Source organism: Ursus arctos, unplaced genomic scaffold (assembly GCF_023065955.2).
Source record: "Ursus arctos isolate Adak ecotype North America unplaced genomic scaffold, UrsArc2.0 scaffold_26, whole genome shotgun sequence".
In the NCBI taxonomy this organism is placed as follows: domain Eukaryota; kingdom Metazoa; phylum Chordata; class Mammalia; order Carnivora; family Ursidae; genus Ursus; species Ursus arctos.
This window is the reverse complement of record NW_026622941.1, coordinates 42,597,974-42,655,812: the sequence shown is the minus strand read 5'-3', so window position 1 is coordinate 42,655,812 and position 57,839 is coordinate 42,597,974. Positions and strand designations below refer to the sequence as shown.

Genomic DNA, 57,839 nt, shown 5'->3' with positions numbered 1-57,839 from the left:
CTTGGAAGCTTTGAAAAAAAATTAACCATCTCTGTCTTTGGGAAGGCAGGAGATGTAAAGAAAGTCACTTGAGCCAGAAGCCTGGAAGTTTCGTTTTGGCATGAGCTTTGTCTGCTGTCCATGACGTGCGTGCAGAGGGAAGGCAGGACAGGGGAGGATGGGGCCACTTGGCCTTCTGTCGCTCTGCTTTCTCTGTTGCACCTGCTGGAAGGGCCACGAGGTCCAGCGAAGCCCCGTGCTTGTGTTTCTCTTGTCTCTTGCTCTTGTCTTGTGGACCCTGGCTCAAGAGTTGACCCACTGAGTTGAGCCACCGTGAAGGCAGAGAGTGGGCAGGGGGAAGGAGGCAGAGGCTTTCACATGGGCTCTGGGGACCACTGACGCTTCTCCTGGTCCTTCTGTTTCCGCAGGATGTCTGGAGAATGTCCCAGTGCCGTCAGCATCTGTGAGTATTCTGCTGCCTTGCCCTGTCCCAGCCCCAGCCCCGGTCCTCTGCTTAGGCCACTCAATCTGTCCTTGGCCAGAAGCACATTGCCCTCCACCTGAGCTCCTGGAGACAAGTTCGGGGGGGGTGTTCCCAAAGAATGAGCTTCCTGTCCCCCCTTCTCCATCAGTTTCCCACGGTTCCACTGTCTGCTTGTGTTCCTGTCCCTCACTGGTTTCTGCAAGTCCCCCTCCCTCTTCCAGCGTGGCTGCCCTGCCTCACCCGGACCCTTTGCCTTGCAGCGGTGACCGGCAACTCCACCACGGTGTGCGGAGGCGGTGCGGCCGGCTTCGGGGGCGGCATGTCCTTGGGCGGGGGCGGGGGTGCTAGCAAGGGAGGATTCAGCACCAGTGTGGGCTACGGCGCCATCAAGGGAGGGCCCGTCTCCGGGGGCACCTCCATCCTGCGGAAGACCACCACGGTCAAGACGTCAAGCCGGAGGTATTAGCTGCCCAGCCTTGCAAGCTGGGGCCCGTGCAGTTTCCTTGCTCTGCTCACCCCACCTCTGCGGCCCTCCCCACCCACCTCCATAGGAGCGGGAACAGCCCCAGGACCGCAGGTCCAGTGTATTTGCACGCCAGACTGCATGTGATCTGCATTTTGGGAAGGCTCAAATCTACCCACGTTTTCTCCTTGCTTATAGAGTGTGATAGGAGGGGAGGTTAAGGCCACACCTCTTGAACAATGTATTTGAGTGATTTGGGGGTGACCTTTTGACCAGTGAGAGGAGGTTGGATTTCCCTCAATTCCTCTGTTTTTCTGCTCTGCACTCAGGGCAAGCTGGGGGAGGAAGGAGGGAAGTTGGGAGTGGTCCCGAAGGTCTTTCAACCTCCCTGGTGTTGCACCAGACCCAACCCCTCTCTGCCTCTATCCACGCCTGGCTCTCCTGTCTGTGCCTGTGATGTATCTCAATAAATGGCAACTGCAGCTAACTGTCTGTGGCTCCAGTCTGTCCTGCCTGGGGACTGACATTGTCAACCACGTGCTCACTATGCCCCATATGACTCCTCATGCTGGAAACACACCAGCTGACACCATCACCACTGTAGGCCTTGGCTCTTGCTCTCTCCCTTGTGGAGTTTACAGGGGAAGGCTTGAGGGAGTATATAAATTGTTCAAAGCAGGACCGGCCACTGAGTAGCTGTCTAGTACCAGCCCATCCCCTGATGCTACTGAGTCCTCTGTTAAATTCTGCGGGGCAGGTAACATGATGGTTCAGCGGAGAGATCTTGGGGTTCAGAACTGGGCAGACGTGGGTTTAAATCTCAGTTCTGCCACTTACTGGGTGACCTCAGGCAAGTCACTTAACCTCTCTGAGCTCCAGTTTCCTCCTTCGTAAAAGCAAGGTGTGATGAGAACATGTATAAAGGCTCTGCCTAATGAGGCTCTTAACAGGAACCAGCGCCCTTTGCTTCCCTTCCTTCTGGCTCCTGGTTTTTCACCTAACTCATCACCGAGCAGTCCCACGGCTTCTCTCTCAGCCCTCGTATCTGGTCATCAATAAGAATCCACATTTTCCCAATAATAGCAAAATACATATTTTTCTCAAGCACACATGGAACGTTTTCTAGGATAGATCCTATATCAGGCCACAAAACAAGTCTTAGCAAATCCAGGAAGATGGAAATCATACCAAGTGTCTTCTCTGGCCTCAAAAGTATGAAACTAGAAGTCAATAATAATAGAAGGAAACTGGGAAACTCATGAACACGTGGAAATTAAACAGCAATTTCCTCAACAACCAATGGATCAAAAAAGAAATTAAAAGAGAAACACGAAAGCATCTTGAGACAAACAGAAATGGAAAAATAACAAACTAAACCTTATGGGATGCCATACAAGCAGTTGTCCGGGGGAACCCATAGCTATAAACACATACATCAAGAAAACAGAAAGACCTCAAATAAACCACCTAACTTGAAACTTCAAGGAACTGTAAAAGAACAACAAACTAAGCTCAAATTTAGCAGAAGGAAGGACTTGATAAAGATTAGAGCAGAAATAAATGAACTAAGGGACAGGAAAAGAGTAGAAAAGATTAACCAAACTAAGAGTTACTTTTTTGAAGAGATAAACAAAAGAGAAAACCCCTTAGCTAGACTCACCAAGGAAAAGAGAGAGAAGACCCAAGTTAACAAGATTATAAATGAAAAAGAAGGTGTAATCACTGATAACATAGAAATACAAAGGATCATAAGAGACTACTCCTCTGAAGTCTACGGGACAACAATCTGGGCATCCTACAAGATATGGCTACACTCCTAGAAACATACAACCTACTAAGACTGAATCAGAAAGAAATAGAAAATCTGAGCAGACCAATTACTAGTCAGGAGATTGAATCGGTCATCAAAAATTTCTTAACAAAGAGAAGTCCAGGACCAGACAGCTTCCTTTGTGAATTTCACTGAACATTTAAAGAAGAATGAATGCCAGGCCTTCTCAAGCTCTTCTAAAAGATAGAAGTGGAGGGGTCACTCCCAAACTCATTTTACCAGGCCAGCATATTCTGATAAAGAGCCAGATAAGGACACTACAAGAAAAGGAAACTACAGGCCAATATCCCTCATGAAAATAGACGGGAAAAATTCTCAAGCAACAACTTCTTGTGCTAGACACGTCTCCAAAGGGAAGAGAAACAAAAGCAAAAATGAACTATTGGAATTTCATCAAGATAAAAAGCTTTTGCACAGCAAAGGAAACAGTCGACAAAACTAAAAGGCAAGCTACAGAATGGGATAAGGTATTTGCAAATGTCTTATCAGATAAAGGGCTAGTATTCAAAATCTATAAAGAACTTATCAAACGCAACACCCAGAAAACAAAGAATCCAGTCAAGAAATGGGCAGAAGACATGAACAGACATTTCTCCAAACAAGACATACAAATGGCCAACAGACACGTGAAAAAGTGCTCAACATCACTCGGTCTCAGGGAAATACAAATCAAAACCACAATGAGATACCACCTCACACCAGTCAGAATGGCTAAAATGATCAAGTCAGGAAATGACAGATGTTGGCGAGGATGCGGAGAAGGGGGAACCCTATGACACTGTTGGTGGGAATGCAGACTGGTGCAGCCACTCTGGAGAACAGTATGGAGGTGCCTCAAAAAGTTAAAAATAGAACTACCCTACTACCCAGCAATTGCAGTACTAGGTATTTATCCAAAGGATACAAACATAGTGATTCGAAGGATCACATGCACTCCAATGTTTATAGCAGCAATGTCCACAATAGTCAAAATATGGAAAAAGCCCAGATGTCCATCAACAGATGAAGGGATGAAGAAGGTGTGGTGTATACACACAATGGAATATTACTCAGCCATCAAAAAGAATGAAATCTTGCCGTTTGCAATGACGTGGATGGAACTAGAGGGTATTATGCTAAATGAAATAAGTCAGAGATAAACAAATACCGTATGATTTCACTTATATGTGGAATTCAAGAAACAAAACAGATGAACATAGGGGAAGGGAAGGAAAAATAAAATAAGATGAAAATTGAGAGGAAGGCAAACCATAAGAGATGGTGACCTCTGGGAAACAAACTGAGGGTTGCTGGAGGGGAGGTGGGTGGGAGGAAGGGATAATTGAGTGATGGGCATTAAGGAGGGCGCTTGATGTAACGACCAATGGGTGTAATATACAGCTGATGAATCACTAAATTCTACCTCTGAAACGAATAAAAAATAAATAAATAAAAAACAAAAACAAAAACAAAAGAAAATCCTAGCAAGCTGAATTCTGCAGCATATTAAAAAGACCATACACCATGATCAAGTGGGATTCATCCCTGGCATACAAGGTTGGTTCAACATACGCAAATCGATAAACGTGATATATCACATTAATATAATGAAAGATAAAAATCATATGATCATCTCAATAAATGCAGAAAAAGCTTCTGAAAAAACTCAACACACATTCATGATAAAAACTATCAACAAGCAAGGCCACGTATAAGTAGCCCACAGCTAACATCATACTCAGTGGTGAAAGGTTAAAAACTTCTCCTCTAAGATCAGGATCAAGACAAGGGTGCCCACTCTTATGGCTCCTATTTAACAAAGTACTGGAAGTCCTCACCTGAGAAATCAGGCAAGAAAAAAAAATTGAAGCCATCAGAATGGGAAAAGGAAGAGGTTAGATTGTCTCTCTTTGCAGATGATAGGACTTTATATATAGAAAATCTTAAACACTACCAAATAACCATTAGATCTAATCAATGAATTCAGTAAAATTGAAGGATACAAAATCAACATACAAAAATCAGTAGTGTTCCTATACACTAACAATGAATTATCTGAAAGAGAAATAATGAAAATGATCTCATTTATAATATCATCAAAACCAACAAAATATTTAGGAATAAATTTAACCAAGGAAGAGAAAGATCTGTACGCTGGAAACTGTAAGACATTGATGAAAGCACTTGAAGAAGATGCAAACAATGGACAGATATCTGTGTGCATGGATTGGAAGAATTAACACTGTGCAACTGGCCATGCTACCCAAAGCCATCTGTAGGTCCAATGCAATCCCTTTCTAGATTCCTGCAGCCTTTTTTTTTTTTTTTAAACAGAACTAGGAAAAACAATAGTAAAGTTTCTATGGAACCACAAAAGAAGAGTCAAAGCAATCCTGAGAAAGAAGAATAAAACTGGAGGAATCACACGTCCTGATTTCAAACTATATTATAAAGCTACACTAATCAAAACGGTATGGTATCAGCATAAAAACAGACACAGAGACCAATAGAACAGAATCAAGAGTCCAGAAATCATCTGTTCATGTAGTCAACTAATATTTGACCCCGGAGCCAAGAGAAAAGACAGTCTCTTCGACAAATGGTGCTGGGAAAATTGGATATTCACATGTAAAAGAATAAAGCCATCTTATACTGCTCACAAAAATGAACTCTTTAATGGAGTAAAGACTTGAATGTCTGAAACCATAACACTCCTAGAAGAAAACATAGGGAGAAAGCTTCTCGACGGGGTCTTGGCAACGATCTTCTTGTGGATATGACCCCCCAAAGCATAAACAACAAAATAAAAAATAAGTGGGACTATATCGCACTAAAAGCTTCCACACAGCAAAGGAAATAATCCACAAAATGGAAAGGCCATCCAGGGATTGGGAAAAAAATATTTGCAAATCATGTACCTGATAAGGGGTCCAAATCCCAGATACATAAATGACTTACCCAACTCAAAAGCAAGAAATGCAAATAATCTCATGAAAAAACGGGCAGAGGACTGAATAGACATTTTCCCAAAGAAGATACTCAGGTACATGACCCAGAGTTCAATGTCACGCATCAGCGGGAAATGCCAGTCAGCAGCACAAGGACACCCCGCCGCATGCCTGTTCGGACGGCCCTCATCAAAAAGACCAGAGAGAGCGAATGCCAGGGGGGTGCGGAGATTAAGGGAACCCCGTGCACGGCTGGGCAGGATGTAAATTGGTGGAGCTACTGAGGAAAACGGTGTGCGGGGGCCTCAACGAGTTGAAAATAGAACTACCGTATGATCTAGAATTCCACCTCTGGGAATATATCTGAAGGAAACAGCACGACGATGCTGGAGAGATCTCTGTCCCCCCATGTTCATGCCGGCATCGTTTACAATGGCCACCACATGGAAACAGCCTGAGTGTCCATCCGTGGATGCGTGGATAAAGGACATGTGGTCTATAACACAACAGGATACTATTCAGCCATAAAAAAGAAAGCGATCCTGACATTTGAGACAACAAGGATGGACCTTGGGGACCAAGTGAGTGCTGAGTGAGATAAGTCAGGCAGAAAGACAAATACTTTATGCTCTGGCTTATTTGTGGAATCTGAAAAAATAAAACAAAACAAAAAACACCTCCTAAAGAGATCCGATGTGTGGTTACCAGAAGCGAGGGTTGGGGGGAAGGGGGAATTGAATGAAGGTGGTCAGAAGGTGCAAACTTCAGCTGTAAGAGAAATGTATTCTGGGTACGTAGCGTACAACGTAATGACCGTACTGAACAATGCTCTACAGAAAGTTGCTAAGAGGGTAAATCCTGAAAGTTCTCATCAGAAGGAAGAAGCTTTTTTTTTTTTTTTGTAACTATGTAGGTGATAGACGTTAATTAATCTTATTTTGCAGCAGACGCATATGCCAAGTCACCCTGCTGGACACCTTAAACTTCTACAGTGCGGGGTGTCAATTATATCTTCACAAAGACTGGAAAAAAATCCACATTTTAATGGGACTTTGTGGTTCACAAATATATTTCTTTGCCTGTGACCTCCAAGCAGTCCCAGAATTCAGCAGGCGGGGGCACGTGATAGCCCATTTTACAGGTGAGGCAATTACTGCTCACAGAAGTTGACTCTTACACCAGCAGCCATACAGCTGGTTAGTGGTCCTTCCCCTATCATGAGTTACCCCTTTTCCTCTTCATCTCCACGGCTCCCTGCTCTCAGCCTGGACTCTACTCTTCATTCCACACCCAACTGGTCTCTGCCCTCCACACCCCCAAACCCTGTTACCAAATCAGTGTGCCTGAGTCGAGACACCCCTTCCTGGGCAGCCTTACATCTCCGGTTGGAATGAACTCTTCTCGACATCCCCTGCATTCTGAGCCTGGTCACCCAGTCCTCCTTGGAAGAGCCCAGACATGCCCGGTGAAAACTTCCTCCAGGGTTACGGGAAGGCCAGCATTTTTGAGCCAAACCCTAAACCACAGCTTAGGAACACAAAGTCTTAGCACTTAGCAAAATCCACCCCACCTTACCAACCCGAGTGGTCTCTAGCTTGCGAGACAGTCACACTTTCAGAGGGATGCTTCTCTTCTAGGGGGTAGAGTGTAGACCACCCCCCACGTCCAACACCTTCTAGGAATAATAGCTAATGTTCGCGGAGTGCTGGCTATGGGCTGGCACGGCTGTCAACCCTCTGATTCACTCTTCACAACAGCCTCTGATAAAAGTCCATCTTACAGACGAGAACATTGAGGCACAGAGTGGCTAAGTAACTTGTCTAAGGTCACACAGCCAGTAAGCAGCAGAGCTGGGTGTGGACCCTAAGCAATCTGATTCCAGAGCCCAAGTTCTTACCAACTGGGTTATGCTGCTTTTATAGCAAAAGAAACAGAGAAGCTGGGGGGTACTGGAGCCGGAAGGGATCTTGGATGCGATCTAGTCCAAACTTTTCATTTTATAGGTGAGAAAATGGGCTGAGAGCCAGGGGGAGCTTGCTCATGGTAGAGCAAAACAAGCAAACAGCTTCATTGAAATTATATTTGGAGCTGAGAAACGAAGTGGAGATATTTGGATTATCATGCAATAAAACTCGAAGATTATATCACTTCTCAGGAAGGTTCACTAAACAGCATGTTACTTAGAAACCTCATCGAAGGCTGGGAAAGGGCTAGACAGAGGGGTTCCCACACCGAGTTCCTGGAGCCCGAGGATCCCAGGGGCTGCTCAGGGATGTAGGCAAGCTCACAGCCACCCCCCCTCCCCCCCCCCCCCCCCCCGCCCCGCTCTGCAGCAATTGGAGCTGTCTCCTTTCGTCTGTTTTGCAAAGGGGCTATGCATGTCTTTGATGACAAGAACAGTTTTGCTGTCAAAATGTGTACGTTAACCCCGGCTTGCTCATGCCCAGGGTGGGAAAGGGCAGGCCTTGTGCAGAGCCCTCCCCCCACCGCCACCCTCCCGGAATGTAGGAGGCCCACCTCTCCCTGTTCTCCCTGGCCCCTTCCCGAAATGCTGACTGGTCCATTTCTGCGGAGTCTCTGATCCCCAAGTTGGCTCTGGCTCCCCGAAGAGTGACTCAGGCCCCGTGCAGCGGCCGAGGCCCGGTGACAGTGACTGAACGGGGCAAGGGCACCCACGGGCCAGGGAGGGCGGGGGCTCTTTCTCACAGCACACACCAGCTTCAGGGCTGAGTGAAAGACCTCGGGATCCCTGTAATCCCCAGGCTGAAAGCGAGGGCTTGCCTCCCTCGCCCAGAAAGCCCAGAGCAAACACTCCTCCCGCCCCTGCTCCACACCCCTGTCAGCGGCTCGTCCTCTTTGATAAGATCAGGAACAGCGGCCAGAGGAGGAAGGGTCATGGAGGACAGCAGCGGAGCTGTGGGGGTGGGATGGGGACCAGCGTTTAGCCATTGCCGTCTGCTAGAGACACCTCGTCCAGCATCCGGACTCCAGCCCAGGCGGACAGCTGGCTTTCTCCCTTTCCCAGGGAGAGACACTCATCGCTGCCTCTCTCACTCGAGGGCAAAACCGCTCTTGCAGACTGAACCTATGTCTACCCTCAGTTTCTCCGGCTACATACAATTTGGGGGTTTTGTGAACTTCTGACAATTCTGACTTAATAAAGCCACAGAATATGACTCTCGTCTAGAACTTTCTTCCTGTTTGGTGTGGCTTTATTGTAGGGTTTGTAATTAAGTTAATTTGGATTTGGTTCATGGAAGGACACAGAATCGGCCCCTGGGGACGTTGTCCTACCTTATTGAATGCTTGCAAGGACAGGGTCACCTACACGGAGCAACGAATCGTGACAAAAGCAAGGACAGAAGGAGCAGAGACCGCTCCGCAGAGCAGGCAGCCTGCTGGTCAAGACCCTGTTGCTGCTCTCTCTGGTGGATCCTAAGCTACTGGGCTGTAGAAGTTGCTGGGTTGTTGTTTTTTTTCCCCTGCAGGTGTCGTGGGGGCAGTCACTGATGGAAAGCACTGTGGTGTAGAGGTTAAGGTCACAAGCTTTGCAGTTAGACAGAGAGCTCTGGCTTCCCACCGCCATCATGTCCTAGCTGTGTGAGCTCAGGCAAGTTACACAGCCTCTCTGAGCCTCAATGTCTGCAACTCTAAACTCTAAACTGAGCATAGCAGCACCTCTTTCGCAGGGTTGTTGTGAGGAACGGAACTGTTCTAAGAAAAGCCTCCAGTGTCCAGCACGTAATAGTCGCTCTCAGTGAGAGTCCCTTCTCTCAGAAAAGCACCACGGCCTTTCCCTTGTCTTATTGTTTTAAATCTCAGGTTGGTACGTGCCTTGATTAAGCGTTAGCTTCATGAGAAGTACCTCAATTGAAAAGTACCCGCCGGCACAAAATGAGATTGATTATATATTATATATTATCCGCTCCCAATCCCTTCCACCCCCACTTTCTTTCTTCTTCTTTTTTGAATTTTATTTTATTTATTTATTTGACAGAGAGACAGCACAAGCAGGGGGAGCGGGAGAGGGAGAAGCAGACTCCCTGCTCAGCAGGGGCTCAATCCCAGGACCCTGGGATCATGACCTGAGCCGAAGGCAGATGCTTAACCAACTGAGCCCCCCAGGCGGCCCCCCCCCATACGCCACCTCATTTCCTCCTAGCATTGGAGTGTCACAGACTGCAAGATGCAATGGACACTTCGGGAGCCACTTTGGGGGTTCACCTCTGCAGAGGCAAACCCTCCTTCTAGCCCATGAAAGTCGTCATCCACCCTCCAGGGGCAAGAGAACGGAGCGGCAAGTGGGAGGTGCAGAGGGTCTGAGCTCCGGGCCCTCACTCAGGCTGCGATCCTGGTGGCCTTCCCATCTCCTCTTGGGGCGGGACGGCTGCGAATCAGACCTCAGCTTCCCAAGGGGGAGTGGGGCCCCATCTCGTCTGCTCCCGTAGCTGCAGCCCCAGAGACCTGGTGTAAAACTCCACCTTCCTCCCCAGCCGTGCCCACGCCTGGGGTCAGGGTGCAAGTCGGCAGACCCCGGGACACCAGTGCCCTCAGAGCCCCCTTGACCTGAACGGCCAGTTCAGTCAGGTTTGTTCAGGTGCCTGATTCTGGACTGGCTGCTGTAGAAATTAGACAACTGACTTCGTAGCCGGGAGGATGAAACAGTGAGAGTCTGGGGGTGCAGGGCCTTTGGGACCGGACTGATTGAGTTCAAGTCCTGGCTCGACTGCGTGCGGCTCTTTGACCCCTCGGAGAGCTTTTAGGAAGGTGTAACGGTGCCCTGGGTGTAAGGCACTCGGCACAGGGCTGGCACAAAGCCGGCGCTCAATAAACACTCGCTGAAAGAGAGAGTGAAGGTCCCGCTGCCCCCCTTGTAGGGGGCGGTCCTGGCTCTGGGTGCCCACTTAGTGCAGGTGGAGGGACTACCCATTGGGCTTTCTTCCGTGGACCTTCAGTGGAGCCTGGGGGTCTCCTGGCCTCGCTGCCACGGCTTCTCCACCCACCCTCCATCTGTTTAGAGGTCTCCTGGGCTGGGCTGGGTGGAGCTGAGCAAAGGCTGAGGTCGGGGGTGCCGAGGATGGGGTGTAGACCAGAGGTAGAGGTGACAGGAGGGCAGGGAGAGAGGGTGAGGGTGGGGGTGGGGAAAGGAGAGAGCTCCCAGCCGGTCCAGCCTTCCCAGCAGCCCCGTCCCCGAGAACTGGATCCACCGACCTCCCTCTTTGCACCCCCTAGGCCCTGCCCTTTCTCTTTGCAGGGAGGGAGCCGGTCCTTTCTGCCGTGGCCGGCTTTCAGTCGGTCAGGGTCAGCTCGGCCTGTGGGGATGACCCCGGCCCTGATCGCTGCTGTTCCTTGGATTTGGAATGGCAATCTCATCAGGGCTTTAGGACAGGGGGAGGGCTGCAGATCTGTCTAATTTCTCATCCTAAGTGGCAATGGTAAAGTCTGGGCAGGAGAAGAACGGATGTCCACTGACCTACTATGTGCCAGGCACTGGGGGGGGGGGGAGGGTGGGTTGAATGAGTTCAGCTAGTTAGTGGCAACAGGTGCGATTTGAACACAGATCCTTGTCACTCAGTGGGGAAGAACTGAAGTCAATTCAGGATTTTGCAGTTAAAAACATTGTTCTGAGAAGGGGCTCCTGGGTTTTGCTCATCTGCCAAAGGGTCCTCAGCACCGAAGAGTGATGAACTCCTGCCCTGAATGCAGGGACCCTTATGGGAAAATAACATGTTCTGTCCTGCTGGGGCCGAGCAAACAACTGGGCCACAAACGGACCAGGGGGGCACACCCAATAGGGAGCCAGCCTGGAGACGCTGATCTGGAAGCCTGCAAACACGGCCCCAGACAGAGGCCGGAGAAGGAACGGGCGTCTTGCGGGCCCGAGGCAGTTACCTCGCCTCAGTCCCCAGCTCCGCAGCGGGCACGTAGTAGGCCCTCAACAACTGTGTCGAGTTAGGTGAATCTTGATCTGGGTTGGAGGGCTAAGGCTGGAATATGGATTTCTTCTTCTGTAGGTGCGTGCGGGGCCGAGCGCAGGTGGAGGAATAATACGGTCACAGATACAGGTGCGGCTTGTGACGGTTCACAACGATCATCATCTCGCTGCATCTTGAGAGGAGGTGAAGGTAAATATTTGTTTTATTTCCAATTTCTGGGGAAAGCCACTGAGCCCCAGACGGTGACCTGCTCCAGGTTTGCAGAACAGGTAAGAGCAGCCGTGCCCCTGAATCCAGGCCCTCAGTTTGCAAACTCTGTGGAGTGAGAGAATGGGTGACGGGCCCTCTCATGCGGAGCCGGGGGGCCGCGGGGAGACTGTCTAGAGTGCAGTGAGTGGCGGGCCCGAAGGGCTGGGCCTGGGCAGGGGCCTGTGATTCAGGAGGCCCTGGGGCACCGGTTCGAGTTCTCCTGGAGGGGAGTGTGTCGGGAGCCTGTAAACTGTGCCCTCCGAATGACATCTGGAGGTGTGTTTAGTGACATACTCAGCAGGTACGAGAAGGATGGGCCTGTGCCAAAGGCCCAGCCCAAGGATGTTTCAGATTTTTCCCTTTATGCCCCTGCAACCAAGCCCTGCGGCTCCGGCACATATAAGAGACCCGGCTAGGGCTGCAGCATTCACAGGCCTGGCCCCTCGCATTTCTCTGACAACTCCACGCTCGCTCTCCTCTCTCCAGCCATGATCGCCAAACAGCAGTGCGTCCGAGGCGGGTCCCGGGGCTTCAGCTGTGGCTCGGCCGTTGTCGGCGGGGGCAAGAGAGCTGCATTCAGCTCAGCCTCCGTGTCTGGGGGCGCGGGCCGCTGCTCCTCGGGGGGCTTCGGCAGCAGGAGCCTCTACAGCCTTGGGGGGAGAAAGAGCATCGCCATCAGCATGGCCGGGTCCCGACAAGGCGCCGGCTTTGGGGCGGCTGGAGGTTTCGGCGCTGGCAGCTTTGGTGCTGCTTTCGGCGCTGGCAGCTTTGGTGCTGGTTTCGGGGCTGGCAACTTTGGTGGTGGATTTGGGGGTTCCTTCAGCGGACGGGGTGGTCCTGGCTTCCCCGCCTGCCCTGCTGGCGGGATTCAGGAGGTCACCATCAACCAGAGCCTGCTGACCCCACTCCATGTGGAGATCGACCCCGAGATCCAGAAGGTGCGGACGGAGGAGCGGGAGCAGATCAAGACCCTCAACAACAAGTTTGCCTCGTTCATCGACAAGGTGAGCCGTCCCCTTGGCCAGATAAGGCGGTAGAAACCAGGGCTCCTGAGTCCTGGGATCGCAGACCTGAGCCTGTTGCAGCATCGGAAACCACTGGGCTTCTCTGGGCTTCTGTGTTCCAGCTGTTCAAGGGGAACCCTTCCTCTTGTGTGTCTTCCTCTTTTGCGCACGGCTGGTGGGAAGATAGGCTGCTCAGACCGGTGCAGTGTTCGGAGTCTTCCTAGACGTGCTGTGTGATACTGGGCAAATCGCTTAACTTTTCTGAATCCAGGCATCCCAGCTTTTTCTCAGATTTTGGTTTCAGAAATAACATGGTTAAGAATTTAATAATGAACTAAAATTAATTATAGTTAACGTAATAATTTAACTATTGGCACTCCTGTTGCTGGAGCAGAAGAAAACCAGCCTGGTTTCTCAAATGAAAAAGGGACCGAAGCCAATGACAGACTCTGGGTCCCACTAGGACCTTGGAGGGTTATCTTCTTCATCCTCCCGACCCTGGGCAAAATTGCTCCTTTCTGGATCTGTTTGAAGAGAAGAGGGATCTCTCCTTTTCTTTTTGTAATCCGACTTCCTTTCCCAGGCAGGGTGTAGAGATTCAAGTCCTTTAAGCTCAATTGCAGCCAAGTATGATGGATGATAGCAAGCGGATCAGCCCAGATTGCTGAGTCACCCAGAGACTAATGACTGAGGGGATGAGTATAGCCACTCAGTCGAGGATGCCCTGGGTCCCCGGGCATCGGTCTTAGTCCTCTCAGAAGAATGGGGCAAGATAGAACCATCTGGAAGTAAACTGAGGGGAAGTGTTTGCTTTACTTGTTAGTCGAATGAACTACCAGCAGCTTGAAGAGGCTTTATGGTAACTCCAGGACATACAGATGTAAAAGCAAGACCCAGGGTTTGGTACTTCCTTGTCTCATCTCCCCTCATCTCCCCTTTTGGGTTCAGACTGTGGTCAGTGACCCTGACCTGCTTTTCTTTCAGCTTTGCAGCACATAGTGGGACTATCACGCTAGGCTGCTGCCCTGGTTTATCTGGTTAGATGTCTTTATAGAGAGAGGGAGAGTTCTGGGAAGTCCCCTCGCAGGGTGAGCCTGGCAGAGACTCAGAATGTGTCTCGGGCCTTGATCTTAACTATTTAGACAATTGGACACAGGTCTAAAGAGACACACCAGGTCCATTTATTTTAAAAAATTGTCAGTGAATTTATCATTCCTTTGCCTTGGGTCAGGATTGCTTTGAATGCAAGAGTCCCCAGCCTGTGGTTGTATGTCCTAGTTTTGTTCATTTTATTATTTCCTACAAGTTCAGTGTTCTTCTCAGCACCTCACCCCAGGGCCTCTGGATGCAGCAAGTACATACACAGTCGGGCCCTGCGGCTCTGGCTGTGCTCTGTTCTCCTCAGCACATGTGGCCCGTTTGCTGCCATGGAGCGTGGCCACCATGTTGACCCCAGTGGATGGTGCCTGGAGTTGCAACATGGTGGCCCTACTTGCGTGGCTCTCGGGTCACCCGGGTGGCCTTGGCCAGTCCTCCTGCCAAAGCTTCAGGCCCTCATTGGTTGGTTGGTGCCTTTTTTTAAAACACAGGTGCGGTTCTTAGAGCAACAGAATAAGGTCTTGGAGACCAAGTGGAACCTCCTTCAGCAGCAGACAACCACCACATCCAGCAAAAACCTCGAGCCTCTCTTCGAGGCCTACATCAGTGCCCTGAGGAAGCAGTTGGATACCTTGGTCAATGACAAAGGACGCCTGCAGTCTGAGCTGAAGACCACACAGGACAGCGTGGAGGACTTCAAGACCAAGTATGTGTGGAGGATAGAAGGGTACTGCCTGAAAAAGTCTGCCCAGCCATGCCCCAGGCTTCTGGGCTTCTGTCTGGTCATTTAGAATTCCAGCTCTGAAGAGATCCCAAAAGGGTCAGGAAGGTTCCCTGCTTTGTTCCCCTGCATCTCCATGGGCCCTTTGTAATGGGGTGAGGCCTAGTAACCCTGAGTTGCCCCAAACAGAAAATGAGTGATATGCTCAGGGAGTTGGGCTTGCCATATACAAGCAAGATCGAAAACCGTGGAGATGAGAAGTGGTGTGGCGTGGTCAGAAGAATGCACCTTGTTTGAATACTGAGTCCTCCATTTACTAGTTATGTGCTCTTGGGTAACTTGCTGAACCTCTCTGAGCCTTATTTTCTTCATCTTTAAAATGGGGATAATAACCGGAGCTTTGGAGAATTAAATGGAGTTAAATGAGATTGAGAAAGCAGGTAGCATAGCACTGGACATATAATGAGCATTTAATACATAGTAGTTGCTATTATGCTCCCTGTGGGATGGAGCTGAGAAAATCCCAGCCGCCTCTCTCTCTGTTCACTCTCACAACAAGAAAGAGAACTGGTATTGGCAGCATTCCTGATAATGTAATCCACCAAAGGGACAGCCCTTCTGCAGAAACAAAACCAGCCAGATTGTGGCTGGCTGTCCTCCTCACGCCTTATCTCTTGAAAGCAGTCTTTATTAAGTTTGATTTTCACTTCTCTGAAGAAACCGGGGTCTAGACTGGTATGTCACACATGTCACTAATACACGTAGGTTGAATGAATTTTTGTATGAAAATGGGAAAATGTAGACAATTACCTGGATATTTCCAAATAGTTAGGTGTTTGAAACCCAGCAGCAGAGATCCGGGAAACACCTGCTCATTGTGGGGCTTCTGTCTTCTCCCTCCCATCCCTACCCCCAGGTATGAAGATGAAATCAACAGGCGGGCAGCTGCAGAGAATGACTTCGTGGTCCTCAAGAAGGTAAGGGATGAAGGAGGGGCCAGAGAGGCCGTGAGGGTTCCCCTTCCCTCGGGAGTGGTCTTTGGCTTGAATCATGGGTTTGGTCCATCTTGGCCTCACCTTTACCCCACTTGGTACTGTCCAGATCTATGCGGTCAAAGGAGTGAGTAACTGAGCCAGACCCTAAGGACTAGAAGTTGGGGAAGAAGCCCATGGGGATCATTAACTTCCATTTCTGTAGTTGGCCTTAGGGCAGAGTATGTCAAATGATTAGCCCCTTGCCACTTTGCCTGGTGCTGAGACACGTTTCCTAAATGCTGCTGGGACCATCTTTGTGTGTCACTTAACACCCTCTTGCCCCTCCTGGAACTTCTGTACCTTGTCTCTTCCCCCTTCTCCTCTGCAGGACGTGGATGCCGCCTACATGAACAAGGTGGAGCTGGAGGCCAAGGTGGATGCTCTGAACGATGAGATCAACTTCTTGAGGGTCCTCTTTGCTGCGGTGAGGACTCCATCCCCCTGCATTCGAAGAAGGGAATCCCACCTGTGAGGCTGCTGCGGGAATTCCCAGTTCTTTGAAAGGGCTCCAGCTCTCTTACTTGTTGCGGGTGCTCTCAGCAAGGTCATACATAGAAAGAGTTGAAGTGAGAGACTCAACCGGGAGGTTTTTGAAACCAGGTGTTGTCTTAGAAGGGGTGATTAGATCTCAAGATTGCATGGGGTAGAATTTCTTGCTGTCTGGCATTTCCCTGGTGAAATGAACCCCTTCCATTCCCTTCTATTCAACGTCCTGAACACCTACTGACATGGGAAGGCTCATGGGTCTCAGAGAGCAGTGAAGACTAGAAGCATTACTTTTCTGTCTTGAAATGCCACCCATCACTTACTTGATTTCTGCATAGAAACTTAGTGTTCTTCCCTCTCCCTACACACTGGGACGCCAGCCAGCTCTGCTTCCATCTGAGCTTGTGGCATGGCCATTTCCATGACCACAGTGGATTTCTGGTGTCAGAGAGGAGGGAAGACTCTCTGGGGGGGTCTGACATGAGATATTTTCCCTGCAGGAGCTGTCCCAGATGCAGACGCACGTCTCAGACACGTCCGTGGTGCTGTCCATGGACAACAACCGGGACCTGGACCTGGACAGCATCATTGCTGAGGTCCGTGCCCAGTATGAGGAGATCGCCCAGAAGAGCAAGGCTGAGGCTGAGGCCCTGTACCAGACCAAGGTGGGTGTCAGGCATCTCTCAGGAGTTGGGAGTGGTTTCTGGGGCTCTGCTTTTGGTTTCTGAGAGCAGGTGATCATCAGCTCAAGCCCAAGAGAAGTCAGAGATGAACTGATCTTCCAGGCATCTCTGATCCTGGTCTGATTTGAGATTACATGACATCTTGTACTAATCCCTGCCACCTGTGCCTATTCTTGCTGAGTTCCCGTGAGAACAGACCCTACCCAAACACCCCTGACCCCTCATTCCCTGTGTTTTCCTGGATATTAGGTCCAGCAGCTCCAGATCTCGGTTGACCAACATGGTGACAACCTGAAGAGCACCAAGAGTGAGATCTCAGAGCTCAACAGGTTGATCCAGAGGCTGCGGGCTGAGATTGAGAATGTCAAGAAGCAGGTGAGTGTCAGCATTTTCTGGCCATTGTACGAGGCCAGGGGCCTAGGACAAGTGTCTCTATAGTAAAGAAGAAGATCAGGCATCAGGCCAGAGCATCCTGAGCTTGCATGCGGGGATTTGTGACTCCTTATATAAGCCATACCCAGGTCTTTCCAGCAGTACCCTACTTAACCTGACATGACACCCTGGTGAATAAGGTTTCTTGGCTCTTCATTGATTTTGCTCATCTCATCTAATCAGTCTGGTGGGGACATTGATGGGCCCTGGCTGGAGTAAATGAACTGCATCAGAGTAGAGTAGGTGGGGAGAAGGACAGACAGGATCCTGACATCTTAACCCAAGAAAAGCTGGCACAGGACTGGGGACAGGTGGAGAGGCCCTGACAGCAGGACGCTGATGATTGCCTGTTCGATGCCATTGTCTACAGTGCCAGACTCTGCAAACATCTGTGGCTGATGCCGAGCAGCGTGGGGAGCTGGCCCTCAAAGATGCCCACAGCAAGAGCACAGAGCTGAAGGCCGCCCTGCAGAAGGCCAAGGAGGAGCTGGCCCGGCTGCTGCGCGACTACCAGGAGCTCCTGAGTGTGAAGCTGGCCCTGGACGTGGAGATCGCCACCTACCGCAAGCTGCTGGAGGGCGAGGAGTGCAGGTGGGCCAGGGAAGGCAGGGCAGGAGTGTGAGGGAGGGAGAGACCCCAGCACCAGCACTTGGCACCTCTGCTGGGCCAGATGCATGGGTGTATTATGGTCCAGGGCAGTGTAGACAACAGGTTCACATTCAGTCCTTTAATTTGGCTGCATAAGGATGGGACAGGTGCTTGAGACCTGCTTACTGAGCCAATCATGGCTCAGGGTTCTACTGTGACTCACTGCTCTTTCTCTCCCCCACAGAATGTCTGGAGAATGCCAGGGCGCCATGAGCATCTGTAAGTCCCTTCTGCCCCTGCTGCGGCTGTTTGTTCACCCTGGTTTGGGCTGAGACCCCTGATTGCCGGTACTGTTGGAGTAACCATCTCCTTTGCCTTTCTCCTGCAGCCGTGGTCGGTGGTGGCGCTAGTGCCGGGGGCATCGGCAGAGGATTAGGAAGCTGCTCAGGGTTCGGCCTGGGCAGTGGCTTTGGCTCTGGCTCCGGAAGTGGCTTTGGGTTTGGTGGTGGTGTTTGTGGCAGCTCGGGCAGCAAGATCATCTCCACCACCGTGACCAAGAGATCCCACCGATAGAGGAGACGAGGTCCCTGCCGCCCCTGAGCCCAGCTGGGCCCAGCCCTGGTGTCTCTGTTCTTCCTTCACCTCCACCTCCACCCTCCCTCTCTTGGGCTCATCTTACCAGTGTCACCTCCGTGTGGAGTTTGGTAGCTTCTCGATTTGGGTCTGGTGACCTCCCTGGAATGGGTGGGGTGTCAGCTGACCCTTCGCCTCGCATGGGCAGAGGAGAACACAATCAGGAGCTTCATCTCCAGGACCATCAGGGTCAGGTATGCCCCCTCCCAGCCCAGGATCCCAGATATCCCTCTACATCAGGACCAAACTCCTGTGCCACTTGGCAACAACTGGCCCTGCAAGCTCAGGACAGGAACCACTCAGTGACCCATCCACCCCTTCTCCTTGCCTCTATCCATCTTTGGGTGAATCTTTAATAAAACGCTTTTATCATTCACTGTGAGCCATTGTCCTTGTTCCCTGGGGAGAAGTCTCTAGAATTCAGGTGGGAGTAGAGGAGGCTGGGGCCTGAAGGATCTGTCTGCACCCATCAAGGTCATTACCTAATTTGAGGGAGAAGCGCAGTGTGTGGAGCCTGACGGCTGCCTGCAGAACAGGGACACAGACTCAAAACAACCAACAGTTACATAAAGACGATAGACAATCGGAGCAGGACCATCCCAGCGCTGAGCCTCAGTGAACCTGGAGGGAGGGGGTAGAGTAGAGTCAGTCAGGGCTCTCCACTGAATATGGAATGGGGGGTTAAGGAGCTTATGGAGAGTTTATACTCAGCATCTAGCAAGGCCTCCGCATTTTCATGAGACTTTATGCAGAGGACTCAATCCCACTGGACCAGCAAGGTTTTCAGGAACTTGCTCCAAGAATCGACAAGGTCCCGATTGCTGGATGCAGTGGAAGCATGTCGTTCTAACAGAGCTTTCGTGCTGGGCTCACTGTCCCGTCTGAGGTGGTTATGTCTGGGGTTATGTCTCTACTGTTGTCCCTGAGTGGTGGAATGTGGGGGGGAGGCAGGTCTGCTAGAGGGGTAGAAGGTGAAGCTGCCGGATTGGGGCCAGCCCTGGAGAGGAGGATTGATGAAGTGAAGAATGGGGTGAGGACGGTCAGAGTGAGGATCGGTGCATTGTCTTTGTGGACACCCTGTTTCCGTACTGGACCAATTCCAAGATACCTGGAGGAGCATAATTTTCCTGCACAGCTCCCCCTCTGGTCCGACCTGAATCCCTCCTACTGCAGGTGGAGAATACGCTCATTCCCTTGGCCACCCGATTGGGGTTTCCCACCCTGGACTGCCAGGCAATTTGTTCAGACTCCAATCCCTCCAGCACAGTGCCCGTGGGGCCCTTATTGTGCAGACGGAAGGGCACATGGTTTGCCCAAGGCCAGTCCCTGCCCGTGTGGCCTTCACACAGCCCTGGAGGCAGGCTCAGGGCAGTAGGGGCAGAGCGACAAAGGGTTACTCTCAGGGGCTTGTGCTCCCTGGGCTGGAAGTCTCGTCCTTCATAAGCCCCGCCCCAATCTCCCCATTGTCTTGGGAAAACCTCCCCCCCCAAGTAGCCAGGTCCCTGGGGCTGAATACAATGCTTTACATAGGAAACTTAGAGAAGAAAGGGATGAAGAAAGGGGGGGTAATCAGAAGGGGGAATGAAGCATGAGAGGCTATGGACTCTGAGAAACAATCTGAGGGCCTCAGAGGGGAGGGGGTGGGGAATGGGATAGGCCGGTGATGGGTAGTAAGGAGGGCACGTATTGCATGGTGCACTGGGTATTATACGCAACTAATGAATCATCGAACTTTACATCAGAAACCAGGGATGTACTATATGGTGACTAACATAATATAATAAAAAGTATGATTATAATAAAAAAAGGAAACTCAGATTGGGTGGGTGTGTATCTTAGAATAAATGTGTTTTTGTAGGCAAGGGTCTATGTGGGTACGTTTGTGTTTTATTTCTTTAAAGAAGACTCCAGGTTTACATAAAAGAGGAAGAACATTCTTGTTGGTCTCGATTGCCAAAACAGTTCAGGGGAGTGGATCCTGGCCATGATCCATAGGTTTGGAGCTGGCCGGCCATACAAAGGGGATTCTTTGAAGGGGAAAATCTACTTCTGAGATAACAGGCACCACTCTTCTCTTAGACCCTTTGAATTGGATCTGGCCAGCTCTTTGTGTTCAGGGGAACTAGGGAGACACAGGTTGCATTACCTGCCCCCTGGAAGGTCCCGCACTCTCCATCCCCTCCGAAAGGCTTTACCTGGAGGCCTACTAAAAGCACTTCTCACACTGATGTCCCAAATGTGGGTTGGCAGGTCTTTAACTCAGTTTATTTGATTCATCTGCTCTGACCCCCCTCTCCAAGCTCTTGACTTCCAGCCTTGGCTACAGCCTAACAGATGGTTTGGCTCAGGCTCCTGGCTCCCGAGCAATGACCTCATTTGCATAGGTCCCGCTCCCTCTACCAAGACCTTCTGCTCTGGGTCCAGCCTTCCTGGTTTCAGAAAATTCTTGCCAACATTTCTGAAGTCTCTCTCCTTTGTCACTGGTGAAACTGAAGGATAGAGCAAAGAGGGTTTTTTTTTAGTGTTGTCCCATTGCGGGATTTTGATTTGGCCTACTGTTGGGACCCAGGCTTTGGATTCTAACACCAGAGGACCTCGAAATACGGCGGGTCCACTACTGTGTGTTGGGTGATGGTCAAGGTTTAGTGAGACAGCTATCTAGGGAAATAACCAAGGGAGTCGTGTCCCCCCTTATTACTCCCTAGGGCAAGGTAATAGTGGGCAGCCCAGGACGAAGAGAAGGAGCAGGCTGAGGGGAGAAGCCATTTTAACATCTGCTCCATCTTTTTGCTCTGTTGAAGGTAGAGACTGGATAGTTATCTTTGTATCCCATGACGAGAAGGCTGGGAGTGTAGGGCTATGGCCATGAAAGCTCTTGGTGGGAGCCCTAGGACTCAGGCTTGTTGTTGCCCATGGTTCCCTGGTTGACTTGGGGTCAAGGTAAAATTGTTCTGCATCTGTGGGTTTTTTACTTGAAGCATTGTGGATTTGGTTCTCAAAAATTTAAAGGAGAAGCTAGATGAGCTAGGGAGAGGTTTTGGGCCGAAAGTGTTTGGATTGCCGTTTGCCATTTACCTATCCATCACCCTCTGCCCATCAGTCTACCATCCATCCATCCATCCATCCATCCATCCATCCATCTAGCCATCGTCCATCCACCCTTCATCAGCCTTTGAACTCTGTAAGACAGGGACCATGATTTATTCATTTTGATATTTCAAGGCCAGTGTGCTTGTCACATAGTAGGTGTTTAACAAACGTTGGTTTAATGAATGAACAAATGTTCTAGGCAGTGTTCTAATAAAAATTAGACTATTCTTTCAAGGCGTTTTCAATTGGGGTAATAATGACTAGATAAAAACATGAACGTATATCATTTGGTAACCGGATAGACACGTTCTTGGGAATTGCAAACAAGGGCTATGGGAGTCCAGAAAAGGGTGAAATTACTTTCAGTCTTGGGTGAGGGGGTTGGCAATCACAGGAGGCTTCATGGAGGAGGTGGCTTTTAAGTCGGGTCTGGAAGGACAGGTAGGCCTGGGTGTTAGAGGTGGGGATGGGGAGAATGGATCTGCCAGAGGGCAGGATTCTAACCTCCTCTAAGAGGAACTCCTTTTTTTCCAGGAAGTCTCCTGAGCAGCTCCACCCTGTTGGCCCGCCCTCTTGGTCTGGCTCCCTTAGGCTTCCTTAGGCCTCATTCTGATCACATTCCCTTCCCTGGGTGGTGTCCTGGGGGGTCGCAGCATTGTGCTCATCAGACTGGGCACTTGTCTGCCTGCAAATCCACTGTCTAAGAGCTTCAGCTTGACAAGCATTACAGGGGGGCCGTCACTCTTAAGGAGGACATAGTTTATTATGAGTGTGTGTGTGTGTGCGTGTGAGTGTATGGGGACTGTCAGGGAGGCAGACATATTAGATACGGATTTTCCATACTTTCAGGGGAATGTTAACAGCAACAGTAGGAGTCAGCCAGGTGAAAGGGGTATGGACCTGGAGCTGGGGTAAGGTCACAGGGCAGAAGGGGGCTCTAGGCAGCAAGAGTCTCAGAGCAAAAGCAGGGAAGTGTGGCACAGCTAAGCATGGGTATGAACCCCAAACAGCTTAGCACCCTTCAATAGCCAAGCATCCTTAGCATTTCACTCTTAAGGGCAGGAGTGGTGGGAGTGGAAGCTGGGGAGGCAGGTGGAGGCCAGGCTGTGGGGCACCATGGCGTGACCCACTGTCCAATTTGTTTGGGGCTTGGGCTTTGTGCTCTAAGACTAGACAAGCTCAGATTGAGGCATGTCCGAGAGAACAAGTTCTGGACGAGATGAAGAGGGAACTCTGGGCCACCCGCTTTCAGGGTGTGGCCTTTGGGCCCAGGATGTGCGTTGGACACACGTTGGGAACTTCATGCAGCTGTAATGCTAAGCTTTGCCACCAATCTGCCTCCTTTCCCACTCTTGTTTACTATGAGGAAGCGTTCCGGGGCCCAAGAGATTTGTCATCACTCCGTTGTCTCCTGGCAGAAGCGTCTTCCCCCTAATGGTATCCATTCCTTCAATATTTGCTTTGTACCTTCACAGGCTGGGGGCTGCCCGTCGCTGCATCTCAGTCTCCTTGGACTACTTGCATAGTATCCCACGGTAACCTTACTTCCCGCTGTGATCACACCCTCTGCTCTATGTCCAACTGAGTCCCGCAAAGTCTGCAGCGGAGAGAGGGAGAGCTTTTCAAACCGTTGCATGGAAAAAAGAAATCTAAGTTTCCTGTTAACTTTCTCTTCACCAGGTTAAATGACCACTTGGCATTTTTTCCCTCTTCCCCTTTTAGCTTTTGTTTCAAGCAATTTATTTAATAACTTCCGAAGTGGTTTTTGGAATATCCTGGTGAGGACGAGATGGGGTTTCTGCTAGTGACAGCCTGCCGTGTAAGGAGCACACCAGACAAACACGACTCAGCACCAGCATGGTGGGGAGCTCCTATTGCCCAGAGGAAGCTGACGGATAAAAAGTTATTGAGGGCAAGCCTCCCTCTCAGTTCTCTTGTCCTATTTCTCTTCTCTGTAAGGGCACCGTTCCTTCAGCTCATTCTCACAGCAGGATGTGGAAGTGCGTTGTTTAAAATCGAGAGTCAAGTTTCTTTCTTTTTTTTTTTTTTTTAAGATTTTATTTATTTATTTGACAGAGAGAGAGACAGCCAGCGAGAGAGGGAACACAAGCAGGGGGAGTGGGAGAGGAAGAAGCAGGCTCCCAGCATATAGGAGCCTGATGTGGGGCTCGATCCCATAATGCCGGGATCACGCCCTGAGCCGAAAGCAGACGCTTAACTGCTGTGCCACCCAGGCGCCCCGAGAGTCAAGTTTCTGTCCTGGGAGGTAAGGAAGAGGAAGCGAGTCTCAACACCTTCTCCCTTGACCCCAGAACTGACTCTCCACACAGCAGGCAGACTCATCCTTTTAAAAGTCAGTCAAGACTCATGTCTTGCCTTTGTTGAAACACTTCAGTGACTTCTCCTCTCAGAGTAAAAGCTGACCTTATTCGGTGTCTCAAAGCTTCGTGGATCTGTCTTCCAGCTGCCTCAGACCTCACCTCTGAGGCTGCTCTTCCCGTGTTCTGCTTCAGCTGTGCTGGCCCCATGTGGTTCCTCACACGCTCCTCGCCTTCCTGCCTCAGGACCTTTGCACTTGTGGTTCCCTCTGCCCGGGATGCCCTTTCCTCACGCGTTTGCCTGCAGATGCTCAGCTCAGGTCCCCTTAGACCACCCTCTGAGACAGCACCCTGGTCATGTCCACTCTCCTCTCCTGCTGCCGTTATTTGGTACTTTATTTGCCTTTCACGGCCCGAAAACATGTATTTATTTCTTTAGTGTCTGTCTCCTGCCGGCGTGTGGACTGTAGAAGAGCAGGGCTCTGTTTGGTCCACTGTGGCATCCCCGCTGCCTAGAACAGGGCTTGGTAAATGTAGGTGATCAATAAACACTCATTTCACGAGTACAGAGAGCCCGGGAAGGCTGAGCAGGCCGACGGCTTGCGTCTGCGGAAGAAGAAGACATTAAGTCAAGGGTACGATGAAGAGAGGGCCTGGGGGGCTCAGTCCAGGATCTCAGGGTCCTGGGGTCAGGCTGCGAGTTAGGCTACGTGCTCAGTGGGCAGTCTGCTTGAGGATTCTCTCTCCCTCGCTCTGCCCCTCCTCCCGCTTGTGCTCTCTCCCTCTCTCAGATAAATAAACAACATCTTTTTTAAAAAAGAACCGATGAAGGAAACAGGTCATCACTGGAGCAATTAGCCTGTGATTGTTCCAGAACAACGGAAGAGGTCATGTTAGTGCTCCTTCTCGGGTGAGGACGGGAGCACATCTCAGAGTGACACGAAATGACCAATACGAAATAACAGTGAATGTTTTCTGAGTACTCAGGATGTCTAGGTATCAGCCTTAGTGTTTGCCGTGCGTTGTTGAATTCCATTCTCACAACAGCTATGGAAGATTAATCTGCTATTACTTTATCGTGCAGATGAGGAAGCTAAGGCTTGGAGAGGTTTGGTAACTCGCCCACTTACGCACAAGTTAGTGAGAGGCAGAGCCAGGATTCAAGCCCAGGACTGCCTGGCTTACCTGGGGAAAGCCTGCATCTTGCCCCCCAGGCAGGACCCATGCGAGCCAACAGATAAAGGAGACAGAACCTTAACTTGCATTGAAAGAAGCACAGCGTCCACATCACAGACAGTAAGGGTCCTCCTAGGAGTTTTGCCACACGTTACATCACCTCTGAATACTATGCCTTAATAAGGCACTGAGATATCTAGAGTTTCATTCACAAAATGGAGCGAAGAGTCCTGGAAACTGCGAGAAGTGGCTGGGTATATTGAACCTGGAGAACAGCTTCTGGAAATTCAACAGTATATTCTTTCTTTCTTTTTTAAAAAAGTTTTATTTATTTATTTGACAGAGAGAGAAGAGCGAGCAAGTACAAGCAGGGGGAGCAGCAGGGGGAGAGGGAGAAACAGACTCCTCTCTGAGCAGGGAGCCTGATGCGGGACTCGATGCGGGGCTGGATCCCAGGACCCCGGGATCATGACCTGAGCTGAAGGCAGATGCTTAACCGACTGAGCCACCCAGGTGCCCCACAGTAGTATTTTCTAATATCAGAATAGGTGTCCTACAGAAGCCTGGGACGTTTGTGTGTATTATTCTGGAAGGCCAGACGAAAGCAAAGTCATGTCAGTTCAGGTCACATCCATTAAAGGCCTGCCAGGACCAGATGCTGATGGGCACAAAGGCAGGGAAGACGGCGGTGCTGGTACTCAGGGAGGCGCAGTCTGGCGGGGAACTTCAGCTGGGGACAGCAAGACCTGTCGAAGGGCAGAGCCGTCCAACAGTGGAAGAGGCTGGCTGGCAGGAGTCTGAGACCAAAGGCTTAAGGTCTCAGGGTGCTGTTGTGTTACTGCCAGGGCTCTAAGCATCCACATGTGCACGCGTGTCTGTAGACTGACTAAACCATGTCTTTCATGCACGTGTATTACCGTTGTGAGATGTATGCGATTATAAAATGCAATTTTATTTAAAAGCGTTGCTGAGTTCACAGTAAAAGGATACGCTCTCAAATGATGCTGAAAGTATAAATTCTAACCTACGTGAAGGTCAATATAATTTTCTGATGTGAAAAAGGGACTTCGGGTCTGCAGAAGGGTGGACGTCGAAGAGGCACGATGGTCAGGTAGGTGAGACCCCTGCAGACCCCGACTTCACCGATCCCATGAAGAAGAGGTGGGCTCCTGCTGGAGCAGAGGGCACTGAAGTTAGATCCAAGAAGAACTTCCTTAGCTTGGGGTGGTGCCTTGCTGGCCTGGGCAAGCCAGAAGATTGGATAAATAGCCTTCCATGGGGATCCTGAAGAGCAGGAGAGGCTGCGGGGAAAGAGGGAGGACTGCCTGGAGGCAGAGCAGCACACTGGCCAGCCTCCTGGCTGCAGTACCCTATGAGGCTCTGATTTTACACACTGTAACACAGTGACTCACTCATTTATCTAGGGAGAAAGAGCTCAGGGGACTTAGTAAGCTTCAAATAATCCAGATATTCAGGGTGAGTGTAAGCCAACTGTGCTTTCTCCAGATATTTATTGGGTCTCCCCAGTCCAGAGGGCTGGGTGGGACCATCATGAATTTCAACCTGGGATTGCTTCCCTCCCTTCCATCACCCGTATCACTCATGACTCTCCAATCAGAATCGACGTTCTAGTCCTGCTAATACACTCCCAATTCCTAGTTTGCTTCCTGTTCCCTCATGGGCAATGTCTGCTCTGAAATCCTGGCTGAAGAACAAGAACAGATTAAGCCCTTCCTCCTACTCCTTCTGCCACTGGCTGGGAGGTCCCAGCTCCAGAACTAGGTGACAACAATGGTGGCTTGTGACTTTGCTTCTCAAAGACTCTTCTCCAAGCTAATTCCCTTTAAAGGAATGGTAAATATGGCTCAGAATCAGTGGGCTCTGGCCATGGCTGGAATCTGCCCCAGTTGGGGGCAGTTGGGTACCTTGATTCACTGTGGGTTTAAGAATCCTAGGGGTCCATTCCCTGGATGTCAGGGCCCAAACCCGGCCACACAGCAGCCTCCTTTTGTCAGGAAGGCCCTCTATCCCATTCTACCCTCCAATCCTTTTCTGCTCTAGCCGGGCCTAGCTTATCACTGTATTGATCAGGGCTCATACCTGCAAATATGAATACCCATCCTGTCAAATGCAAATGGGAAATAGTGTATTAGAGGACACTGTGGCTCGTGGCATCTCTCGGAGCTGGGTAGCCTGGAGCCAAGCTCAGCCACACCTGGGGGCTGCTCTGGTGACAACGACGTGGCCGTTGCTGCTGTGCCCATGGTGCTTGGGGTGAAATGACAGCATCCTACCTCTGCCCATGGAGGCCCAGGTGTGTCCGTCAGTGCACTCTCCAGGAAGCTCAATTGCTGTCCGTCCATGGCTATCTCCTTACATCGTCTACATCAGAATCCGAGTCTCACCAGGGTCTACCTCACTGGAAGACTCTAGACCACTGCCTGGCCTCCAGCTGCAAAGGACCCTGGGAAGGCATTTTCTGGGTTTTGCCCTAGGAAGGTGGGGATCCCAATGGGGGAAATGGCCTAAATGTAGGAATGGCGTTCACAGATGTCGCGTAGCCACAAATGACAAAAATCCGCCATGGTCGCCACTTTCTGAATCCAACCGCGCTTGTTTTCGACACTGAGACTTGGCTCATGGTCCCCTGCGCTGAAATGCCTTTCCTTCTGTCTAATCCTGCCCTCCTCGAAAGTTTTGGCCCACGTCTCTTCATGAAGCCTTCCTGTGTGATTCCCTGTTTTCTGACTGTTCACGCCCTCACAACACCCACTACACGGCACAGTTTTACAGTCTTGCTTGGTTTGGCTTGTTTAGACTGTGAGCTCTTTGAAGTCTCTTCTATCACACGGTGACCGAGAGAGTCTAGGCTCAGTAAATACTCCTCAAAGTTTTCACTGGTTTCTCTGTGGTCCGCTGGTGGCCGAGGCCCCGCTTCCTCTCATTCCCAAGTCATGGCGCTGGGTATGATTTCTGTCTATCCAGCCCCAAGCTGTGCTCCCATTCCCTGTGGGGCCTCCATGGATACGTGCAAATGGAATCATCATTTTATGGGATTGATTCTTTTGACAGGCACGAAAGCTGAAATTCTCCGTGGCGGGTGCAGACAAAAGCAGTTCACGATCGTGAACACGGCCTGAACTCAGGGGGTGTGCTAGGTACTTTCCAGGCATGACAATGACCTTATGAGAGATTTAGCATTAATACATTACAGATGAGGAAATTATTAATTACATTAATAATTACAGACGAGGAAACTGAGGCCCGGAGAGGTTAAACCCTGCTCAGGGAAGTGCAGTGACAATGGAGATTTAAAAACCGGGTCTGTTTGGCTTCCAAGTGCATACTTTTTAATATTAAGAAAAAGAAATATGGCCTAATTTTTGCGATATGTTTTTTAAGATTTATTTATTTATTTTAGAGAAAGAGAGAGAGAGAGAGAGAGAGAGCATGAGTGGGGGGAGGGGCAGAGAGAGAATCCCAAGCAGACTCCACACTGAGTGCCGAGCCCAACATGGGGCTCCATCTCGTGACCCTGAGGTCATGACCTGAGCCGAAATCAAGAGTCAGACGCTTAACCGACTGAGCCACCCAGGCACCCCTGCAATACATTTTTTGAAACATTGGACAGATCCCATTCACCCAGCTCTGTTCCTGTGAGATCTAGAAGGGCAGAGGTGATTGGCCATCTTCAATGGTTAATGATGCTGAAACCCAGCAGATCTAAACAGCTTTGGTCATGTTTAGTCACAGGGTGGGGCTGGCCCAGTTCTGGGTTTTGTTCAATCTTTAAAGTCTGGTTCTTCTGAGGGAGCAAAGTGGAGGAGGGTGTCTATGTGTGGCCACCCTCTGGGCCTTGGGCTAATTTCACTTGCCGTTAAGCCTGGGCCAGTGGCTGGGGAAGGTCAGGGATCTGGTTTAGACCTGCTAGGGAGGGGATCCCAGTACTGGGCGAGGGGCAGATTGTAGGACCTCAAATACCCAGTCAACTTCAAGCTGATTCTGTGATTGATTGATTCTTTTTATTTATTTATTTTAAAAAAAGGTTTTATTTACTTGAGAAAGAATGAGCGAGTAAGCTAGACAGAGAGAGAGAATGAGTGGGGGCAGGCAGAGGGAGAGGGAGAAGCAGGCTCCCCACAGAGCCGGGAGCCTGATGCGGGGCTCGATCCCAGGACCCTGGGATCATTACCTGAGCCAAAGGCAGACGCTTAACTGACTGAGCCATCCAAGTGCCCCTGATTGATTCTTTTTAAATTAAAATATAATCGACATACAATATTACATTAGTTTCAGGTGTGCAAATAGTGATTCCGAAATTGCATACGTTACAAAGTGCTCACCAGGATAAGCATAGTTGCCATCTGTCACCAAACAAAGTTACTACAATACCATTGACTATATTCCCTACGCAGTACTTTACATCCCTGAGACTTACTTATTTTATAACTGGAAGTTTGTACCTCTAAATCCCCTCCACCTATTTTGCCCAATCAGAGGGGCTTGAGTGATCGAGTGATTCTTAATTGGTTGGTTTTACGACAGTTTTCCACTGGAAAGGAGGAGGCACTCATTTTGCACGTGTATTTTGTTAAACTGCATACGATCTCAATTAGCTTAGGCTATCTCATGTCATGGGATTTGAACCCACTTTTGCCTGGTTTTATTTGGTTGTAATCCGTAAAGGCTTAATTCATTCATGAATTCATCAGTTGATTAATTGCTTGATTCGTTCAACCGAACAACTTTATGAGCATCTGTTTTATTGGCCAAGCACTGCGCTAAGAACCAACGGATCCAGTACATTAACAAGACTGTAAACTCCTGGAAAGCATATGGCTTTATTCTGGGGGAAGGGGCCAAGACGATGGGTAGCCTGGGGGTAACAAATGGCAGAGAGAAGGACAGAATGGGAGAACCAGGCCACAGAAGAAAATTTCATTTCCTCTGCACTTGGGCCATTCCCAGCCCCACCCAGCACTGAACAAGCCCCTGTCCTTTCCTCCTTTCTCCCCACTGAGGCGGCTCCTGCTGCAGCCGCACGGGCCACACCCTTAGCAGAGCCTAACGTGCAGCGGAGAGAACGAAAAAAGACCTGTCCTGGAGAGATAAGCGGCTAATTTGGCAGGAACGCTTTCCTCTTGGACAAGCCAAGCCCAGTCCCTAAGCCTCTGAAAAACACCAGGCTGGCAGGTTCTCAGGCTTTCGGAGTCAGACATGTATGGCAGCCCTGTGGCTCTGCCAGGTCTGGCTTCCTGAGGCTGGGGGTGGGGTCTGGATACCGAGGCCACAGACTCCTGGGAGCACAGCCCCTCAATCCGAGAATGGTCCCTGTGTGTCTTGCTCACTGAGTCTTTGTACCTTGCACAGTGCCTGGTACGAGTTAGGCAACCGGTCAATAATTTGGTGAACAGGTGGTAGAATGGATGTTTGAATTTCCAGTCGTCTGGGACTTGGGCTGAAACCAGAGAAGTGCCAAAAATGTGGGGAGCAAGAAAGGAAGTTTTAAAGATGCCCCAAGATGTGGAATAATGCACAGTTTCTCTGGGAAGGTTTCAAAACCAGCAAGCCAGCAAGCAGACATTTCTCACGTTGAATTTTGCTAATGTCTCATTAAAGCGCGTAAGTGCTAGCCTCCCTCTTTCTCAGAAGACTGTCATGAACCCAAAAGCCATTGCCTCTTGAACTGCAGCTTGGGATAGAGGGGGAGCCCGGGAGGCAGGTTTGTCATGGCTCTGAGCTCTGTTTCCAGGAAGGGAGGAAGAGAGGTCATCACTTCATTCCCAAGGTCAGCACAGAGCTGAGCACACAGTGGGCACTCAATGACCACGTGTTGACTGTGGAGTGAACCGAATCACCCCTTCTGTTGGGATACTTGCGCCGAGTCTTTGGGTGGGCTTCACTGTGTCCACTACCCAGACGACCAGAACCTCCCCAGCCCACCTTCCAGTCCATTCTTTCCACGGCTGAGGGCAGATAGATGGCCGCTGAGCCCCTGGCGGGGATGAGTGTGCCTCCTGGGTCCTGTCAGACAAAGCTAGGAGGTGGCCATGCCCAAGCATGGGGCACGCCTGCCACCACCCCCTGCCAGGTAAGCCTGCCACCTTAGCATTTTTACCATTTCAGATTATTTTCAAGGTGTGTTTAGTAGCCTGGAACAAACTTATTGCCTTGGAGGCAAACCCCACCCATGACTATTTGGGAGTAATTATCTCTCCTTCGTTTGAGCCCAGCCACCTCCTTGAGATATATAAAGGGATTTATTCTGCACAGGTCTTCAGTTCCCTTCCCTCTTCCTCTGACTCTCAGTGTCCTGCTTGACTCTGGTGCTTTTCCTTCTTCAAGCTCTCTCACCATGAGCAGACAAGTCTGCAGGACGTCTGGGGGCGGCAGCCAGGGCTTCTCGGGCCGCTCCGCCGTGGTCTCCGGCAGCAGCAGAATGAGCTGTGTGGCCCGCTCCGGGGGAGCCGGCGGAGGGGCCTGCGGGCTCCGGGGTGGAGCGGGCGGCTTTGGCAGTCGCAGTCTCTACGGCCTGGGCGGCAACAAGAGCATCTCCATCAGCGTGGCTGGTGGCTCCCGGGCTGGTGGCTTTGGGGGAGGGCGTAGCAGCTGTGGCAGCGGCTTTGGGGGTGGCTATGGAGGTGGCTTTGGTGGTGGCTTTGGTGGTGGCAGAGGAATGGGAGGTGGCTTTGGAGGAGCTGGTGGCTTTGGTGGGGCTGGTGGCTTTGGAGGGGCTGGTGGCTTTGGAGGGGCTGGTGGCTTTGGTGGAGCTGGTGGCTTTGGTGGAGCTGGTGGCTTTGGAGGGGCTGGTGGCTTTGGCGGGCCCGGTGGATTTGGTGGGCCTGGAGGCTTTGGTCCTGGTGGCTTCCCTGGGGGAATCCAGGAAGTGACTGTCAACCAGAGTCTCCTGCAGCCCCTCAATGTGGAGATCGACCCCCAGATTGGGCAAGTCAAGACCCAGGAGCGGGAGCAGATCAAGACCCTCAACAACAAGTTCGCCTCCTTCATCGACAAGGTGATGAAGCTTTGACCGGGCCCCCATTTCTAGGCTGGGACTTAGCGTTTGACATTTGGACAGTGTTTAGGATCAATCTTGGATGAGCCAGGCTGGATGCGGATGGTTAGGCAGAGCCCTAGGGTCTGGGAAGATGTTCAGGGCTGATGAGTTTGCCTACATGGTCACCTGAATAGGAAAGACAGTGGGCCCCTCTTTGGACGTGGACAACCGCAAATTCTGCTTGTCTGGCTCCCTGCTCAAGGCTCCCGACTGTTGCCTTGTCCGGGCCTAGGCTGGTGGCAATGGCAACCCAGGGCAAGAGCCACGACAGGAAGGGGTCTGACCCAGGACTGGGTGTTTTTCAGGCATGAGCTGCCCTTTGAGGCTTTCTGGGAGGCCTGTTCCTTCCCTGCCCCTGTGCCAGGCAAGGAGGTGGGTGCCCTAGAGAAGGGATTAAAGAGGCTTGCCTGGAACCTTAGTCCCAACAGGTCTGCGGAGAAGCTGGCAAGGAGTCTGCACCCCTAATTCGACCCGGTCAGGAACAGAAGGGTGCTTGGTGCCCTCCAGACCAGGGTAGCCTCCACCGATGGGCTCCCTCCTGTCATGCTGATTATGGCATTTCAATCAGTATCACTGCCCAGTGATCCACATCTTCGAAGGGCTGAGTGTCAGGAGAGCTTTAGGCGGGAGTATGCCGCTGAGGGTCAAGTACATTTCTGCAGAGCCTACTGTATTGGTGGAGGTTGGGCTAGAGTCCCGAAGTCCCCGGGGGACACCCAGCGGTCATCTTTACAACTCCGCTTCCAGACAGGGGCTACCTCCAGTTGCCCCACCTGTCTCTCCTCCTCCTGGAACTTTCCAAACCATGCTGCATCTTTAGTGGCCCGACTGAAGCAGTCACCTGCCTGCAGCCTCTCCGGCTACAGTAGGGACCTCCCTTCACATCCTTTCTAGGTCCTTGTGCTGGGGGATGGGGACATTCCGATGCTCAGTCCTACCTGAACCGAGGCCCCCGCTGGGCCGCTGCCGCTAGTGTTGGCTAACGCGGCGTCCCCCAATGCACTGTAGGTGCGGTTCCTGGAGCAGCAGAACAAGGTCCTGGAGACCAAGTGGGAGCTTCTTCAGCGGCAGGGCACAAATGCCGCACCCGGCACCAACAACCTGGAGCCCCTTTTTGAGAGCTACATCAGCAACCAGCGGGGTTACCTGGACAATATCCTGGGGGAGAGGGGCCGCCTGGACTCGGAGCTGAGGAACATGCAGGACCTGGTGGAGGACTTCAAGAAGAAGTGAGTGACAGACGCATGAGCGGGAAGTTGCCACGGGCCACCCAGGCTCAGAGTGCCAGCTCTTCCTGCGCTCCTCCTGCCGCCGGCTGTGGTGTCCCCCCACCTGTCTTCCTCTCCTTACCTTCACAGAGGACAGCTTGGTTCACTGGGCTGCCCACGCGCCCTCCTTCCCCAAGGATGAGTGAAGTTATGGCAAGTGGGATGGGATGAGTTTAGGGTTGGGGAAGCACTTCCTCATGGTCCACGTTGGGGAAGGTTCTGGTTCTAGGATCTGAGGGCTGCTGGGACAACTCATAGTGTGGTGACCAACCGTCCCAGTTTCCCTGGGACTGAGGGGCTTCCCAGGACGCGGGAGTTTCAGTGCCAGAACCAGGCCAGTGTGCTGGGACAAACTGGAATGGCCGGTCCCCTTAACGAATAGGGGGATGGTAAGGAGGATGTGTTCAGCTGAGAGGGGCGGCGGAGGGACAGGGATGGAGAGATGAGCGTTCCGTTTCGGACAATAGTGGTGTTTATGATTACCTCAAAACCCAAACTGAGCTATTTTTTTTAAAAAGATTTTATTTATTTATTTGACAGAGAGAGACAGCCAGCGAGAGAGGGAACACAGCAGGGGGAGTGGGAGAGAAAGAAGCAGGCTCCCAGCGGAGGAGCCTGACGTGGGACTCGATCCCAAAGCGCTGGGATCACGCCCTGAGCTAAAGGCAGACGCTTAACGAATGACTGCGCCCCCCAGGCGCCCCTCAGCTATTTCTTTTTAATCCTTACAGGTATGAGGATGAAATCAATAAACGTACAGCCGCCGAGAATGAATTTGTGACCCTGAAGAAGGTAAGGGCTGTGTGTGAGGTTCCTGGGGCTCGTGGGCACAGGGGTCCAGCTGAGCTGGGGAATCTTCTTACACCACCGCCAAGTTCTTACACCACGGAGCTGCCAAGTTCAGGTAGCTAGAGCAAAAAAAAAAAAAAAAACAAACCAGGAGCCAGGTGCACTATAGTCTGGAAAGATCCCTAAAAGAGTCGGTTCATTTGTTTTTCATTTTGAACCATGCCAAGGGGATGTGAGTCACTCCTTCACGTGCAGACCAGCCTCGGACAAGGACCGGTCACTCGCCAGCCCGTCCTGACTCTTGCCTGCTGCACGTAGTTTGTTGTTGGTTCCTTGGGGGAATGAAGCCTTCACGCTTCTGTCTTTCTCAGGACGTGGACGCGGCCTACATGAACAAGGTGGAACTCCAGGCCAAGGTGGACGCCTTAATGGACGAGATCAACTTCCTGACGACCCTCTACAATATGGTGAGGACGTTACCTCCTAAGAGGGGAGCAGGGGAAGATGAGATATTCTCAGAGGCAGGGACACTCTGGTATCTAGAGCCCAGGAAGACAGCCTAGAGAGAGGGCCCCTTGTTGGGGTTCTGTAGGATGGACTGCAGACATGGGGTTCTCTGAGGGGCTGGGGGGCAGGGTGGAGCAGACACACTTTCCAACTTGAGTCAGAGAATGGGTTTGTTGTTCAGGAGTCTTTCCGGGCCTCTGTGTGCTTGTCGCAGAGCCCCAAGAGTTAACAGGCCCCTCTGTGTTGGCAGGAGCTGTCCCAGATGCAGAGCCACGTCAGTGACACGTCCGTGGTGCTGTCCATGGACAACAACCGCAGCCTGGACCTGGACAGTATCATCGCCGAGGTCAAGGCCCAGTACGAGGAGATCGCCCAGAGGAGCAAAGCGGAGGCCGAGGCCCTATACCAGACCAAGGTGGGAGCTAGGCACCTCTGATAGGGACTGCTGGGTGGTGAGTCCCCTGTGGTCACTGGGTGGACTCCTCTTGGTTCTACTCTCTGGAGACGTCTTTCTAATGGTTGTTCAGTTGCAGAAAGTACCGCCCCTGGGGGAATGTGGTTCCACTGTCCCCTGCCAGGCCACGTGGGATGGATTCTAGCTTGCTCAGGGCCCGCAGGGTGGAAGAACTCCTACCATGGCAACCCAGATGTTCTCTTCCCTGCGGCCTCCGAAGTGCCCCTGCTGAAACATAATCCATGCCAATTGAACAAATGCTGACTAAGCCCCTCAAGGTTGGGTGGGTGATGTTAGGGATGGAGAAACGAGTCAGGCAAAGCTGCATCAAGACCCCATCTTCCCTTCTGTTTTCCAGTTGGGGGAGCTGCAGACCACCGCCGGCAGACACGGGGATGACCTGAAGAGCACCAAGAATGAGATCATGGAGCTCAACAGAATGATCCAGAGGCTGCGGGCTGAGATTGAGAATGTTAAGAAGCAGGTGGGAGGGCAGTGGATACTGGTGCCTAGAGGGACTGGCGGTGGGGGTGGTGCTGGGGGTGAGGATTGTAGGGCTCCTGGTCTGGAATGGACTTCTGGGGTCATCTCAGGCAGCACTGCCCTCCAGGGAGTTCAAAGACCAAGCCAGTCTAGAGGGCTGGTAATCTATAGGGCAAATATCTCAGTAAACGAAGACAAGATAGAGTTGTTGGGGAGCGGCGTCGCCTGGCTTGAAGATGCTTGCTATGGGATAAGCTACTGTAAGACTCAGAAAGTCTGGAACCCTCCTCCTAGGCTCATCTCTTCCCCTGCCTCCCCCTGCCCTAGAATGCCAACCTGCAGGCGGCCATCGCTGAGGCCGAGCAGCGCGGGGAGCTGGCTCTCAAGGACGCCAACGCCAAGCTCCAAGAGCTGCAGGCTGCCTTACAGCAGGCCAAGGATGACCTGGCCCGGTTGCTAAGGGAGTACCAGGAGCTGATGAACGTCAAGCTGGCCCTGGACGTGGAGATCGCCACCTACAGGAAGCTGCTGGAGGGCGAGGAGTGCAGGTGGGCCTCTAATTCCATCTCCCCACCTTCCCTGACTGAAGGCACGAGCTGCGGCCCAGATAAGTAACCAAGTAAATGAGAATGGAGGCCAGCCGTGTAGAGAGGCTCCCACCTTGCACAGGCCTTGCAGAGACGCACTTGCTTTCAGCAGCCCATTCTCTTCCATAGGTAGCTGAAGTGCATGGGCAGCCAGTGCACCAGGGGTCTCTTACGGCCCATAGAAGGGCGCAGGAAGGGTACTGATCTGCCTGGCCCTGAATTCAGTTCTAGTTGCTGTTTAACACCTTCATCCATGAAAGACTGCTGGAAATTTGCTTTGTGACAGAGCTATCTTTCTCTTGCTTTCTCCTACAGGATGTCTGGAGAGTGCCAGAGCGCTGTCAGCATCTGTAAGTAGCCAAAACAACCACGACAGTGAGAACTGATTCTGAAATATCTGCACTAACACGGGGCAGTAGCACCTTACTTAAAAAATATTTCTATGGAAGCGGGAGAGGTTTTCTGTGGGTGGAAGGGGCAGCAGATATGATTTTGTCATTGTTTTGGGTTCAGGGCACTCTTAATAGATCTATATGGGACGGGGGCCTATCCAGCAGGGAGCCTGTTAATGGGAGGAGAAATTCCAGATCATCTCCAACGGAGTCATCCCTAGAAGGAACCACTGGAAAATTCATTAATGACTTAGCACTATGGGGCGAGTACCTCATGCCACTAGAATGGATCACAATCATCTCCAGGAGCAAAGCCGCCCATCACCCCGGGCCCAGGGGGTCCTTAGTTATGATAGAGGGAGGTGGGCGCCGGGCGCTAATCGCCCTTCCGTCCTCTCCCCTGCAGCCGTGGTCAGCAGCGGAGGCGCGACGTCGGCCTCGGCAGGTGGCTTCGGCGGCGGCTTCGGCGGCGGCTTCGGGGCGGGAGGGGGCGCAGGCAGCGGCTTCGGCCGGGCCGGCGGCGGCGGCGGCAGCGGCTTTGGCGGCGGTAGCGGCGGCCGCGGTTTCGGCGGCGGCAGCGGCTTCGGCGGCGGCCGCGGTTTCAGCGGCGGCAGCGGCTTCGGCTCCGGGGCCCGCTGCGGGGTCAGCGGCGGAGGCTTCAGCTCGGGCAGCAGCCGGGGTGGCAGCGTCAAGTTCTCCCAGTCCTCGCAGCGCAGCTCCAGATAAACGCGGCTCCCGGGCCTCGCAGCCGCCGCGGCGCCTCGCGCCCCCAGCCGCGCCTCCCCTCCGCCCTCAGCGCCACCCCCCACCCCCACGCCCACCCCAGCACCGCCCTCTCCCGGGCCGCTCTTTGGGACTACAAGACCCGAGCCTCGGGCTCCTCCATCAGGAGCCCCGGCCGAGCGCAGCCTCGAGAATTTCAGGCTCCCGTGGGTGCCTGATTGTCCAGAGGTGGTTTCAGCCACCACCTTGTCCTGCCCTTGGGGTCCCCTCCCTGGGGGGAATGGTCACCAGTTCTGATGTATAACACACGGACCCCTCTGCCAACCGTTCTGTCGCCAATAAAGTGCATTGTGTTTCACATCAGGCCTCTGGGTCCTCCCTGGCCACCTTTCTCCCCACCGGACTGACTCCTGTCACCCTCTCCCAGTGGGCTGTGCTGTCTGTCCGCAGAACAGCTGGAGTGCTGGTCCTCTGCCTCTAAGGCAGTCACTCCCTACTGTCCACCTTATGGGATCGAAATGGGCAAGATCTGGTGGTTCATGTATTGTTTGAGCACGGCGGGGGGAGGGGCAGGGGCTGGCTGGGGGTGGGGCACACACTCCAGGAGCTTGCGTTGCCTCCCAGTTCTTAGAGGGAAAGGTGGGACCTTGCAGATATCCACCTCCCCCTTCGCCTTCTCTCATTTGGGGGAACCTGAGAGGGCCTTCAGTTGTTGAAGGGCTTGGGGATGGAGGATTTCTTTCCTTGGTGCTGGTCCCTATTCCAGCTGACATCCTGAAAGCTTTCCCCCCATCAAGGTGCACTTGGACAAGTGTGAGCTGCTAGAACTGGGGCTGCTGGGATTTCCTGGGAGCTACCTATCTCAAAGTCTGACCCACAAACCCCAGTCTGCTGGGGGAACTCTGCAGAAAGCGTTCAGTGTCCATTAAATCTTTCCTCCATGGAGTACATACTAGAGGTTCTGAGAAGTCCTGTAGCAAAGACTACCTGTTAGCTGTCTTTAACCCAGCATTTCCCACACAGGCCTCCCTTCTGGGTAAACAACTATTGACACCCCTGGGAAAATGTCCTACACCTGTCTGCATGCACTCTGGGTCCTCAGGTTGTGTGCCAGCCATGGAAGCTTCCAGCATCAGGAAGACCTGGTAAAGCATTAGTTGGCCATGGCAGTGCTGTGCGGAAGGTCACAGCTGGAAGAAACTCAGGCTCAAGGAGTCCAAGAGCTTTATTTGCAAAGGAGGAGACTGAGGCTCAGAGAGGTGGGGTGGTCTTCTTAGGGCCCTAGGGCCTCTGAGGGTCTGAGCTGGGAGTGCACCTGAGTCTGGAGCTCCTGCCCCTGCCCCACACTGTCTCTGAGGCTACAGTTGCTGCCCTCCTGGCCTGGCCAGCTGCCTGGGTACCCAGAGAACATGTAAGCAATGGAGTAGAAACGTTAAGCCAAGCCGGGCCAGGGAAGCAATATTTCCATCTTAGGCCAAAGCTGAATTTCTTTCAGAAGGGAAGCAATAATTAAACAAAGAAAACCAGAAGCCGGGGCTCGAGATTCCCAAGGACATCCTGCGTTCTCACTTAGCAGAGCAATCCAGGGCCAGTTCTATCTGCTCTCCCAGGAAGACTCTGCAGGATGTGGGATTTGGTAGCTCTTGCTTCATCTTTGGGCAGGAAGGTGGCTTTTCTGGCTGGCACCCCTTTGTGGACAAGACTAGGCGGGTGAGACTCAATGCCCGCCCCAGCTCAGAGGGCTGACTGCATGGGAAGGTGCCAGGCCAGTGACGGGACAGCTGCTTCCCCCTAGATGAAGTCATTGTTAATGAATTCCTTCCTTCAACCAATATTCATTAAGCTAACTCTCGGGCACTGGGCTAACTGTTGGAGATAGATTGGTGAGCAAAAATAAGATGTCCCGCTCTCCGGCAGTAAGGGGGCACAACGACAAAGTAAGCAAGCAAAAGTATAAAATAACTTCAAGCTGTGATAAGCGTATGGGGAAGAGAAGCCGGCGGCCGACCTGGAGAAATGGCAGGACTTGGGAACAGATCGGATGCGGGGGAGGGGGGTGAAGGAGAAGGAAGATGTGGCTTTGCTGCCCGGTTTGGTTTCCCAGCGGGAGCAGCTGGGTGGCTGCTGGTGCCAGCTGCCGAGGGGAGGGCCAGGGAGGGGTCGAAGGTAGGATGGGTCTGAGGGGGCCAGAGCTTCAGACAAGTTTGAGCTGCTCGCGAGACAGACATCTGGCCTACAGTTGGAGACGTGAATATGGTTTCAGAAGGGACACCTGTCAAGACTGGAGACTCACATTTGGACATCATTTGCATAAGGACGGTTAGGCTGGTTTCTAGAACCATGGCCACGGAGTAGCTCTCCCAGGTGGAGGGAAGAGAAGAGGGCCCAGGCTGAGCTCCAGCATCCAGAGTCAAGGAGAAGAGAACAGTCAGCCAGGCAGTAGAGCCTGGTCCAGGTTTTCCAGAATGTCTACCCCTGAGAAGTCAAGGGGTTTTCTAAATGGGTTCCAAGGGAAGCCCAGAACAGGGCTAGCCTTTTTTGGGACACTGTCCACTGGTCTCAAAGTTCACATTCAGCCAATGACCTCTTTCCTTTGCTGTTCTCCCTGGACTCCAGTCTATGCCCACTGACCCCTGTGCCTTCTGGGGTGGGGTGGGGGGTTTACAGGAGATCCCCACTACCTAAGTGGCCTTCAGGGGCAGGGGGGAATCCATGCAGCTTCTTAAAGGGGAGAGTAGGCAGTGGGGGGGTAGGCGGGCTCAGGAGGAATGACATCATGGAGAGGGCTATTTCTTGGAGGTGTCATTGTCCCAGAGGAGAGACCAAGCAGGTGAACTTGGTGCTAACACCTGAGACTGAAGTAATTAACTCCATGCTTGGCTGGATATTCTCTACCCAGCCCTGATCATTTCCGATCCAGGCTGAAAACACTTCCAGGGAACCTGGCCTGATTCTGAGCGCTCCTTCTTTTTTTTCTTCGCTTCAACTTTTACAGAATTTCTTTGTGAAATTCTATGGTGATTTTTCAGGTGCTCTTACGTCTCTGGGCTTGGGTTTGCTTTCTTGCACTTGACTAGACTTTTTTATTTTTTGAGTAAGGAGCCAACTGGTACCATGTTGTCGATTCTTTTCCTATCCTCTGAGGCATGTGCGTTTCCCCACAGGGGAACTCTCCAGGATTGTTGAATAATGCTGACTTGTATGCCCTAACCTGGGATTTGGGGCCATTGGTCAACGGTCAAATATTTCTTCTGCTCTCTCTGCTTTGTTTCACTCCCGTTTTGTTTACTCCTTGGGAAAACAAATGTGAGGACAGGGAGACCCAACTGCTGTCCCTCACCCCACTCCCATCCCCATCCATTCCTCTCTGCCTACTCCCTCCCCACACCCCACCTGGGAAGAATGCTCCCAACAGTTCCTTCCTGTTCTAAGAGCTTGTTGATTCACTGGTTCACGCATTCCTGGATGTCAAGGAAACCAAGATGGGTTTTTAGGTTTCAGGATCTTTCATTCTTTCTCCTTCTGGGATGTAGGCTATGGCCCAGAGCAAGTATCAACCGGGATGGCGACACAGCCACAAAAGGCTCAGTTAAGGGAACCTGGGGATTGATTCCCCCATGAGAATCTGCCTCTGGATAATCCGGATGGCTGATGATCAGGATTTGTATAGAAAGTTCTGGGTAATTTGTAGGAAGCTCTCTGTGTGACTCTTCTCTGTTTTGCCCAGAGCTGGGTGGGGCTTCTTAGGCAACCATCAGAAACCTCACCTCTTGGAATTTGGCTGCCCCTTCTCTGTCTTCTCAGCAGTTTGGCCCCTGTGCATTCTCCCTCTGCTTCCGAGGACGGAAATGCAGACACCCTGCCACAATCTTGGGAAGACTGAGAAAAACTCATTTGAGTTCTGAAAACACTTCTTCACATATTTTCTCTGTATCTCTCACAAGCCCTTCTGGGGTGCAAACAGTACAATGCACATCTCTGTTGTGCCTGCAATTGGGCTAATCATCCCCAGTCCTTCCAGCCCAGGCTGAAGGCTAGTTGGTTCTCCTACGAAACCACTGATGGGGGTATTGTGGGAGGTATCTGCTATCCTTAGAATCCAGGGTGACATCAACTTCTGGAGAAGATGGGAGCAGGAAAGGATGGTTCTAGATGGCAGCAAAGCAGACATTTTCATTGGGGGCAATCTCCCCTCCCCCACCAAAGAACATATGGCAAATCTGGTGACATTTTTGGTTGTTGCAACAGGAGGAGTGCTACGGTGCCTAGAGGGTAGAGGACTGCTTGCTACTTAACACCCTACAATGCACAGGACAGACCCCCCCGACAAAGAATTATCCAGCTGAAAGTGTCAATAGCGCTGCTTTGAGAAACTCTGCACCAAGCAAGTCAACTCCTTCACCCCTTTCCTTAGGAAAGGATCCTTGGTTACACCGATCTTGGTTATAGCTGAGCTGAATGGAGACCGTTTTGCTTTCGAGGGAAGTAGGTATTTTTAGGAGTTTTTTTTCAATGGAAATGTCCTTCTACTCTGGACGAACGCACAGGAAAGCAGCCAAGGCAAGCAGTGTGGCCATAGATGGGTATTTGCAAGACCTGTGCCAATGAACTGTGAAGTCTTGCAGTTCTGGAATAAACCTGGGTGTTTTATAGCCCCTGTGCCTTTGCCTGTTCCCTTTGCCAGGAGTACTCATTCCACCTTCAGTTACTTGATTGGCTCTTACTTATCATCGACGGTCTCTCAGCCGCTGCCTCCGGGAGGCTTTCCTGGACTGCCTCGTGGCTCTGAGATCTGCCTGTGCTCCCACCGGATCTGTTCACCCCCTTTCTTCCCTTGCCCTTCTGTATTAAAAAAACTAGTTTCATGTCTGTTCTTCACACTAGCATGGAAGGAACTCGAAGGGATGGGTGTACCTTCCTCGTCTTGGTGCCTCCCAGTGCTCACAGTGTCTCCTATGTGACACAGCATTTTACCGAGCTAATGCGGTGCTGGAAAAGGATAGGGTGGGCTCTTCAACGCAATGCTGTCCTGACATATTTCACAAAAACAACACGATTAAACAGGTCATTGTTGTTCAGTTCTTACTGGTGCAAGTCGTACGCCGGGCAATTTGCACGTGTCATTTCATTTAATCCTCTCCATAGGAGGCGGGCGGTAATTATCCTCATTTTCTAGATGAGGAACCTGGGCTTGGAGCCTGGTATCAGCAATGGAAGTGGCAGATCTGGGCCTCTGATCCAAAGTCTGTACTCGCAACCACCGGGCTCTGCGGCTGAACGGGGCTGGCTGACCTCGCCCCTCCGGGATGCTCTCTCTTGCACCAGCTCCGGAATGTGGTGCTAAGGACTCTCTGGAGTCTTGAGGAACCGGAAGCTCCAAACCCGGTTTGGTTCCAAACCAAACCTGAAGTTCCTATGTGAGCAGGAGAGGTTTTTTCAGAGTTCCGAAGCCCTGTGAGGGGGCAGGTCCACCTTCAACTCGAGAGAGTTCTGATCACCGGTAGAGAAGCCAGAGATCAACCAGGGGAAATAACCTTGATAATGATGGGTGTTCCTCTTTGATGCCAAAGAGGAATTCGCAAGGTTTAAAACTATTTTCATTCATACAAGTGGATGCGTCCGGGCACATCTGTCCATTACATTCTGTGGGTGGGTTCTTTAAATGTCCAAGTGGACTTTTCACTCTGGGTGGTGTGGTTTGACTTGCTGAAGCCCACATGGATTCATGACAGGCTTTGGATAGCCTAATTAAAATCCTAGGTCAGAGATACCTGGGCGGCTCAGTTGGTTAAGCATCTGCCTTTGGCTCAGGTCATGATTCCAGGGTCCTGGGATCGAGTCCCGCATCGGGCTCCCTGCTCAGCGGGGAGTCTGCTTCTCCCTCTGCCTGCAGGTCCCCCTGCTTGTGCTCTCTCTCTCTCTGACAAATAAATAAATAAAATCTTAAAAAAAAAAAACCTCCAAACCTAGGTCAGTCAGCTAATTGATTTGGGGCAAGTTAATTAACCTCACTAAGCTTGTGTCCTTATCTATGAAATATGAGTGAAAATTCTGACCTTGTGGCGTTTTTAGGACCATTAGAAATGCTACTCGTAAACAGCTTCATTTCATGCCTGGTGTATGGCAGGCACTCAGTCACCATTAGCCACTTTTATATTCTTTTTACAGACAGGTGAAAGGAGCGAAGATTTGAAAGAGGGAATTATTGTTACTAAATCATAGTCCCCGCAATTCTGGGATGTACACAGTAGTGCAATAAATATTTGTTGACTGATGGACGGCATTCGTGATGAGCCCCCGTAGTGGGAAAGTGGCTTGGCCAAGCGTGGAAGACTGGCTTCTGTGGAACTTGCCATGCCAACGTGAGTCCTTGCAGCTTGAGGCAACATCATCAGACTTCAGTGCTTCCTTGAACCTAAACGGGGCTACCCCTGCGCATTCCTCCCTCCCTTCACCTCTAAACTGGTACCTTCTGGAAGGGCTCTGTACATCAACGTCATCACCACAGGGGCTGTCATACGCTGACCACTTGCCCCGCGGAGGGCCTTCCAGGGCTACTTCCTATAGTCCGCACAGCAACCTGATGAGACGGTTTTGCTACCACCAATTTACAGACCAGAAAACCGAGGGCAGAGAGTAAAATGACACGCTGGAGCCCTTGCAACTGGAAAGGGACGAGGCTGGGATTTGAACACCTGCCTCCCGCCAAGGCCTCCATGTTTCCCACCCCTCCACCCTGCAAAGAAAGAGAAAGAGAGGAGGTGCTGTCATTTGAGGTCCAGAAAAGTCAGCATGCCAATGAAAAGGGATGAGGCCTTTTTCCCATGGTGCTTCCTGAAGGAAGATCAATGGCTCTCAGAAAGACCCAGCAAGATCCATGGCTGGTGAGAGATCTGTGTGACAGGAGAATTGGTCCTCGGGGATGTGCTCCATTTTCCAGCATCCCAGAGCTCTTCTCCTGACTTCATCAACCTGCAGGCTTTAGTCTGCGCTCGGCTTCCTCGCTCATGCATAGAGCAAGTGCTTTCTCTCTGGGGATGAGGCCCGTCTCTTTGACTGTATGCCGTAACCTCTTTGCTGCCCTATTCGCACATTCTCATCCATTCTGGATGCATAGCTGGACCAGTGTCTCTCTAAGTGTATATTGATAGGGGTTAAGATAGAAAGGTTTTGTTAAATTTGTTTGGGAGACTCTAATAAGTAAAAGTAAATTATTTTTTTCTATGTGACTTCTTAGGGCTTTAAAAGTATGCGTGTGCTTTATTAAGACCCCAAGACAAAGCTATAGAATTTTCATTTTCCAAATTCATTTGGCCAAAGAAATTTTTTTTTTTTTTTTTTAATCACGGCTATCTTGGGGGATAGAATTCTGCCCTAGATAAGCCCTGGGAGAGAATCCAGTATGAGATAAGGATTTAGGGGTGAGTTGAAGAGTATTATAATCAAGTCTGGAGAGAAGACCAGAGTTAGAATGAATTATTATTGCTGATGACTAAGACTTAGTAACATAAGGATTTACCCATACCTAGATTTTTTCTTCTCTATCGAACTTTAGCTGTAAAGGGGGCTAGCTCTATATAGTAATATGTTTTTACTGTTCATTTGTTAAGTAAAATGATTTCAGTAGTGATATTTTTCTTTTCTTTTCTTTTTTAGAAGTTTTCATTTTAATTCCAGTCGGTAAATATGCAGTGTAATATTAGATTCTGGCATACACTATGTGATTACGCACTTACATACATCACCCAGTGCTCATCACAAGTGCCCTCCTTCATCCCCATCACCTACTTAAAAAAAATGTGTATCTTAAAGAAAGAAGATGTTACTTGAATGATGGTTCATACACTGTGTAGACCCAGTATAAGTTTTTACTTTAACATGGTAGAAAGGAGAACATGATGATAATTCTTAGTCCCAGGGCAGCATATCCAGAATGTTCATTTTTCTTTCTTTCTTTTTTTTTTTTTTGGAGGACAAATGAATGATTATCTTGAAGATTTGCTCTGTGACTCCACATATATAAAGGGCATGTAACCATCACCCCTTCATCCTCAGCTCCCAGGTGGAGAGGGATGTCTGCTCACTTTGACCTAGAGGTCGTGACTGCTGTCTCACGATTCATTCCTCCGCTCCCAATTATATTATGGGCAACTCTTAAGCATTCCGATTGCTGTTGAACACCAGAGAACACTTTGGCTAGAGGGAATAACTCTGCTTGGTGACAATTCCCCCTCATTCATAGGTGAGGAAATAAGGATCCTGAGCACTCAGCCATTTGGCAACCTTTACACGGAAGGTTCTGGCAGGTGAGGGATTAGAAGAACTCAGAGTGTTGGCAGCAGGCAGCCCATTTAGATGTCACTGCTCTCAAACAGATCCTGCAGTGAATACGAGAAATATTGCCGAGGATGCTAACTCTGGCTATTTCCAGCAGCTTCAGTCAACTGCTGAGAAAACAATCTCAACCAGCTAAATAGGGTGATGCTTTGGCAGGCTCTGGAGATGTGGATTAGGCAACCCAACCCAAGCCTGTGCTTTTGTGACCTGCCCATAGCCTCTCTCTACCCGTCTTCTCCGGCATACGCCACCGCTGCCTCAGCACTGGGGCCAAGGGAGGGGAAGGGAATCAGAGACACTGAGGCCTGTTCTTGTTTGCTTTGGGCTCTCACGTGGGGCTTCAGGTGAGCCTGGCTCAGCATTTGATCTTCTGCTTTTAAGGGAATTCCAAAGAATGGGAATCAAGACCTCACCAAAAGGGACTTCCATTCAGCTGATGGGTGGAGTAAAGGTCTCAGAGAAGAACCAACACAGATCCCCTGCATGGATTGTCTGTGGATAGATAATGTTGATTTAAAAATCCAAACATTTGTTTCTGGACCCTATTTAAAACTCAAAACAATCCTGCAAGTGGGGTAGAATCCTCACTTTACAGAAAAGGAAAGAGAGGCTCAGAGAAGTCAAGGACCTTGTCCAAGGTCACTAATGAGTGCAAGGTAGACAAGGGAATTGAGCCGGGTCTTCTGAAGTGCATGATGACAGGCTTTCTGGTAGACCACGATTACCTTACTCCTGCGTGGCATTTTATAATTTTCAAGGGACTTTCACTTATGTTATATCCTGTGAGGTTTGCTACAAACCACTGGGGTAGGAAAGATTTGACAGATTAGGGCACAGATTTAGCGTGTTAAATCACAGCCCGAGGTCACCAACCTAAACCCTCCCAGCAGAGGTCTGCTCTCTACTATCCCGACTTGGGTTTCTTACTCTTCACCCTCAGTCCGCTTTCTTTTGCTACCATCCTTTGGTGGGTTGCTCGGGGGTGCAAAGTTGTTCTGAGAAGAGCCTAGGCTAAACTTAAGTTATTTCCTCCCCCCATGTCCCCAGAGTGCTAGCAATGGCTCCGTGTACAGTCTCTTACTAGGTGTCAAAAGTCACACTCACATTTTATATTTATTTAACTTAGTGCTCACAACAGCCCATGCAGAACCTATTATCATACCCACTTTATAGTTGAGGAAACCAAGGCTCATAAAAGTTAAGTAACTTGTCCAAGGTCAAAGAGCTAGTGAGTGGTGGAGCTGGGACTCTAACCAGGCAGACTGGCTCTAGACAAACTTGCAGAGCAGAAAATTAAGAATGAGCTGCAGAACAGTTCAAACTGCTTGACTTCAAGATCTTCAGACCTCTCCTCTGTCCTAGAATGCCTCGTCCGGTAGCCTCCCCGCAAAGACAGCGTGCTCACTGCTGCTTTGATTAGAAATCCAGAGATAGGGGTGCCTGGGTGGCACAGCAGTTAAGCGTCTGCCTTCGGCTCAGGGCGTGATCCCGGCATTCTGGGATCGAGCCCCACATCAGGCTCCTCCGCTATGAGCCTGCTTCTTCCTCTCCTACTCCCCCTGCTTGTGTTCCCTCTCTCGCTGGCTGTCTCTATCTCTGTCAAATAAATAAATAAAATCTTTAAAAAAAAAAAAAAAAGAAATCCAGAGATATACCAACCACCAATTTCTTGGGGAGTCTAGAGTCACCTCCCCCTGCTCTGTCATATCTTGTAGAGTCTTGAATGTGGATAACAACCCGAGAACATATTCTATTTATTTATTTATTTATTTATTTTTTAAAGATTTTATTTATTTGACAGAGAGACACAGTGAGAGAGGGAACACAAGCAGGGGGAGTGGGAGAGGGAGAAGCAGGCTTCCCGCTGAGTAGGGAGCCCAATGCGGGGCTCGATCCCAGGACCCCGGGATCATGACCTGAGCCGAAGGCAGACGTTTAACAACTGAGCTGCCCAGGCACCCCGTGAGAACATATTCTTGCCATGTGTGGTGTGGTTGGGTGTAGAGGTGGGTTGGCGTGGGGATGAGGGATAGTCGAGCTGTCAGAAGCTAGAACAGTAATGTATCAGTGTACCCACTCTACCACCAAAGGTCCTCCATCCTCCCTCCCCCTAACTCCCTGGGCCCAGATGAAATACCCATAGTCTTGACCAGGACTTCCCAAACTTCCCTGATGATAAGGGTTGCCTGAAGGGCTTGTTAAAAATATAGACACTTAAGCCCTTCCTCTGAAGATTTTCATTCCATAAGACTGGGGTGAGACCTGGGTCTAGATATTTATATTCTTAGGCACTGGTTATGGGTCAGTTAACACAGGTCAGTGCTTACCCTATGCAAGAAGCTCACGATTCAGAATGAAAAGGACTCAATCCCTTGCCTTGATATGAACTCAGGGCCTATAGGGTTACTGACAAATAAACATATAAGTTTACTTGAAGACATAGTGGGAAAAGCACAGGGTACAGTGGGAAAACGGGGCAGGTTATCTAACCCAGACGAAGTGAGGTAGGGGTTGGCAGATCCTAAGGCGGTCAGCTCTGACACAGCCCACACTCTTATCCTGAGATGAATGGGATCTTTCGGCTTACTCCACCAGCTAACTGGAGGCTCCCCACTTTCGGTCCTCTCTTGCTCTGGATCCAGAAATCACCTGCTGTGGGTCAAGGATGGTGGCGGGTCAAGGACGGAGGTGGAAGGGCTTGGTCTGAGACTCCTCCCTGTACCTGTCCCTTTCCAGTTCCCAAACCTCATACTTGTTTGCTTCATATACGACCCTCAATTTTCCCTGGGTTAGACATTTTATCTCGTTTATTTCCCATGAGCAGCGCTGCTCAGCTCAAATGACAGCCTGGCTCGAATGGATGCCCTTGACTGAGGTGGTGCCAGAGAGCACCTCTGCCTCCCCATCCCCCTACCTCAAGCCCTCCTCTGGACATTTCTCTGCAGAGGTGGGCACAGATGACATGTTGCTGGGCCGTGGCACTCTGGCATTGCTGGGAGGGATCCAGCTCACATGGAAGAAGTTGTCTGGTCCTCACCCCTGTGTCGTGGAGCTCAGTGGCTCCTAATCCCCTGGTGTCAAAACCCAATTCATCTTGCTGGGTCAGGTGCTGTCTGAGTTCCCTAAGCCCCCTGAGGAAATCACAGGGAAGAAGGGAGGAGAGCTCCAGTCTTTTGTCAACTGCGGCAAGTTTGGGTGATTAAGCTAAAAAAGCAAAGTCGTTTTGGTCCAGAGGATTAGTTTTGAGGTGTGTTGCAAGTCTAGAAGTAACTTATTGCCTGGGAGGCAAACCAAACCCAAGATGACTCTCAGCTAATTGCTTGCCTTCCCCTGTGCCAAGCCTAGTTCCTTGGTATATAAAGGCCAGCCTCCGCTTTGTCCCCATCCTCGGCCTTACCCCTCTCAGCTCTTGCTAAGTGACTGCTAGCTGACCTCCCAGCTCTCTCACCATGAGCAGACAAGTCTGCAGGACGTCTGGGGGCGGCAGCCAGGGCTTCTCGGGCCGCTCCGCCGTGGTCTCCGGCAGCAGCAGAATGAGCTGTGTGGCCCGCTCCGGGGGAGCCGGCGGAGGGGCCTGCGGGCTCCGGGGTGGAGCGGGCGGCTTTGGCAGTCGCAGCCTCTACGGCCTGGGCGGCAACAAGAGCATCTCCATCAGCGTGGCTGGTGGCTCCCGGGCTGGTGGCTTTGGGGGAGGGCGTAGCAGCTGTGGCAGCGGCTTTGGGGGTGGCTATGGAGGTGGCTTTGGTGGTGGCTTTGGTGGTGGCAGAGGAATGGGAGGTGGCTTTGGAGGAGCTGGTGGCTTTGGTGGGGCTGGTGGCTTTGGAGGGGCTGGTGGCTTTGGAGGGGCTGGTGGCTTTGGTGGAGCTGGTGGCTTTGGAGGGGCTGGTGGCTTTGGTGGGGCTGGTGGCTTTGGTGGAGCTGGTGGCTTTGGCGGGCCTGGTGGCTTTGGTGGGCCTGGAGGCTTTGGTCCTGGTGGCTTCCCTGGGGGAATCCAGGAAGTGACTGTCAACCAGAGTCTCCTGCAGCCCCTCAATGTGGAGATCGACCCCCAGATTGGGCAAGTCAAGACCCAGGAGCGGGAGCAGATCAAGACCCTCAACAACAAGTTCGCCTCCTTCATCGACAAGGTGAGGGCAAAGCTCAGAGGTGCCATGGAGGGTTTTGGCTGCCCAGGGTGTTGGTATAGGAAGACACCAGTGGGATCTGCCAGGCTTACAGGCAAGGGTATTGGTTTCTTGTCCTAGTTCTGCCTTGGGCCCTCAGGACAGCGGGCATGCCTCTTTGGCTCTTCAGGCCCTGTTTTCCCAGCTGTGAAACAGGGAAAGGATCCCAGCCCCTGATTTCCTTCTAGGAAGAGGACTATAGAAAACGAAGTGAGGGTCCAAATATGTTTGTTCTCCTTTGAAGAACAGGGCATTAGCCATGAAATTATTATAGCTAACATTCAATTTCTCTTGAAAGGCAACTTCTTGATAATCTAAACTAGCTGGTAATCAAATTTGCATCAGTGCAAACTTTGCCTCTCAGTGATGAGTGCTGGCAACTGATTTACCTTCTGAATGGTGCTGTGTTTTAGCCGATATTAATTTGAGCCGTCTATGCTGGGGCAGGGAAGGGTGTGCTAGGTCTGGGAATGAGCCTGGGGTTTGAAGTTAAACCCAGGTCATCCATAAGCTGAGTAACTGAAAGGGGGAACAACTAGGGAAAAGATGAAACAACTTAGGAAAAGTTAGACCCTGTTGACTGTTTTCACTGCTTGCGGGAAGGTAAAATTTTCACTTAAAAAACAATTGCAAATAACTTTCTTTATCCTGATCTGTACTTGTGTTCTGAAGGCTCCCCGTAGACTAGGGCAGTGCTGGCTGTGGCTCTCAGCTTGGTCACCTAGTAGCCAGGTCAGTTTGGGCAACTTAAACTGTTTGAGACTGTTTCCTTATCTACAAAGTGGATAATAACACCTCCCTTATAGGTCATTGCGAGGACTAAATGAGATAGAACAAGTGAAATTAGTAGGTATAGAGTAAACAACACATTGTAGCTCTCTCGTCTAAATTCCCATTCTTCTCACTTAAAAAAAACAAAACAAAACCCAGAAGCTATTGCAGATTGGAGAACTGGGTTCATTTCACATTTCCACTGTTTGGGATGTGTGGCCCCACTTGCCCAACTCAAGAGGCTGGTTCCTTTCCTTTTTTACCTGATACAGGTACGGTTCCTGGAACAGCAGAACAAGGTCCTGGAGACCAAGTGGGAGCTCCTCCAGCAGCAGACCACAGGCTCTGGCTCAGGGCCCAACAACTTGGAGCCTTTCTTTGAATCCTACATCAGCTTCCTGCGCAGGCAGTTGGACTTGGCTCTGGGGGAGAGAGGGAACTTGGAAGGAGAGCTGAAGAACATGCAGGACCTCGTGGAAGACTTCAAAAAGAAGTGAGGGCCTCAACTGGGGAGTTTCCCCTTCTGGGGGATTAGCAGGGAGGTGTAGCCCCAACTTGAGATTTCGACTGTTCCGGGCTGTACCTTCCGCCAATACTCTTGGATGGACTTGTTGAGTGAGGCATGACCGAGAGGAAGGGGGTGAGAAGGTGGGGAGGGAGACTTCAAGGTGGCTGATTATGACAGATATCTCAGGCTCCAGGGACCCCCTTCTGCACTGGCCCAGGTGGATGAGAGAATCAACCCAGAGTTAAAAGCCCTTTGGGATGGAGAGCTGGCCCTCCACTTATTGTACATAGGACTCACCTTGGAAGCTTGTCAGAAATGCATATTCCTGTGCTCCGGTCCTAGATATTCTGGATCAGTAGGTGTGGGGCAGGTCCCAGGAGTCCGAATGCCCCGTAGCTGCCAGGGGTCCCTGCCAGATGGTCTAGGGCCGCACTCTGTAAAGCACTCTTTCAGTGCGTCCAATACCCTGTCTCTGGAGTTTCAATCAGCCTCCTGCTGCATGTTTGGGGTTGTAGTGGATGCCCTCGGAGGTCTGCGAGAAGCAAATTGGGCCTCTCGAGGTGGGGCGGGAGCTCCAGACATCCCCGGGATCAGGACCCACAGGGGTGGGCACACCTGCTCTGGGGAGACCCCATTCTGGTTCAACCGCATAAGCCTGCCGGGCACCTAGGCTCTCGGCTGAGCTCCGGGAATCCAGTGGCAACTCAGATTGCCATTGCTCAGAAACCTCTTCTCCTGGAACCATTCCATTTTTCAATCTTCATGAAATCTAGACCCTTGGTGGGAGATTATAGTCATTCATAAGCAGGATTCTCATAAACTTGATGCATTCAGAAGACAGGAGTTTATTCTTACCCCAAATTCTTAGAAGAAGCACCTCTAATTAATGGAAAGAGAAACAGAGCAGAGGCAGAAAACCCGGTCTGAGCAAATACCTCTCTGGGTCTCATATACACCCGTTGCTCTTCGCGATGTCTGTCAGAGCCAGGCAAGAAGTCGGGCTCCTCGAAGTCTTCTCCCATCCTGCCTACCCACACTCCAGCCTGTCACCCGGACTTGGGGCGGAGAAGGGTGAGGCAGCGGTCTCAGCTCTGAACGGCTTCTAAGCCAGACTGGTTACATAATTCTGGGGGCTCAGTGCAAAATGAAAATGCAGGGCCCTTGTTAAAAAAGAAGAATTTCAAGATGGTGCCAGCAGAGCATTAGAGTGAAGGAATGTGAGGACCTTCTGAGCCCAGGCCCTGTGGAACTGCACAGGCCACATGCCCATGAAGTTGGTCCTGTCTCTGGGTGAGGGGATTCTGCACTGATGCTTGGAATCCTCTTTTTTTTTTAAATTTTTTTCCTTTTACTTCTGAAATGTCACTGTCCAGACGCGTGCTTCTTTCTGTCCCAGGTATGAAGATGAGATTAACAAGCGCAATGCGGCTGAGAACGAGTTTGTGGGGCTCAAGAAGGTAAGAGAGCTGGGAAGAGCCGGTTGAGGCTCCATTTCTGGGCACTAACGCCATGGAGTCAGCTGCCCTGGGGCATAGGGACCCTATGCTGTGTGTGGGGTCTACAGTTCTCCTTACGTTTTTGGAAACAAAGGAAGCTGCTCTAAATACATTGTTGGTGAGGAAGACATCTTACAATGTTCCTGTGATTAGTGAACTGATTAGTAATGCGAACTAATAATGAAGGTTTTTTGTTTTTTTTTTTTTTTTAAAGATTTTTATTTATTTATTTGACAGAGATAGAGACAGCCAGCGAGAGAGAACACAAGTAGGGGGAGTGGGAGAGGAAGAAGCAGGCTCACAGAGGAGGAGCCCGACGTGGGGCTCGATCCCGGAACGCCGGGATCACGCCCCGAGCCGAAGGCAGACGCTTTAACCGCTGTGCCACCCAGGCGCCCCAATAATGAAGGTTTTATGTGTAGCATTAATCAAGGTTTTTAGCTACAAGTGCACCCTGGGTGTTATTAATAATAGCAATCCTCCAGTACTTGCAGCTGACTTAACCAGTCATCATAAAGACGAGGTAGTGAGAAAAATAGCCTCATTCTATTCGGAAGGTTGGTTAAGTACCCCAAACCCAAAGTCCCATGTTAGATAAATGTGATTTTTCTACACTTATGCCAATGCCTCGCTAATATGGTTCATATTTTGTGAAAGCATTGGGGTTTAATTGGTCAAGGCAACTAAAGGGAAGAAAACCACTTTGACTTAGAAGGGAAAGTGAGGAGTGGAAATTAGGAGGAGGGCAGGGGAAGGACGAAGAGGAAGGAAGAAGGCTTAGGAAAGAGCTGTGGGTGGTTGGGGGACAGTGGGTCATTCTTTTGGGTTTCTGATGTCCTGCCTTCACACCCTGCAGGACGTGGACGTGGCCTACATGAACAAGGTGGAGTTGCAGGCCAAGGTGGACAGCCTGACGGACGAACTGAACTTCTTGAGGACCCTCTATGAGATGGTGATTCCTTGATTCCTCGGTTTGCCAAGCTCCAGAGCCTTCTCGTCTGCATCTTCTCAGACATGCTTCCCGAGTAGGACATTAGGGGTTATTCAAGTGGCAGAACACCCCCAAAAGCAGCAACAGGGCTCAGAACTCAGCCATGCCCTCACCCGGGAAATGCTAACTTAGCTCTCCCAGCCTGCATGGACATGGGCCATAGGGCCAGGGTCCCTCTCTGTCTTTGTTTTCCCTCTGCTCTCTGTCCATGTTGTTCTACACCTTCCCTCTGACTCCTGTACCAGTATCCTAGCTAGCTCCTTCACGGTACTCCCCCCACCGTAGTCCCATGGAAACCCACACAGTCGGCCTCACTGGCTGATACTCTCAGGCTGACAACCTCATTGTATTCGCACATTTACTTTTTCCTTTAACTTTGTTGTCTGGGATCCTTTAGCCTACAGCCAGGCCTGAAATGCAAGCTTATTTTTCCAACTGTCCCATTCCTGGCCCCATTGTTGGGATATTTCTGCTGACAGAAGATTCTTGGATGTCTTCGTTCCCAGCATCTTCTGGGACCAAGGGATGGTGAAAATGACCATCCATGTTCCCCATAGGAGCTGTCTCAGATGCAGAGTCATGTCAGTGACACGTCTGTGGTCCTGTCCATGGACAACAACCGCTGCCTGGACCTGGACAGTATCATCGCCGAGGTCAAGGCCCAGTACGAGGACATCGCCCAGAGAAGCAAGGCGGAGGCCGAGGCCCTGTACCAGACCAAGGTGGGAGCCTTCTCCTTGCTCCCTTACTCTAGGCTTAAGTTTTGCTGACCAAGAATGTTCTAACACTACAAGACCATGTTGATTGGTTTCTCCTCTGTCAGCTTGGGGAGCTGCAGACCACTGCTGGCAGGCACGGGGATGACCTGAAGAGCACTAAGAGTGAGATCATGGAGCTCAACAGGGTGATCCAGAGGCTGCGGGCCGAGATTGAGAATGTTAAGAAGCAGGTGGGTCTGTACCTAAAGGAGAGATCCTGGGGGTCTTCTGGGCCCTGGAGAGAAAGAGAAACAACAGCTGTGTCTCTGCCACACGCTCTCTCTGTCCTTTCATGGTGTCACATGTGGTATAGCTGGGAGAGTCCATTCTCCCTGAGATTCCTCCTCGAATCTGAGCTTCTTGGAAAGCTCCCTAAGGAGAGATGGTTGCTCATTCTGGCTTTCCCAGCAAATCTTGCGACTGTAGGGATCGCCTTAAACACTCGGTTTCAGTAGAATCTGCCTTCAGTGAACTATTATGCGCTTCACATAACCTCAATGGCTAATTTGTATCACTGAAATAAAGTGATTTATTAGGTAAGGGAGTTTTTCACAGTCTTGCAAAAAAGAACCAGTTACTAGACCACTATTACCTTTACCAGTAAAGCAGTCTTCCTTTTCTTGATGAGACATGAGTTAATTTCAATGGACCAAAGATAAATTGACCAACTGTAAAATGGAATTCTGTTTTCTGGGCATGTACCCTTGTGATTTCTAAGGAAGGGGATGGAGGGATGTGGAACGGGGAAGAGAACTTTCAGGAAAGATCAGCTGTTTGTTTCTTGGTCACTCTGCTAATTGGTCTCCTCCCTCTCCCTGCCCTAGAATGCCAACCTGCAGGCGGCCATTGCTGAAGCTGAGCAGCGTGGGGAGCTGGCCCTCAAGGACGCCAACGCCAAGCTCCAAGGCTTGCAGACTGCCCTCCAGAAGGCCAAGGATGACCTGGCCCGGCTGCTGAAAGAGTACCAGGAGTTGATGAACGTGAAGCTGGCCCTGGACGTGGAGATCGCCACCTACCGCAAGCTGCTGGAGGGCGAGGAGTGCAGGTGGGCTGCTGTGGGGTCAGCATTCTCCAGGTAGGATTTTAGAGTGACCTTTGATAACAAAGAAAGAGAGCAAGATGATTGGAGAGGACAACCCAGACAAAGGGTAAGGAATCTTCTGAATGACAGAATTTGGCATTCGAGCACGCCCCTTGTTTGGTCAATCAAGATCATCCAATTCTCCAATCTACCGTGGCCAACAGCGTTGTATTGCCTAGCTCTACTGACCCCCCCTTACAGGCAATGAGCAAGGAAAAGTGCTTTGGGGTTATAACGACAGTTATAGTGCGGTCCACTGACCGTTCTGAGATGATGTTCTATGCTGTCCAATACGGTAGTTATTAGTCACTCGAGTACTGAAATGTGGCTAGCGCCACACAGGAACTGAGTTTTACACTTATTTTAATTTAATTCTAATAAATTTAGCTAGCTTCATGGGGCTAGCAGTTACCTTATTGGACAGCACAGTATAGACAGTCCTGGCCCTCCACTCCTGGGGCCGAGTCCACAGGGAAAGTGGCTGACGCACACATACTCTGGGGATATAGCACAGTAGCAAGAAGCAGGTAAGGGCTTAGCGAGTGGATATCAGATGCCAAAGGACCGTCAAGGATTGAGAGATCTTTCTACTGACTAGCTGCTCTATGCATCCTACGTTTAGCCTCTGTCCTCAGGCAGCTCCCAATCTGATGGAGGAAGCAGAACTCAGGTGTGAGAAGGAACCTTAAGGATTTTTTATCAGTCTCTATGAAACGGAGTGGGAGGGATGATGGTGCTATGTGTACTGGGAATGGTGGGATGAGGACGGAGTGGTCGACAACAGTGGGGCCCACACTGGCAAGGTGCGCAGACATGCTCCCTGTCTGCTCAGGTACGTGGACACGCCTGCTCCATGAACAAGAACGAGGCGTAGGACGATGAGTCGTGTGGGCAGGACATTTTCAAACTCCTCATGTGTTGAGTGTCAGCCCCTCTCACATGTTACCCATCTGAACCACCGAAGGGCTAACCAACTGGGAGAGGGGTGTTGAGCAGTTGGCCTGGAACGAATGGTCTGGAAACGAAGGAACGAGGATGGACAGATGGAGAAATGGAGGGTGGCTGGAGAAGCTCCTGAACACCTCAATTCCCCCCAAGCAGCCTCTTTCCCTGGCGGGATGGGGTCATGGAGGCACTTGGAATAGCCTTTCTTCCCCTGGGGGCTTGACCCCTCGTAGGGAAATAGGGAGGCGTGGCTCCCAAGGTTATGAACCCTCAGCTGTTGGCTAATGACTCATGGCAGAAACAATCCACATCTCCTTCTCTTCCTTTTTAGGATGTCTGGAGAGTGTCAGAGCGCTGTGAGCATTTGTAAGTAGCCCTTCAAAAACTTTCTCCCTGGGATGCAAAAAGGGTGACCAGAAACATCCTGACTGCCTGACCCGCAGCGGGAGAGCTTGACCCATGCCAGCAGGCCAGGCCACCAAACAGTGCTAGAGTCTTTGGCCGTGGCCACACTCTCCCCCGCTAGCATAAGCAGGGAAACTCTGAGGCCAAAGCTAAAATGCCTGTGGTCTTGGGGAGTTCCCTAGGCTGGAGAACCAGAAACTTCTGTGGATGCTGCCGGCTCCTGTTCTCGGGGGACACCGGAGGGCCAGGCTCACTCTTATCATTCCCCAGCTGAGGCCTCAGGGAAGCTGAGCACCTTTCTGACATTTGCACAGCCAAGCAGGTAGAGTTGCGATCCCGACCCGGGCCTTTGCCTGAACGCAGTGCCTGTTCTCCACAGCGGTGGTCAGCAACGTCACCAGCACCAGCGGCGGCTCTGGTGGCAGCCGTGGAGGGTTCAGCGGCGGCAGCAGCGGTGGCTACAGAGGCGGCGGCAGCAGCAGCAGCAGCAGAGGCAGTAGTGGGGGCTACGGAGGGGTCAGCGGCAGCAGTGGCAGCGGCAGCAGCGGCTACGGGGTCAGTGGTGGCCGCGGTGGGGGCTACCAGAGCGGCAGCAGTGGCAGCAGCTCGGTGAGTCAGAGCGGAATTGGCTCTGGCTCCGGCGGCATCCAGACCTCAGCAAGCAGCGGCTATCGGTCTGGCAGCGGAGGCAGCATCGGCATCCGCTTCTCCCAGACCACCAGCTCGGGCCAGCACTGCTCCAAGTGACCGTCCGGGGCTAAGTGTCCATGCCCGCCCGCGTCCCTCTCAGCCTGCCCCCTGCACTTCCCACTCTGCTTGGCGTCCACAATTGCCAACCCCAACCTTGCTTTTCTTCGAGTTCCCCGGAGAAGGGGCTGAACTTCTTGGCTCCTCCATCCCCAAGATCTCTCCTAGGCCAGGGAGGTCCAGCTGCTAATCCCAGATGACGACGTCCCTGACGACGGTACCAGTACCTGAGCCCAAACTACGGT

At 51.1% G+C, this 57,839-nt stretch overlaps 4 protein-coding genes across 4 annotated transcripts in view; all 4 read left to right on the top strand.

Annotated features, from left to right (window-relative positions):
- The window catches only part of LOC113257545 (cyclic AMP-dependent transcription factor ATF-7), a 75,570-nt gene extending 75,498 nt beyond the window's left edge, over positions 1 to 72 (top strand). The window contains exon 13 of the mRNA XM_057318829.1: positions 9 to 72. Within this exon, the coding sequence (XP_057174812.1) occupies positions 9 to 72 (64 nt within the window). The remainder of the gene's footprint in view (positions 1 to 8) is intronic.
- Positions 73 to 12,357: 12,285 nt separating this feature from the next.
- KRT4 (keratin 4) lies at positions 12,358 to 18,808 on the top strand. Its single transcript, XM_026501556.4, has 9 exons — positions 12,358 to 12,873; positions 14,463 to 14,677; positions 15,609 to 15,669; positions 16,055 to 16,150; positions 16,713 to 16,877; positions 17,145 to 17,270; positions 17,698 to 17,918; positions 18,160 to 18,194; positions 18,304 to 18,808. Exons 1-9 carry the CDS (start codon positions 12,358 to 12,360, stop codon positions 18,486 to 18,488), a joined length of 1,620 nt encoding a protein of 539 aa, XP_026357341.1. The 3' UTR covers positions 18,489 to 18,808.
- Positions 18,809 to 31,487: 12,679 nt separating this feature from the next.
- KRT3 (keratin 3) lies at positions 31,488 to 37,395 on the top strand. Its single transcript, XM_026501557.3, has 10 exons — positions 31,488 to 31,833; positions 31,882 to 32,147; positions 33,198 to 33,418; positions 34,189 to 34,249; positions 34,618 to 34,713; positions 35,004 to 35,168; positions 35,566 to 35,691; positions 36,018 to 36,238; positions 36,593 to 36,627; positions 37,076 to 37,395. Exons 1-10 carry the CDS (start codon positions 31,488 to 31,490, stop codon positions 37,393 to 37,395), a joined length of 1,857 nt encoding a protein of 618 aa, XP_026357342.2.
- An 11,783-nt stretch (positions 37,396 to 49,178) lies between these two features.
- Positions 49,179 to 57,594, top strand: LOC113257357 (keratin, type II cytoskeletal 2 oral-like). Its single transcript, XM_048216654.1, has 10 exons — positions 49,179 to 49,506; positions 49,594 to 49,856; positions 50,936 to 51,156; positions 52,568 to 52,628; positions 53,524 to 53,619; positions 54,216 to 54,380; positions 54,482 to 54,607; positions 55,241 to 55,461; positions 56,774 to 56,808; positions 57,227 to 57,594. Exons 1-10 carry the CDS (start codon positions 49,179 to 49,181, stop codon positions 57,592 to 57,594), a joined length of 1,884 nt encoding a protein of 627 aa, XP_048072611.1.
- The last annotated feature ends 245 nt before the right edge of the window (positions 57,595 to 57,839 follow it).

Bases quoted from the DNA above. Each gene is read 5' to 3' on its own strand.
- KRT4 (XM_026501556.4), top strand. From the start codon at position 12,358: ATGATCGCCAAACAGCAGTGCGTCCGAGGCGGGTCCCGGGGCTTCAGC. The intron at 15,670-16,054 runs GTAAGGGATGAA...TCTCCTCTGCAG, and splicing joins ACTTCGTGGTCCTCAAGAAG to GACGTGGATGCCGCCTACAT. The intron at 17,271-17,697 runs GTGAGTGTCAGC...CATTGTCTACAG, and splicing joins TTGAGAATGTCAAGAAGCAG to TGCCAGACTCTGCAAACATC.
- KRT3 (XM_026501557.3), top strand. From the start codon at position 31,488: ATGAGCAGACAAGTCTGCAGGACGTCTGGGGGCGGCAGCCAGGGCTTC. The intron at 34,250-34,617 runs GTAAGGGCTGTG...TGTCTTTCTCAG, and splicing joins AATTTGTGACCCTGAAGAAG to GACGTGGACGCGGCCTACAT. The intron at 35,169-35,565 runs GTGGGAGCTAGG...TCTGTTTTCCAG, and splicing joins AGGCCCTATACCAGACCAAG to TTGGGGGAGCTGCAGACCAC.
- LOC113257357 (XM_048216654.1), top strand. From the start codon at position 49,179: ATGAGCAGACAAGTCTGCAGGACGTCTGGGGGCGGCAGCCAGGGCTTC. The intron at 49,857-50,935 runs GTGAGGGCAAAG...TACCTGATACAG, and splicing joins TCGCCTCCTTCATCGACAAG to GTACGGTTCCTGGAACAGCA. The intron at 54,608-55,240 runs GTGGGTCTGTAC...TCCCTGCCCTAG, and splicing joins TTGAGAATGTTAAGAAGCAG to AATGCCAACCTGCAGGCGGC.